The following is a 72,089-nucleotide window of genomic DNA, read 5'->3' as shown; positions in this document are numbered from 1 at the left end:
GCTGTCGGTGGAGTCTTGGGCTCTCCGGACGCTGCAGCGAGGACCACACAGAAGAATGGCTCCTCTCCACCGGCTGCCTGATGATTAAGCAAGACGTAGTGTATTTTTCCTACGGCTCCATAAAGACACAAGCTGGGAGAGCTGTAAAAAGGCGGTGCAGAAAGACAATCTGCTGGAAATAAATAAAGCGGAGTGGGGAAAAGAGGGGACAGGGGTGAACACTTTGCTTCTCACCGATAAGTTCTGAAAAGTGGCCAGAACGCCGTCTGCCTTTTACTTTGCCTGCTTATTTGTTCAAACGGTTAAAGCTTATTCGTGATGCGCTCATTGGTTAACTGGAATTAACCGTGATTCATGAAATTAACAGGATTAGTCAGTAACCCCATCAATCATGTGACACACAAGTTGATATTACATTCATAACGTATGAAAAGTGAGATAAGGAAGAAGTAAGAGATTAGGTTTAATTGGAGTTTCCTTTACATAATCCAGCGGTGATAAAGTGCTGTGAGATATAATGCGCCCCTATGAACCAGCACCTTCCAGTTCTTCTCTAGATTAATGGGCCGTGTTGGGAAAAGTGTGCAGTGAGGCGTGGAGCATAAATAAGGTCTTTAAGTAGCCTGCTATGGCGGCTGTGGGCTCAGCGGACTGCTCTGTCTACACAGGGACAAAGACTGGGCCGTGATTTACTGTCCATACATTACAGCTCAGCTCAGACAGATAAAAGGCTGACAGGAAGAATGCAGCCTGTGTGTGACTGTATGTGATCTTTCAAAGTTACATAAACCAAGGGCGTTCTCAATGGAAAAGTTTCACCTAGATGCCACTTGAACACTTAGAGAAGTTTTGATGCTTGGTTAGACAACGTTTTTTTGGTTTTCTGAAGCACACAAGTAGAAAATAGGTCATGTACCTTGTAAAGTGGTTGGTTTGTTTGTTGGATGATATAGATCGTCTGGGTCAGAATTTGGCCTTAGGTGTAGCTTGCCCTAATCCAATCTTAACCTTTATTTTTCCTTGCAATTTCAATGCAAGTGGATCCTATGCAACTTAAGCTAACTGCTTTACAGCTCTCCCCTATACAGCATGAGTTAACTGCCTTGCAACTTGACTCCATGCAACATAAGCCAACCACCTTATAACTAATACAACTTGAACAGATACCTTGATATTTCAAATTTTAGTTTTGTTCCGTTAACCTGAAAACAGGGTTCCCAGGGCCTTGAAAATGCTTAAGAGTTTGTGGATTTGAGAAAAACAAAACAAGGCCTTAACAGTTTTTGAAAATGAATGGATGGCCTTGAAAGTATTTTTTTAATTGAAATATAGCAGCCAAATTCATCAATATGCCGCAGCTCAGGACCAATCAACACTTCACATCCTGACGAAAACCCTGCGATAGAGATTTGTGTTGATACAGCAGCAGTTTTATAATTAATGAGTAAAAAAAATGAGGCCTCTATGTCTAATTTTGACCAATATGCATAAATATAAGCATAAACATGACAATTTTAAGCCCTTGAATTTCACCTGCCAAACCTTGAAAGTCATTGAAAAGTGTTTGAATTTGACATCCAAGTGACATGTGGGAACCCTGCAGAAATGTCTTGTTCACATTGCATTTCTAAACAAAACCAAGGGGTGAAAGAGCAACACCAGCTGCAAGCTACAGGTAGGTAGCAGTTACATGTTTGTCCTGGCAATGTTTGGTCTATACTGTATTTCCTTTCATCTCTAACCTTTTGTGCAGTTTGTCAGTAGGAGCCATGTTGGTCACTGGCACTGGCAGTAATGATCAGACAAATACAGAAACACACGCATGTTTCAGATTCCTCAGTGGATTCCTTGAGAAGCAGGAGGGCGAAAACAGAACAGTAGAGTTAATTTAGCATCAAGAGCAGGTCTCATCTTAAGTAACCCTGAAGCAGTGAGAGCAGATGTTCACAGGGACCTCAGCAGCTGGGCGCTGAATACTGCAGAGATGTTAAAGGGGAGGAGGTGGGGGGGGGTGACTACATTGAAAGATACCACACTGGACAGGAGTCAACACACTTGATCCGTGAATTTAAGGGGCTGAACACTGAATACCACCCACCAAATACCACACACAGCTGTGCAGCCGCAGCACAGCGTTAAGGCCGCAGCACCAACATGCCTCCACCACCAGAGTGATAACAGATGGCGATATGGGAGTCGTTCCGCAAAGTCCCGACGCTCCTAATCCAGAGGTGTTATGTGTTGGTGTTGAACTTGTATAACCCTTCACACTGCGCAGTTTGAAGCGGCGGAGGAGGAGAGGGGAGATGCTAAGTGGTCTAATCTCCCCTTTTGTGTGCCGTGTTTTGATGGAATCTCATCTGGCTGTTGGGTGCACAGCCCAGATACGAAGACCTCGCTGTGGTTTCTAAACATAGTCCTGCAGCCCGCCGTTCACAGGAAACACTATCAACACTGCAGGAGGCTGTGATGGCACCTTGTATGACTCCCAGTATAACAATAGATCCACATCATTTTAAGGGCGTGGCGATATAGCCGGTTGCACTCAGCGTCGAAATGCAGTGTCATGTAGAATATATTGTGTAGTTTTACTTTTTATACACAGGAATATGTTATAGGAATTACTTTAATGCTTCAACTTAGGTTGACTTTCGAGTGCAGTACTTTCCCCAACTTTTCCACAGAGTAATATTATATCAGGGTATTTCTACTTCTATGTAAGTAAAAGATCGGTGTACTTGTTTCACAAGTTCTTGGCAATAGAGACACTGCACTCCCACCCCGATGCATATTAGTTTATGGAAGAGCAATGTCAAAGAGTCAGTCATCTGCACCACAGAAGAAGAGATCTGGCAACTGAAGCAAGTCCTGATTTAGTAATCAACTGAAATAACAATCAAGTGCCAAATAGATCTGTGTGTTGATAGATCACTTTAGCGAGCGCCATGATAAATGAACGTGGTGATGAATGGTGTTAAACTTCACTGTGATCGGTCGCGGATCAGCTCTGCTGCTACGAATTACCTCACTTTTTCAAGGGACAAATATTATCTTTTCAAAGTGGAATGCTTACAGTGCATGAGCAGAGGAGACCCTCTCCAGCTAGTAGTATTTTCTTTCAAAAGCCTTTGTTAGCGGAGCAAGTTGAGTTGAATGCTGAATGATTTTATGTTGACAAAACGCAGTGCGGTAAAAGAGAAGTGTTTTTGTAGATGTGGGTGAAAGGAAAGACCATGTATGATTTGAAAGCCTATGTACAGTTTAAAGCATACAGTACATGGCACATGGTGAAGGCCTAGATAATTATTAAGGTAAAGATATTCAGCTGAATGAAACAGCCAAAGGGTGAAACCTTAAGGTTCATATTATTCATTCCTTCTCCCTCTGTTTTATATCTTTGTATCACAAAGTTATGAGGAATTATCTTTACCCTATAGCTAAATTATACTGTCACAACACACAAACATATATTCAAGAGTCTTTAGTCTGCGAACAATATCAAATATCTGGAAAGCTCTTTTAAATGAAAAAAAGGCCATAAAGCAGCTTCCTTGCTTCATATGTGGAAGAGATCAAAATAAGCTGTACAGTAATCCTTTTCAATAAACCAAAAAATAAATCCTTGAAAGTTAAGTGCATGAACATTGTAGTGATCTCTATTTGGAAAAGAAACTAAAGGAAAAAGACTGACAACATGTATCAGAACACAAATTAAAATTTGCCACAAAGCGTACATCAACAGTAAACATAAACTGAGTAACACAAAGGAAAATTATCATACTTAAAGCATGGCATGACACTAAAACATTAATGTTATTATTATTATTATTATTAGTAGTAGTAGTACTAGTAGTATGTATATCATTTTGAGGAGAGTACACACAATGAAAATGTCCTTTCTTTTTTACTATAATCATTGTGCATTCAAGCAATGCTTTCCATTTTCTATTCACTCCTCTGTATTTCGTCTTTCTACAATGTCACTTGTAAGCCCTTCGCTTCAACAGGGATTATAGTAAATAATGCACATTACATAGAACACTTCAGAGGATACGGATAGAATATGTCATTAAATTATCTTTTTATCCTATGCAGGAAAGTGAAGGATCTACAGCATACAGAAAGATACATTATAAAAATATACAAAGAGCCGGGACACAAAGAAGTGAAGCCTGTGTCATTTAGCGAGTCTCCAGTCTGTCCTGTCCTCTCTGAGTTAGCATCTGCATTTACATTTTATTATGTTATTATATTGAGCTGATGCTCTTATCCAGTGTGATTTACAATGAGACAGCGGGTCGAGGTTCACGGTCTTATTCAAGGATGCGACAGAAAGATACATGAGCAAGATACAAACCTGTCATCTTATGGTCAGTGGCCTATTACAACTGCTATGTAATAACTTCCCACTAACATAATAAACCTATAATGCAATACAAAATTTCAGTTAATTATGTAATAATCCTGTTAATGTAATAAGTTTATCTTTAATGTAATAAAAGTTACCTACTGTTTAATGTAGTAATTATTACATTATTGTGTTTCATTGCAATAACTAGAGGGTTGAAATTTTCAGATTTCAGAAATTATAACTAAACTGATCATTGAATAATGGTCAAAACATAAATTTGGTCATTAACTATGGTGCTCCATCTGAAAAAGCGATGGATATATATGGAAGAAGTCTTTGGTGATCATTGTAAATGGATTTCATAAAAAAAAAAAAAACGTCCACCATGTTGTTAATGTAATTACACCCAATAATGTAATAATTATTACAGTAACATTAACAGGAAAAGGTTAGTCCTTTAAAGGTAACTTTTATTATATAAGCGGGAAATGTATTATATTCACAGGATTATGACACTATTAACTGCAAACTGTTATTACCTTAATGGTTTATTACATTAAAGGGAAATTATTACAGTAACAATTGTAACATACAGCCGCTCTTATCAACTAGGCCACCCTGCTGCTCATCTGAGGACTTGTAATTCAGATAATACTAAATAGTCTTGTAAGCTGTAACAGAGGAGCATTTGCTGCCAGGGATTAATTTTAAGAAGACACAGTATGCTGCAGTGTATGTCTCTGTTAGGTTCAAAGCACATACAGTATATCTACAGATCCACAGGGAGTTTGTGCTTTAATCTTGCAGGCTTCTAACGTCCCCACAAGAGGGGGCCCAAGCACTCAGATTAGCTCCTGTTCTCACATGAAACATGTTTTGCTGCAATCTAAATGATAAAAACACTAAATGCACAATACTCTTTCTCTCAAAAATTATTTGTACTTTATTTAGTTTAATTTTAACTTGTGCAGAATGTGTCAGGAGTAACTGTTTTCTGTGCAGTGTTAAATAGGAAACTGCACAAGTACACATTGTTGGAGATTTACCTTAGGATAGTAACAGCATGTATGTTTTGTGTCCATGGGACTTCTTTTGTTTTCCACTCACATGAAGAATAAAACTGTAAAGAATCATTGATTATATTACCTTTGGTGGCAACATACTGTATTTTCAGGATCCATTTAATAGTTTACTTCACAAACCTCATTTGTTTTTTCTTTACATTTCACCTCAAAAATGTCATTTTAAAATTTTGTCCTGTGTCTTGTTCCAGTAAGTCATTTTCCAGTCAGTAGAGGGAGACAGCAGCTGCTACAGGGATTTATCCACTGCAGACATGAGACCAGTGATGGAAGATCATAATGAACACAAAAACTTCCAGGCTTTTCTGTCTTCCACAGAATCAATGTGCCTTTATGGGTGAGGAACTGAAAGTTAATGTCTTCTGTAAAGATTAGTCATTAATCAATAAAATACTACAAATACTAATAATCCTAATCCTCCTCCTCTTACTACAACTACTATTAGTACTACTGTACTACAACTACTATACTACAACTAATACTGCTGCTACTACCACCACCACCACCGCTACTACTACTAGTAATACTACCTCTACTAGCACCGTTACTGCTACTACTACTGTACTACTGCGACTACCATTACAACTACTACTATTACCTCTACCACTGTACTAGTACTACTACCACTACTACTATTACTAGCACTACAGCTACAACAACTACTACTGGTACTACTGCTACTACCACCACTACTACTACTATTTCTCCTACTATTTCTATACTACTGCTTGTACTACTTCTACTACTACTACTACTGCTACTACTCAGAGAGGAACTGTTTGGAAAACTCAAGCCTTTCAGCCATCAGAAGGTGCATTGAGTGGTCTGGCAAGTAATAGTTTGAAATATATGATTTGAATGTTAAAATATGCCTTTTCAGCTCTACAAAGTTTGAGAAAGTACAGACTGCAGTGGCTGTTGCAGACTGCAGGAAGATAGTTGCGAGACAGATAAAGGAAGAGGGAGTTTTTTGATGGCAGTAGGTTTGAATCAGACCCATCTGATCTTTGCAGCACATCATCTCCACTCTCCCCCTGTATTGCCTGTCACTCTCCACTGTACCTCTGTACTATCTAATCACGCAGACACGCCATGACAATAACCTAAGAAATTGCCAGGTTTTTGCTGTGAGTAAAACCTGGGCGTGATATCAAAGTGCACAGTACCACTTGCCTTGTACACAGAGACAGAAGTCCCTGTTTTGCATACAAATAGATCTGATCCAGACACGAGTGATCAGATAAAGGGAGTGATCTGCAGATTAAGACAAAGAGCTTAAGAACTAAACCCAAATGAGTCCATTTCAAAGCTTCCTCCTCACAGCAAGCCTCAGGCAAGGAGTTGCCTGGAGAGGAGAGAGACAGAGAGACAGAGAGGAGCTGCAGCACAAATTTAATAGATTACATTCACATACTTTAGAATCCAGTGTGAGACTTTTTTGGAAGAAAATCCATTATCTGTTTAAAAGTCAGAGCAATGTTCATGGTATTTAAAAGAAATGGAGATTATCGAATTTGTAAGCTATACTTCATTGCACATCTTCATCTTTACTCCCATATTTTCATTACATGTGATGATTGCCCGTACTAACAGTACATGACTTGTCCCAGTGAATGATTGTTGTGGTTCAAATGGCCCGAGTGTGAATCACCTCACTGTGTTACAGAGTGAAGAGATGTCAGACATGGAGAGGCAGGGTTTTATAAGATTAGACTAGAGTGTCTTTGATATTGAAATAGGGTCCTTTGGGAACCTTGAAACCCCTCTTAACTAGACGAAAATGACAGTAATAATATCTGACTGTTATTTTGAAATGGAAAACTGCTTTCAGCAGCTTTTGGACTGCAGAGAAGCCACTGTAACAGAAGCACACTGCTTCTCTGAGTGGTCATTGACCTGTAGCAGCGTTTATGTCCTTAGAAATGAAACACTGTGGTTACCCTAAAGGACTACCTGATACACCGGGACAACCTGAGCACAATTTTCATTCATTTCAAATGTTGAGGGCACCAGAATGTCTGACCTCAGTATGGGCTTGCCTGACAAAAAAGGCTTGTAACCTCTGGATAAAAGCATCATTTTAGACCATTTAATTATATAAATTATATAATCTGTGCTGCAAACAGTTCTGAAATTATGCTACAGATAATTTACAAGTACTGTCTGCTAGAAGCAGCTCAGATGGATGGGTTGGTTATGGTTATTGGATGCCAGTCTCACCAATAAGTTCAATATTTCTCATCTTTTCTACTTTGTCACAATAGCTTTACTATTACATTGCCCTGTGGTAGCTGCAGTGGCTTAACTCCAATAGAAAATGCATGGGACTTATCAGCACGTTCCTCAAGCTACAAGTACACTCTCTGTAAGATACACTCTCATGTATTAACACCGTTTCAGGATATGCATCAGGGCAACAAGCCATTCAGTTCTTTTTACCCGAGTGATAGTCTTTTCCAGAGCTTCTATTGTTGTGATATGCAGGAATCAGATAAGTGAAACTTATTTGCATCAACACATTTGATATTTTGATAGAAGACCATTTTTTTTCTTTGTCTTCCATCTCCAAGAGGATTACGTTTCAAGGAATTTTCATGAAACACCATTTAAGCGGTGCCGATAAGGCCTCCTTTGGACAGAGATAAGAGCCTATCCGCACACATTATTGATCTTCCCCTGACCTGTTTGTGGAAGAAAAGCTGGAAGGGGTAAAGCACTTGTCAAACAGAGGAGCTGCACCTTGGGGAAAAGAGGTGGAAAGAGAATTGAAGGGAAAAAAGGAAGAAGCGAGAATATATGAAAATGAAGAAGAGAGTGAGAGTGAAGACAGTGAGAGAGGGGGAAGGAGGGTTGAGTCACACAGAGTATTTGTGTCCTTTGTTCTCTGCAAAGCACTTTTTGATGAACCTCTATGTAAAAGCACAATGTTTAACGTGACTTTGAAATGGAGAAGCGGTTCAGCCTTAAGTGTGAGCAGATATTGCCTTTCTCTTTCATTCCTTCATTGTGATTACTACCCTTGAACAGGGAAGGAAGCCATGACTGAAACACTCTCTATCCCACTCTCTGATACACATGATGTACATCAGCCAGCAGCTCAGAATATTGCAAACAGAGGAAGACTTTTTATTTTGGCTACAGATTTTATTAGCTGCTCGAGAATGCTATTTTGAACAGTGAGAAAGTCGTGCCTACAAGAACAGCACAGAATAAGAACTGAGAAACTTGGCAGCATCCTGCAATCTGTTGTTGTTGTTGTTGCTAATGTGATTAACATATATTTCCAATGCATACAACAATTGCTCATAGTCGAATGGCCTAGAAGTTATAGAGACTGTCCCTTGAGTCCCACAAAAACCAGTGTGTGTCCTTGAGCAAGACACTGAATCCTGCTCTCATGCTATGTGCCTAAAAAATTTAAAAACACAAAAAAACGCTGGACAAGTGAAGCTAAATTGTCTCTGTCCCAGCCTCTCCCAAACATGCTCCAAGCTTGATGCACAAAACAATGAAATTGGCCCGTGGCAATCGCTAAAGCTGGAAAAAAGCATTGTCGTGTAGTGGCATGCCAACAGTGCACCCTTGCTGCGTGCTAGATGGCAGACGCACACTGGGGGCCGATGCACATGACCTTCTGCTATCAGAGCAGACACGCTCATTTATCACCGCAACCTTGAATCATTGTTTTACGCAGCTTGAGCCCTTATGCTTCTGCTCACGCAAAAAATAGAATAAGTGCATTTTTGTTTGAGGCAAGAGCAGAGTCAGGCAGCAGAACTGCGCCGACATTCGCTCTTTCTCACTGCTCTCCCTCAATTTACCACCTCTGTTACCGACCACATTAAAGTCCTCTCCGTACCCTGACCACAAAATATGCTTCGATTTTCTCTTCCTTCTTTTACAGGCCTTTCTTTATCTGGTTTCACCCTGGAACAAGAGACCAGCTGGCCCAGGGGGCCCTTTTTGCATTGTTTTGAGGAGATTGGATTATTTACGATGCAGGGCTACAGCTCATAAACCTGATGAGGATTCTTTGGCTGTGTGTTTATGTGTGTGTGTGTGTGTGTTTTTTTGTGTGTGTGCATGCACATATGTGTGTGGGTGTCTGTCCGTGTGTCCCAAACAAAAGAGTTGGAAGGGTCTCTAGAGGCACAAGCTGCCAGATCACCCACAGCTTTACAGATATTATGTTATACAGTAGCTGAGCAAAGAGGAACAAAAGAGAGCTGACGAGTGAAGGCAGGCTAATGATTTACTGTATGAAAGAGATGGGTAACAAGCCATTGTAGGTAGGCAGGTAAATACCTTCTGATATGGTTAAAAAGAAGGCTGGTTGGTAGATAAATGCATTTCTTAGTACGTAGGATAATGGAGGATTAGAGCAGCAGGGTGGCGTAGCGAACGGGGAAACCATCTTTCAACCTGCAAACCCGGGTTCAAGCCCCTGAGCAAGGCACTGAAGGGGGGTCTTCATGAGAAAGACTGGATGATGCAGGTTAAAATGGCAGTCAATAGTGAGATGGCTCTACAATCTATCACACCTTTGAATTTGTCTGTGTTTCTGTCAGCACCGTTTTAATGTACAGGCTTTGACAGGCAAAATGAACTAAAATTTAACAGCTCAGTGATTAATAGTGTACTCTTTGAATAAGTATTTCAGTGTCAGCCAAGTGGACGGAAAACTATTATGTTCCCTTACCCATTCTTTCTGAGAGACAGACAAACTGCCCACTCCAACCAATCACACCCACTTTCTATAAAATGCTCCAATTTGCGCACATGATTCACTCAACCCATCATCGTCGGAGAAATGCAGAAATGATATTCAAGGTTGCGCTGTGGCATGTAAAATGAAAAGGTTTATTGCTTGGTGGGACAGGCGAGGTAGCAACGGGGGCAGAGAGAGAGAGAGAGAGAGGGGTGATGGATAGTCCAACTTCCTACAGGAGAAAGGTTTGATTAATGGGCGTCCACTCGGCAAAACACACCAGCTGTGAGGGGAGATAAGTACCAATACAAAGAGCAAATTACTGTCTGTACTGTAATAATTAACCTCAGGGACCAACAGACACAGGAAGTACAGATTCCCTTCAAAACAGCCTCACTTCCTCCACCTCACACTAACTCCTTTCAACAAAAAAAAAAAGCAAAAAACAAAAAGGAAAAGTGTCTGTCTAGCGCTGAATCCCTGTTTTAGCTCCAGGATTTAAGGCTTTTTTATGGTTGGGTGAGCTGTTCCCAAAGATGTATGAGCAAATTACTGGCTGGAGTTATTTGAAAAGGGGGAGCCCATTGTGGAAATGACTGTCAACACACTGCTGCCAAGCTCATCCCCAGTGGAGAATGGGTATCCAAACAGTCTTCAGTGAGATATATGGACTGGAATAATTGCTTGTCTCACGGTAGGCAGGAAAGGATACAAATAAACCAACTTTGTAGGCTTTGGGCAAGCAGTTGTGATTGGCTAAAGGGCTTTTAAAACTTTAGATCCAGCTGGAGGAGCTCCAGAGTGTGCTGGGAGTGTAAAGGAAGGGCCAAACACGTTTGCTGTAAGATGTTGTTCTCCGTGGATGGGTTGGTGGGGTGAAGTTTTAACTAAAATAATTGAACGGCCTGTGGAAACTACAAGCGAGCGCTCTGATACTCGACTCGAGCGAAAAAGCGGAAAGTATTCCACCTGCCTGAACCACTCACCGTGAATGTACATAATTATTCTTCATGCCTCGAGTTCCCAGCGGTTTCAAACCCATGAGCCCCCCTGGGTCTGGCTACACTAAAGTTAGTCTTTGATAACGGCTAATGACTGTTGCAGTGAATTCTTCAACCATAATATTATTTGAACCTGAGCTGATTAGAAACATGTGCTCGAGTGTTTGAATGTCAGAACGATTTATGGGTCTCTCACTGATGACCTTTCTACTCCAGCGTATACACCCATGTCTTACATCACTCTGCCGGACGCCCCGCTGAGAGCTCGCCTTTATTTTCTACAACACACTCAAAAGCACAGCTCAATTACTTCCTGCACTTCTTGCTTGCTCAGTGGTTTCATGGTGTAGGTGTGCGTGTGTGTGCGTGTATGTGTGTGTGTAGACGCATTTATATATTATGTAACACACAAGGAAGTCAATTTTTGGTATGACAATTAGGGATAGACTGATTTATTGGTTTGCTGATAAATCGGGCTGATATTAAAAGTGGGCATTGGCCAATCAGTGTTGCCTACCGCCGATATGACGGGGGTGAAGATATGATTTTACTCATTCAGGAGTGGCAGTCTGTAAAACCCGCAATGAAACCTGACTCACCTGCCGCCCACCTAAAAGAGTTTCATTGGTACGGAGAGCTTCAATGGTGAGTTTTAGTGTCCCATGATGGTCTAAATGTTGTTTCAGAGACTTTTCCACCTTGTGAAGAATAAAAATTCTCGTGTAAACACCAAATCCATAATTACTTTGGAATTTTTTGGCCTGAAAATATCGGCTAGCAGCTTCAATCAAAAAATATTGGTATCGGCCTTCAAAAACCCTACTGTTAATATTATGAAGAATGTTAATAACAATAGCAACTATTCTTCATTATTATCTCCAAATATGGTGTTAGGCTACTTTATTTTTCAAACACTTTGAATTCCTTTCTTGAATACAATGTGGGCAAAGGGCATGGTGAATCATAGACGACACAAGGACATAATTGTTACAGCAATATATTTATCCTCTCAAAGGTCTTATTAGATTTCTTTAGTAAATTGCACAAATCCAATCATCTAAAATAAATCACAGGGAATTAATGTTTGCTGCCCGGGGTTGAAATACCATGCAAGCTGGATAATAAGAATGAAACGCTGCACTCTGTTCCATTAGATGCTGTCAAACGCGCTTTTTCTTTTTTTTTCAAACCATCTGTGCACATTTATATTTATATGGCAGCATGGTCGTGTGTTTTAATATAGACCTGACTTCTGTTCTGTCATTGTTTAGTCTTGTCAGTATCTGTATTAAAGATAGGTGAGTCAGTTTTTTTGGATAACCTAATAATAAAAATCAACCCCATTTACTGGAAGCAACAAAACAAACTCAAATATCAGACAAACTAGATACAGTGGAGAAGAATATAGCTATTTTAAAGTGTACTGTTGGACAAGAAACTAATGTAGTTGCTTTTTGCATTGGATTTGCCAATATGAACATTGCTTTGGCAATAAAACCCCAGTTACACTCACCAAATAGCTCCATATGGAAACAACATGGCTACAACTAAGGCATATTTCTGATATGAGATTGTTTGTGGCGTTCAGCAGAAAGGATGAATAATCATGATTGCGGTCTTTATATTCTGGGCTATCTGGCACTAACATACGCCAGCTGAACCACAGGGAGGCTCGGATGTAAAGCGGAGCTGTGTGCACATTGCGAGGCTGGAGGCTTGAAGTGGCGAAGACCTCTTGCACCCGCTCTTAAAGCCTGACCTTTATTGGAGCCCACCAACCGCTGCTTCCTGCACCCTGTTCTCTCTGCGTTTAGGAAGATAATCACATCACAAACACGTGTCCGGCACTCCACACGCAGATTCTGTTGAACCGCACCGGTGGCGAACATATGCGATGAATGATAGAGCTCATTTCCCTTTATTAGCCCACCAAGAGACTGGGAGGGCTTGAAGACTTCTGCAGACTTCTAGGAGTGTTTACTGTGGTTTCACTCACCTCTGATTGGGTGGGTGGGGGGGGAGTTGGGGTGGAGGGGGGAGGGGGGGGTGCTCTCCTCTTCATGCTGGCTCCCTTACAGTCCTCTCTTATTAATGACTGCCTCTAAACAGCTTCCTTAGCAGGAGGGGAATAGATTTCAGCAATGCCCCAGCAACTCTCAACAGTGTTCTGTCAGGAAAAAGACACAAGGCAAATGGAGATAGAGAAAGGCATTAAAAACTAAAAATAGTCCAGTGGCTTTCTCTCACAGTTAGGCACTTAAAATTGGGCTTTAGCCCGGCATGAACTGTGGATGACAATGTGGAAAACTTTGCTGCTAAGGTACCGAAGACAAATATATATAGAAAACCGCTGTAGATAAATGGGCCCTTTCTTTTTTAGCCACTTTTGATCACAGCAAAACGTTGAGCTGTAAGTTGATGAGAGAAGTTGTTTTGGAGGGGGCGGCAGAAGTCGGAGCTTATAACAGCGGAGTGGAGGCTAGGTGGAGAGATGTCCCTTTGTTTGTTTAAAGGGCAGCAGAATCGATGGCCCCGTTTTTTGAGGCATGGCTCTGACCTCTCACAGTGGCACCTGTATCAATCATGGGCCGGCTTCCTTCTCTGCCTCACTGCTCGTCACATTTGTCTCCTGCGGTCCGGACCGGGGATGGAGGCTGTCTATCTGCTCTCAAATGCCAGTCCACACTTCATGCCAGCTGTCAGCTAATAACAACTGATGAATAAACAATGTTAAAATGTGACGTGGACAATTCTTGAGGAGAAATCTATTGAGGGAAAAATAGATTTTCGGAAAAGAGACGTAACTGGGGTTTTGCTGTATGGCCAGTATGAGGGAGAATAAGAGAAGCCAAGTTTGGCATTGTTGAATAAATATGAAGTAATAATATTCTGATATTCGAGCAGCTCTCCCTGTCTATGTTCTCAAAATAAGATTTTAAGGATCTCAAAATTAGATTTATTCAGATCTACCTTGGTATTGTTTTTTTTGTTTTTTTTTATCTTGGGAAATGCCTGCTGAAAATTCATTGATTGTACTGAATGAAAATCCAATTTCCACAAGAACTGACTAGTTTTTATTGATCTGCTTCTCTTATTGAGGTGGGCACACCTGGACATTATCCAGTTGATGTGACTGTCTGAGACAGATCTTGATGTAAATGTTCCAGACCAGTGGGCGTTATCATATTCCATGGTATTAGAGATATATATATATATATTTCCTGACACATTGATTTAGCTCGTTCAAAATGTGCCTAAAAATCAATTGAAGTGACAGTATTTTTTAAGCAGATAATATTGTTTGTATATATTTAATGACAGCCACATCAAATGAAACAGCCCACAGAATATCAAAACAGATTTTCTTTTTTCTAAATGCTCATGTTGTTGAGCAGAATGGTGGAGTGCTTTGGATAAACAAGGAATGAAGATGCAATTTCACGCAAACTTACAACTAAATGAATACTTCAAAAAGTAAAGTTCTCCTTTGCAATTGTTCCTAAGTTTCTCTATCTTATTGTCAGACTACAGAAAATTGAAAGTCTATTGAATATGTATTACCATTTATCTAAAAGTATCCCTTTCATTGTCTCTTAGGAAAGCAAAGCCAGGCTAACAGAAATTGTCTGAGAGGCATTTTGATGGAACTGCATGCTTTCTCATTGCGGTAACAACTACCTCTCTGTTTTGATGGATTGGGCCATGGGTAATCTGTATGTATGACCAACGCTTATGAGGCCACATTGTAATCACCCAGCCATTTCTCAGCGATCCAGGACTCCTGTCTTGGGCTGAAAGAGAGGGATGATTCCCATTATGGAGTAATTAGTCTTGTTGTCACCGCCGGACCTTGACAGTGAATCCACTTGCCGAGGCTCTAAAGGGATTTGGGTGTTTGCTACTGTTGAATCATAATCAGTATCGCCTTTATTTGCCAAGGACAACACTTTTAAATTTAACTCGGTGCTGTTCATGCATAATTGCATAGACTTCATAGACGTGACCTATGACTAGCACTGTACCACAATTTTCTGCCAATTTTACTATTGCCTTTTCATTTTCTACCTTGCAGTACCTTTCACTTTCTTGACATTTTGCTATCAAATGGTAGGCCATAACAATACTGCAGCAGGGAAGTACTTGCCAATTACTGTAACATTAAACTTTTGGAGGAGTTCTAGCAACAGGCTGATAGCACAAGCGGCAAGCTAACAAGCTCTAACTAGTTTGTCTTGTCATTGTACTCTAACATCTGATTACGGGTGTATCTGTTTTCATATATTATTGGTAGCAACTTAATCTGCTCTCCTATATGGTCTATAAATAGTGATAGTTTCAATATGTTTGAATGTGTATGTGGTGTGACAGTCAGGGGCATAGCCATCATTTCACCAGTGATGGGGACAGAAATAGTTCAGGACTAAGACCATTTTTACCAGCTTTGCAGAATGATCCTGTCCCATTAGACTTTTAAATGTAAATCAACAGGAGTTAAATAATTCATGAGATACGCCTATAGGTCTATTCATCATAACATGTATACAAGCATAATTTCATGTTAGTGCGCACCCTTTGAGACGGAAAAGCTCATTCATTAATGTAGCATAATTGATTTTTGTGACAATCAGCTGTTTCATTTTTCATGTGTCCATGTTTTAACTTTTCACCTTCTCAATGAAGGCTTTGGAGTGCTGGATCGCTCCATATCCATGATACCTATGAGAGCCAGGGAGAGATAAAACTTTAAACAATATTTAAAGGCTGCTGTCATTTCTCTCATTATCTCCCATACTCCAAAAATCTTAATAAGCTGAATTTAGTCCTTAAAATCACATCTTCTCTTAAAACAAGTGGTAAAAGGGGTGTGCTAGAGTAGTGGTTGTCAACCTTTTTGGCTCGTGACTCCTTAAAACGAAGTGATGCCAACTCGTGACCCTCATCACAGGCTGCATGTGGTGTTGTTAGTGGTGAACAGTTCAGCCAAAGAATGATTTTACCTTTTCAGGTTGTTTCATTTGATTATTAATCCTATCAAGGCCTATCGAGGCTGGAAACAATTCAGTATTTCACAAGAAAAAAAACCCCAAATTTGGGAAAAATCTGAGAAAACAGATATGATAATAAATTTGTATAGTAGAAAGATGTTTTTTTTCTATCCCATAAATCATCTCACAACCCCCTGGGGGGTCCCGACCCCTAGGTTGAGAACCACTGTAGTGGCTCAGATTCAAATCGGCCTGGGACCTGATTCCCCTCTCTTTCTCACAATCTTTCCTGTGTCTCTCTACTGCGTCTGCAAATAAAGGCAAATGCCCCCCAAAAAACTCTCGGTGATAGTAGTAAGTGATTTCATATCTTTGTTTCTCTAGATGTATCATTTATGCAAAACTTTAACTTTTCTTGAAATTGGCAATATCTTATCATAACACAGATGAAAATAATGTTCCTTGATTAAATGAAAGTCGATTTTTGAACAAAGCTGAGTTGCATTGGAATCAAGTTTAATTATATTAACAATCATCCAATAGCTTAGATGTTTTTCCACTTGTTTTAAGATAAATTTTTTAGTTTTAATTCAAGTTGTTTTAATTCAAGTTGTTTTTTGCAGTGCAGCATCAGCAGTATGGTATGAAGTTGTGTAATACCAGAGACCAAGCCAATTACTTTTCCAATCCATACTGAAGACATACACTTGCCTCCAACTCTTGACTGTAAGTGGCTATAATTGCTACATTTAAGGTGTAGAGTTATATTAGAGATAATGCTTCTCCAAGGATGAAGCCGTTTCCCCACGGGGTCATCACAGAGTGGAGATAAGGGTTTTTGCACAAGAAATGCTTTACGGCTAATGTACTGTAGGTTCCAATTTCACCTCTGTAATTCTGGTATTGATTTCAACTTAATTATTCTCCTATGAGACAAAATCCATCTGGTGGTTAATGAGTGCGCTTCATGTGCAAATGGGATCGTTCTTACTCTGCGTTATCTGTGTGAGTGATGATGTCATCTAGAAACTGTAAATGTCAGTGTTTTATGTGCGTTTCTTGTTCACGCAGATGAGCCGTACCTGGCACCATGGGAAATCTCATCACAGCGAATTCACGAGACAGAGTGAGACGCCCTAACTGGATCTGAAATACACCTGAGAGGCTTCGGCCTGATACTGATACACGCCTGCCTGACAGTAATGATTTCTGCGTATTGGATGCAAGGTGAATGATAAAGAAATGAGCCTCGACATAATTATTCTGTCAGTGGTAAATGCGAAGTAAACAAATCCATATTTCAAAGGCTTTATTGTACACACTCAGCTTTTCTGCAATACTGTTTTTAGGGATGTTCCAAATAATCTGAGGCAAATGTGTGGCATGCAGCAGTAATTGTAACTGAATAGCACTACAGTATAAAAGCCACCTTTGAGCTGATGTATTGTATTTCAACATATCACTCATTCTCACTGCACTCCTTTCTGCTGAAGCGGCTCGTGTACGAGGCGCACGGCGGCCTCGAGGTGACAGAATGTGCTGAGTTACTTTTTCTGGCTTTCATTGTGTTTACTTGATCCACATCAGAATTCCAGTGGCGCTGAAAACTTCAACTTTCCCCTTTTTTTTTTGACAGATATTTTTGTATTTGTGTTGCGTGCCCGCTCCGACAGCGAGTCTCAAGCTCAGATTTATGACTCTCCTTATGTGCTTTAATGTCTCAGTCAGAGAAAATAATTTAGAGATAACACAACGATGAAGCCTGCTGGATGTCAAGAATCAATACCGTTTGTTAGAACACGTTGCAATCATTGTGTGAGGGTCATTGATTCCCAATAGGTGTATGACTCACTACAGTAGCATGTAGCCCTCTCTTCTCCCTCTAATCGCCTCTCTAAAAGCTACTCAATCAGCGGTGCCTTCTGTCTTTTTAAATTAGTTCGTTTGGAAGTGAATGTGAAATAAAAATTAGGAGCGGCACCCCGGGGCCCGTCCACATTAACACATCAACATGCCCATCAATAGTCCATTGGCAAACTGTAATGTCCTGGGAGCTCATTGACTTCACTGTGATGCAGCTGATGTAGACTGACAACGTCTTGATACATCAATAGTTTTTACCAGCTGTCAACTCCCATCAATGGGGTTTTGGAAAGGAGGAGACATACTGTATGGTAGTGAAAATATGCTGTGATAGCACCGGGTGTAACCCTCACAAAACTTCCCCTGAAAAAAAACAAAAAAAAGTACAGCCTTGTTTTTTTTTTTAGCTTGCTGACAATGCATTTTTGTGTTTATCCAATGGCTTTTGAAAGGGTTTCATCAGCCCAAGAGGTCAAAGAAGTTTCTGAGCCCATAGAGAAGCAGGTAATCCTTTCTTTGAAGTGAAAACAAACTTGGAGTTACATGGTTTTCACACAACACCGATATATTATATGCTTCATATGCATTTTGGCAATAAATGGACTATACTGTATATTATCAGTGCTTTTGCAGATTTAATAGATATTGCATGTAGTTAAGTGTGAAAAGGGCAGGATCTGGTGGTTTGTGTAATCGTGCGGCTTCTTCATCTGTACTATATATATGTGTATGAAATATGTATTGTACTCATGAACTGTTAAGCACAGTTAAATAACAGCAGCAGCAAGCAAGGCATTACCAAGTCTTTCTCTTTTCCTCTCAAACATTTCTGCAGTTTGATGCCCCTTCGTTTTCTTCTTTCGGTCTTTTGTTGAGCTATCTTTCTCTTGATCTCAGTGTTTTTGTGTGTTTGCCTAATGCTTACTTCAATTATTTGATGGCTCCTCTGTATTTTAATCTTTTATATATTAAAAGTCAATTTGCAGGGAGCATGAATGCATTAACACCCACAGCTTTAAAATGAAGAGCAGGGAGTACAAGCTGAACCCTTTCACAAAAACAACTAGGGTAAAGCGTAGATACAAAAAAACAGACTCTATTATATAAGATGTAGTTTTTTGTTTTTTTAAATTTAGAGCACCTTCAAAAGTACAGTACTATTTGGTGAGGAGAAAAGCAGTATTTTGATTAATACGTGAATGACATGATTGAATGACTTGGATGACACAAACTGGAAAATGAAATTCCCGTGAGAGAACATCTCTTCTTCATCTTCAGTCTTGTATCTGATCTTTGTTTTCCACAAGGTTTTAGAGGATATTTCCACAGCAGCAAGCTCAGTGACGCACCACAGTATTCATGCTGTTGCACCCCACCTAAAAAAATACAACAACATTACAAAAGCATCCTGGTTGAATGTGGAAAAAAACATGGAAAAATAAAATAATCATCCAACGTTATCTCCATTATCTGTAATAGCATTTTTTTTTTTTAAACACAGAAATGCTGCTTTATACAGTACTTATGACAACACAGGAACAGCCTGTTGGCTCTTAATTAATTACACAAAATTCACCTGATCAGAGGCATAGATATTTCATCTTTAATGAGAAAGAAGAAGAGTGGCGTGACACCATGATGGCAGGAGAAAGACAAAGAAGAAAATGGGCCTTATCACAGCATGGGGCACTGGGAAGTCTCTCAGGGTGTGTCAGTGGAAAAGAGATAGTTTTCATCCATACCCTTCAACTTGACCAGTGTTCTTGTGTGTGTGTGTGTGTGTGTGTGTGTGTGTGTGTGTGTGTGTGTGTGTGTATGTGTGTGTAGGTGTGCGTGTGCGCATGTGTCTCAGCACTTGTGCTTGGGGGGCATTTTGGGTTTATTCCAGTTTTGTTTCGGCACCAGGCTTTAACACAAAAACATTTATATTTAAAGACTTTATTATGGAGAAATCACTAATTATTAAAGTAATAATCTGTGACATTTTCTTATAAATAAATGTCCATTTTGCTACTCTCTGTTGCCAGATGATATAACATAATAATGATTCAACCTGTGTCCAGTTCATGAAAGCTTTTAGATTTTCTATCCTAAACACCCGGTGTCTAGTAGATCTTTCCTGGGAAAAAATCCTCTGCCGCACAGGAAGTGATGCATGTTACATTGTTTGGAATAAAAGAAGAAGAACTGGGTAGTTAGCAGCAATAGCCACCATGGCTGAACAGACAGATCTCTGGAAAGTGCAGTGCAGAAACACCACAGATGGAGACATAATATAAAAAACAAGGATTACCACTTAAACACTGGTTCTATTAATACTTTGTGGGTGGAAATCTGTGGGTGGAAATCTGGCTAATCAACATCAACACATATATACAAATAATGTCTAGGTCATGTCATAAAATAATAAATAATATGTATGATTTTATTGTATTTTGTTTATGTTTTCACTAGCAGTGAAGGCAATTTTCTTGCTGCAAGTTTGACCCTGATATTGACAAACAGACGAAAGATAGAAAGACCAACAGCAGCAGTATATACTGACTAAAAATAATATATTTTCATTTTTTGGGATATAATTGTCCTTATGACAGTTGTCACGTGTCTGTCATGCGTCCCATGTGCTGGACATTATCTGCACAAGTCACAATGATAATAATTAATCACATCAATTATTATTCATTAAATTGAATTCCCTTCATGTTAAAAGTTCTATAATTAAGATAATTTCATTTATCAGTTGTTCATCTTATAGTATAATTACACTCACGTTATTAGGAACACATTACTAATACTGGGTAGATATCAGCTTTCAGCTCAGTGTCAACCGGCTACCAAAGTGACATCCACCTCCAGGTTGGATGTGTTGCATTCTGAGATGCTTTTCTGCTCACCACAGTTGTAAAGAGGTTATCTGAGTTACTGTAGACTGTTCTGGCCATTCTCCTCTGACCTCTCTCATCAACAAGGCGTTTCCGTCCACAGAACCGCCGCTCACTGGATGTTTTTTGTTTTTCGCACCATTCTGTGTAAACTCTAGAGACTGTTGTGCGTGAAAATCCCAGGAGATCAGCAGTTTCAGAAATACTCAAACCAGCCCGTCTGGCACCAACAGCCACGCCACGGTCAAAGTCACTGAGATCCCATTTTTTCCCCATTCTGATGTTTGATGTGAACATTAACTGAAGCTGCTGACCTGTATCTGCATGATCTTATGCATTGCACTGCTGCCACATGACTCGCTGAATGGATAATTGCATGAGTAAACAGGTGTACAGGTGTTCCTAATAAAGTGCTCGGTGAGTGTATATTTCTATTTATATTATGTTTAATGAAATACTGTGTGACGCTGACATGAACAGACATGGCAACGATGTGAAAGAACAAGAGCGACTGTATTAATGAGGTGGAAACAAAACTGTGCTTCAACTTTACAGTAATTGCCAGTGTGACAGCTGATATGCGTCTGGCTTGTGTCCTGTGCAATTAGAGATAAGTGTGTAGCTCTCAGGCCATATTTATATGAAATTCCTCTCATATTTGAGGTTCCACAGTTTGTATGGATGGATTTTTTTAGCTCATCTCTTGATCGATACCTGGAAATTAGTTTCCTGGTATAGTCTGAAGACAAATTACCGGTGTGTCATGCATCACAAGTAATAGGAGAGGAAGAAATATGGCCATTAGATTCAAAAGCATTCAAACTGGATTTGTTTTTTTCTTAAGCATTTATTAAACAATCGGATAGCTGTCATGTTGCTTAGTAATTCCCCCAGCTTAGGTTTACAAAAATTGCCTTATCTATTGGTCCTGGGATAAGTCTGGACGGAGGACCTGGTTTTAGTTGGAGCTCGGTGATAAAAAGCCTGTCGCCTTGACAGATACCGGGCCGACTCTGGGGTTATATTGTATGTCATCTGACTGTAAATAACACCCTCTTCAAATGATTTGTCCTCATTTTCCTCTCTATACAATCCGGCTTCGGTCAAATGCAGTCCATTTACCTCCATCACAGACCGGGTGGCATCGCTCGTTTCAGTGACATCCGCGGGTGACTTTTGTCAAGGTGTCAATGATTAAATGGTTAAATGGCACCAAAGCCGAGATCACTGCGCGCTTTCACTGGGTTTTAGAGGGATGTGTGAGGTTATATTACCGTTGTCAAGGTCAGCGGTCTGAAAGGGCTACAAAGCGTATTTATGCACACTTCCATTTGGCCCCTTCCCATGGGATCTGTAAAAATAAAATTACCCATCACCATCTCAGATTGTAGCATTCATCAAAAAGCACTTGTGCAGGCATTTATTCAAGTATTTACTCTCAGATGCCATCTCCGAAAGGTCAAAGAGGGATATTTTTTGTCTCCACGGATGTTTAGGTTTCCCTTTGCCACTCGATGATGATGAGAGCACAAAACCTTCCTGCGGTAGAGGGCAAAGTGGAGTCCAATTTTTCTGCTAAAGCACTTGAATGGGCATTTTTCCCCCACTGTGCTGTGAGGTTGTGTTTGCCTCAGAGTTTAAGCTTATCATTCATGTAGAGCTGCTTCAGATGAAGGCAGAAATCTCACAGCAGCACAATGGCAACAAAACAAAATAGGAAGGTCACAAAAAGGCCTTTAATGTTAGATTCCTTTTGACAGTTTTGAAGCTATGAGACCCTCATGCTTATCACCAAATATTCTCAATTCAAAAACCCATATTTCTTTTTTATTTTTTTAAGTTCAGTGTCACTTTGGTTTCATGCAACAGGGCTGATATGACCATCGAGAATGGCATTCACTACAAGCAAAAACAAAACGATTTGCCACCTCAGTCATACCAGTTAGCATTTGACAGCTGATTTCTGTTCAGTCTGTCATTATGTCCTTCAGATGTTCTGGTTTCTGCGTGAACTGCTGTGTAATATAGGCAATGTAATGAATGGGTCAACACTTGTCTAATTTATGGAATGAATGAACATTGTATTTACTGTCTGTTTGTGCACTGCTGGGTCTTTCCCTGTCGAGGAGCAGTGGTGGAAAACACGACACGTTCAATATTAATAAACTTTGAATAAACAAGCGAACAGCGCTCTGCACTAGTAAGTATCAAAAGTAGAAATACTCATGGTCCCTTTCTGAATGTTATATTATTGATGCATTAACCTGTAAGTAAGTATTTTAATGTTGTAGGTCTAACTGCTCCATATACTGTTGGGGAGTTTAAACTCTAACAAAGCATCATATTTTATGAGCATATTGTATGTTTTAAACCCTTACTCTTACTTCTACAAAGTAACTAGTATCTACAGCTGCCAGATAAATGTAGTGGAGTAAAAAGTATGAAGTCTCACAAAATGGAAATACTCAAGTAAAGCACCAGTACCTCAGAATTGTACTTAAGTACAGTACTTGAGTAAATGTACTTAGTTACTTCCCACATCCGTCGAGGACAAATTCCTCTTGGAGCTAATAAAGGCCTGATTCTATTCTATTCGATTCTATATCCACAGAACCTGGTAACCAAGCCAGCACAGTGCGATCCAGCTCAATTAGGTTTTGCTCAGCAGTTTGATAATGGCCATCGTTTCCCGACTCTGTATCTTCCTGCTTGGACTCAAACCAGCCGCTCACTGAACACAAGCTGCAGCTGACAGGTGGCGGCAACATGCTGCGCTCTCCTGTCTTCTGCGCCCATATGGGAGCACAAGATCACATTTTATTCTTCCAACTCCGAGAAAAGAGACATTGTTTGAACTGGCCGGTTCGGACTCCCACTTCTCCCCCGTGCTTTCTATCTCTCACCATGGTGATAATGTAGTTAAATGTGGTTCCTGTGGTTCTATTCCTTGAATGAGTGGACCTTGCCATTTCATACTGGGAGACCGCAGACCTCCGCAAATCAATTTCCTTTTCCCCTGCACCCAACAGCTGTCATTCCACAGTAATGCAAAATCGACGAGAAAAAAATATGTTGGTGGTGGTGCAAGTTCCAAACAAACTTTCCAGATGAGCCCTGACGCGGCTTGAATCCGGCCTAGGATTTGTCGCATGTCATCCCCATCACTGTCTCCCAATCTTTGTTGTCTCTCTCTACTTTGAACTGTCTAATAAAGGCAGACATGCCCAAAAATAATCTCAAACAAACAGTCAATGATACAGAGGTTGCTATTTTAGTGCAGGAAAGTCATCAAAGCATTTGTTTTCCCAAAATACTAAAGGAGTTTAAAGAGCTAAAAGAGTTACGCTACGCATAACTGCCTCAGTTCCGAAGTGATTATTTTTTTTATTCAAACATCCTAAGGTAGCTATGAAAGGAATGCTAATTTTCAAAACCCTCGGGCTATTCATTTTCTAAGATTATGGTCCTCAGCTAGCTCTGAATGAGCTGCTCTCAGGGCTTTTTTCAAGCTTTTGATTTCCGTTGCCTGGAGTGCTCAACAAGGCCCTGCTGCACCAGGGCTATTATTTCCACCGCTGCTAAGACAGACCTGCAGAGTAACAATAAAACTAAAATTTCACATCACTGCCCTTTTTTCTCCTTTCCATCCCTCGCTCTCTCCAACTGTCACTCTTTCATTGTCTACTTCTTGTGCTACAATAAAAAACTGAGGCATTTAATTATCTGAAATTGAATGATCTGAGTATCTAAAGTGTGCTCTCTAATTGTACTGCTGATCATTTTTTTCTTTTGTAAATGTCATTTGCAAAAGATCCACATGCCATTTTCTGGTGGGTGTAAATGAAATTGCTTCATTTTTAGTTTAGCCATTTATCGTGCTATTGCTGCTATTGAATGTCTCCCTGAGGGCAGATTCATCCATTTTTGGGGTTGAATAGATGCATTGCCATTAAGCTGCTGCAGGTATCCATCTGCATGACACAAAAGTTCACCTTCATCACCCACAAAATGAGGCAAAAAGATGAGCTCACATTGTTTAGAGTGTCATTCATCCTTTGCCTGCTTTCTTAAAAGGTTAGACCCGAGAGATAAAATGAGAAGTGTGTACATTAGAGGAATAGCTCCATTAACATGAATGTGAGACTGTATTTGTCATTGTTTTCTTCAGGCTACACAATGTTTGGCATACTTTTTATGCTAATAGCTTTACCACGGACTTACTCCCTCTCCAAATCTTTGCATAATTAAGTATGCTGGGGCTGAAAAGTTTATACTGAGGCACCAGACATGCTAACGAAATTGGGAAAACAAATTAGTCCTTCTTTTGCAGCTGGGGACAAACTGTCCTTAATGCAAAGCCTATTAGTGTATGTGGAAGTAGTATACAGTAGTATCAGGAGGTTTCTCTCATGCTGGAGATAAGATATATGTACTTTATACTGTATATAGTGCATCCTTAAAGTCTGGTACCCAGGATTACTGGAACGTAGTTAAACATTTCAACAGTAATTGTGAAATGCTGCTGGATGGCTTACATGCTCACACATAGATATTACTTTAACTCAAGTTTTTTGAGAATCTTAAGGAGGAACTAGACAAAGGAAAAGACAAAGGTTCACGCTTCAGTCCTCCTGAACCACAGTTGGAAGCTGAATCTATGAGTTAGCCTGGGAAGAGTGGATTAGCTATAATAAGAGTGGTGGTTCTGCTCAAAATGAGTCCTAAACTGGAACCTTATTTTAAGTGCACCATCCACAGTGGGGTTACTTTGTTTACAAAGTAGTAACGGAGCATGCTGCACCGAAACTAAGAGGCTCCACAGAGTCGGCAGAATGCTGCTCCATATGAGCCTGAACTGGTCCATTTCCCTCATTGAAGATGGAGACCCAGTAAGAAACTTGTGTATGAATATTATCAGCACAACTGATTTAAAAAGTAAATTTCAAAAGTAAAGGTAACTACAGCCTCCTTCCCTCCTTCTATCTTCCCAAATATATTTTTGTTATAGTTTTGTATAAAATGGACAAGCATGAGTCTAGATTCTTAAACTACAGCTAAAACTAGCTTCAGTCTGCAATAAAAGCAAGAACAAAGGTATCATGGTAATTGTAATAGGATAAATACTATCAATAAGAGATATGCTGATCAATGGATATCTGAACTGACACATGTACAGTAGGACCTTTAATCACAAATGAAAAGTTGGCCCAAAACTTTTTAGGACTGTGAATAAATAAACACTCAATTCAGCCAAATGACTCGGGAGCATCTAAATAGATCGGGACCTCTGCTGTGAGTGGAATGGTGAATGAGTAGAACACACTGAATATCCGACGTAGATTAACAAATAGCTGTCGTCCGGTGTCAAAACCAGTCTGATGTGGTTCTATTATTGAATGCATAATACATGACCGACTGCACGACAGATTCAACTCTGGCATCAAGTATCTTGTTCAGAATCTTAAAAGGACTGCAGCGCAAACTCACCGATCGAAATGACTCACAATTCAAAGGATCTTTCCCCTTATTTAAGAAGGATGGAAATTATGGCTAGAGGGCTGTTTTCACTTCAGTGCTTCAGCGTTGTAATATACATGGAAGGATATCATACATTTTGTCACAGAATACTAAACAAAATCACTGTAAAGTAGAGCATGTCCTTTGTGAAAAGGCTTTATAAGAAAATCAGCCACGGCTATGAATGAAATGGATCGTATAAAGGCATGGAAAACATAGGTAGCATAATATGACATTCATAATGTCAAGAGGGACGTCTGTTTTACATGCGTAGTACCTCAGGAAATAAATTATTAGATACAGGTAATAAGACCAGACAAAATGCCAGTCAAATATAGTGCAAATGTCTATAGATTCCTTAATTCTGAAGACTGGTGTAGGGCAAATAGTGTTACAAAAGACAGCAGGATGGAGACTGTATGCAAAGCAGATTTTGTGCATGGAATGGAACACTTTGTAACCACTGCGTTCAATTGTCACAAGATACATTGGCAATCAAAGCCTAACAGTGGATACACGCCTGCAATATCAATCTTGATTTGCCCAAGATGTGTCCTCTACCTTCTAAATTGTACCCCAACTGGTCCTGTTTGATGGAGTGCATATTGTGTTAGCAGCAACTAGGCAGGTGGATTTGTTTCTCACCCGCTCCACTTAATGGCATGTGAAGTAAGCTGATTCAATTCCCAGTACCCACACCTAGCTGAGTACACCACAGAAGGACAGTGCTAAAAGATTTATTGGAGAAGAGGATGTATGTGAAAGTTTGCCTGCGGGATGATGTAAAACATTTAAGTCAAACCGGCAGCAAGCCTAGACGAGGTGAAAGAAGGAATGTTTTCCTTCTTTCAGTATTCTTGGTTTATACGAGAGTATCAAAATACTGACAAATACCAGACGTTCACACAAGGCAGATACCGAAAGTTGGGTATGACAAAGAAATATCCAATATGAAATTATGCCGTTTGTGACTAAAAATAGGTGAATACTGACACCTAACGTATTACATCTACTTATTTATTTTTTTTAAATGCTAATAAATCAACATATAACTTAACACTTTGACAGCTGGTGTGATGATTAAATATCCTTAAATCTGCTCTATTTGGTGTTTTCATGGCCAACAAATGGGTAAACCGTGAAATCAAACATGTCGTGTGTGTCTGCTATCTATTCAAACCAAACTAATATGATTTGCATAAGTGTTACAGAAGCTGCAGTTACCTCATCATCAATGTACATGTCATATACCAAGTTGTGTGTATATGAGGAAATGTGCCTTACTTCTTGTGTCAGTGTCTCAGTGACCTAGACCATCTCTGCAAATAAAGGCTTTTCATAACAATGTAAAATAAAATGCAAATAATGGTTTGGATCTGCCCTACAAAATCAACCTATGCCTCTGTTTGCTCCAGTTACAGGTAATGGGGTTTAAGAGGCATTTAAAAGCCGATCCCCCCCATACAAAATAGGCGAGTTAAAGGGTCAGGAAATGACAGCAGTGTCAGAGACGTACTTTGCAATGATTAACAGTTTTCCTGATTCAGGGCGATGTCTATGCCACCATGTTGAACTCTCAGTTGCCACGTCTCATTATCCCTGCCCCACTAATGGAAAGAGGAGACAAATAATTCATCTGCCCTGATGGTGACATGGAGCATAAAAGGTCTGCTCGGGGGAGAGCGAGCAGCATGTCAGTCAGGGGATGGAGCATTACAAAATAGTCTTGTTGGGGAAGTTACAGTGATGTATGTACAGTACAAACTGCTGTATATATTCATTTTCATTTGTTTTTTACCCTTTCTGGGTAGCAGGCTGCCTGTGAAAATTATTTTTTACAGTACAAACAGTTACTGTAGGTCTGTCTGTATAAACGTGCAAGGAGCAATGCATGAAATCACCATTTTCTTTTTGAAAAGCCTCTCGCTACTTTGAAGGTTGTCTCCAGGGTGAATTTGGCCTGTTAACATGAAAGTTAATTAACATGTTGTGTTTGGGTCTTGGACTTATTTGCATTCCGTAGGCCTATATCTGTATGTTGTAATTTTGTTAATGTTGTGTGGACCCCAGGAAGAATAGCTGCATGTTACCTGGGTAATAATGGGGATACAAATTAAATCATAAACAGGGTGGAAATGCAGAAGCTGTCAAATTGGCTGAGGTACAGATAGACACAGAGGAGAGGCTAAAACTAAACACTCATTGCTCATAGATTCCCATACAAACCATGTATTTTTAGATCATCAGTTAACCAAATGTAAACAATTGTTTTGTATATTTGTTTACCTTTTGCATGATGTTACCCACGCTGACTTCCATATACTCTGATGTCTCCGCTGTCACATTAATACAAATATTTCTGAGTGGCAAAGCTGTTCTGGAGACATAAATCATCTTGGTTGACTTAAACTTCAATAGATAAAAATGGCAATGACACTGCAAAAAGGCCATGGCTACAAAGTGCATAATATATTATACACATAAATTTGTAGGCGTGGCTCATATGAAAAGTCACATCACTCAGGCGGAGCCAAAGAAGCAGTTTTTCTGGCTAAGTAACATTACATTGAAGCCCAGAGAAAAAGTCAAGTGGTAAAAGAGCAGGAAAATAATATTATGAAGCCTATCACTCTTGCTACTAACTGAAAAAATGACTATCTAGGTAAGCTAGTTAACTATCTACAGACCTTCCAAGATCATGAATGCCATGGTCATGAATGAATGAAAAAAATAAGTCATTGCCATTCATATTTTTATTTAGATTTTAACCAGAGGTCCTTCATTGCCATTGAAGTTTGCAGTCTGAAAAGCAGTGGGTCTTTGGCTCTGCCCAATGAGGTTTAACTCAACCAATAAGGACAAGTCTGCCTCCGGGAAATGTTTGTATAACAAAAACTCCAGTCTGTTCACAGGTCGCCTCTACTTTTTCCACCTTCTGTTTATAGTGAGATGTCTTCCAGTGTTTCATATGTTTCTGTGTGAGTATTTGTGATATGAATGTATATGGGAGAGTTTCATTTGTGAGAATTTGTGAGAATTTGTGTGTGTGTGTGTGTGTGTGTGTGTTTGTTTGTGTGTGTGCGTGCGCATGCATGTATGTGAACAGAAAAGTTGGAATTAAGTCCTACACAGCGCCTCATACTTGAAAGCCACTGTATGTTGACAATGTTACCTTGATGCATAAAGGCCACAAAGACCCGCAGGTAATTAATTCTCTGCCCCTGTGTCATGAAATTGTTGACGCTTATGAAGCTTCTCTCACCTTCCAACCTTTTTGCCATACAAATACTGAGAGTGAGAGAGAGAGAGAGGGAGAGAGAGAGAGAGAGAGAGAGAGAGAGAGAGAGAGAGAGATCAGCACTCATAATCAGCACAGCATAATCCTTTCTCCTACTATTCCCGAAGGGAATCTGTCTATACATGTTCAGTCTTCATGCCATTAACATTCTTTCAATATTTTTTGCAGTATTAGTCATACGATGCACATTCTTTAGATGTTTTAATCTCCCCAGAAGTGGAAAGAGTAAAAGTAATAAGTAGCTCCTTTAAAATGAGTTATATATAGTAAGATCTTTCCAATGCGATGCAAAAAGGAGGAGAGAGCAGAGTTCAAATAGGTTATTTTAATTGAAATAAACTGCAAAATAAAGTGCATAAACAAAGTCAAGCATGATTCAACTCAGTGTAGTGATGTGTTAGACACGGTTATGTGCTGTGCTATGGAGCGCAGCCAGCTGAAGCAGGAATCTCTCCTCCCACAAATGCATTGTCAACTTTGATTATTGTTTACTTTCTATAAATGCACTGTTGATATCGCACATATTTTGTATAGATTGTGTTGAGCGTTCTAAAAATAATACGTTTAGGAAATTCATCCCATTATTCAATCTATAAAAAAAAAGAAACAAAAAACTGAAAATGCCCATCCCCATTATTCACAGATACTACACTGATGTTTCTTTTACAACCAGTAATTCACCTAGCTAGCGAGACAACAACCAGACAAATGAAAACCAATAAGCAGGATGGATGGCTTATTTTCTGTGAATGTTAACTAAGCCACAATCATGGAGAAATTTGAGCATTTAAAGTTACAGTAGGTTAATGTTATCTCTACTGGCCTGCACAGGTTTGATGCAATTCACAATTGGCCAGTTTCTAGTGCAATGATTATACAGTAGGCAGCCGACAGAAATTGCACTCAGTAATGGATGCAATCTAAAATGTGGCAAAGTACAATAAAAAGTACAACTAAACTTACTGACTTCAAACAAAATTCTAAAATGTAGGGATACGCAAAAAAAGCTGCTCACTTACAGTAATGAGAGTAAATGTAAATCATTACTTCCACCCTTGCATCTCTCATTGAAACAGTCAGCCGTGAAAAGCAGATTAGATGGTTAGATACAACTTGCAATCCCAATGATTTGTGACAGCTGGCCTTTCAGGAATGATGATTTGTTAATGCGATACTGCGCTTGCAAGTCAAAACCCCTTGCATAGGCGGTTAGTGAACAAGAGAATATTCCATTTTGTGCTTCTGAAGCAAACACTTGTGCAAATGGCATTGACTGATAGAAGAAGGATGCATGCGTTCTGTTACTGAAGTGCTTTTCCATTTAGACTGTGGAAGTTGAATGAGCTATTTTGTTTTTCTCAGGCTAAAAATACAATTGCTTCCTGAACCTGGTGTCTGCTGTGTAGTTTTGAGGTATGTGTGTGTGTGTGTGTGTGTGTGTGTAGGGGGGGAGGGCGTATTTACATTCAAGTTTGTACACTTGATTGCTTGTGCATGAAATTATTTGTGTATTTCTCTGAACGTGGTGGAGCCACAGGCATACAGGAACTGGTCATTGGAGATAAATATGCCAGTGGCTGTAAATTGCTTTGGTTGTCTCTGCAGACAATGGTGACTAGAAAGAGAAAATGCTCCCATCAAGTAATTCAGATTAATAGCTCCTGGAGTCACAGATACATGTGGGCCATCAAGGCTCTTGGTGGGTACAGCTAACTTGCTAAAAGTTTCTCTCGATGCCTACAACTTGCCTTTATTTTTTCTGTTTCTTCATGAGTATCTACAGTTCTCCTCCCTGTGTGAGTTGAATAACATGACTCTCATTTGCTTGTTTTCACATTCAGAGAACAAAGAAAGCTAAGCTGTACATTGTGGAGACTTATTTCCCTCATAATCTAGGTCAGGAGTAAAGAGCATATTCATGTGGGCAGGAAAGGTCAGTGGTGAGGAGGAAATATTCATGTAGCCTTTCGCAATGTATGACCCCCCCCCCCCCCACTCCGTAACTCTGACTTTTTGTAACTTGGTGGACCATGATTCTCCAGTTTAGCAATGTGTTGAATTTAAAACGCTCCCACAGCCTGCAATCTAAACAGAGGAGCTGTTGACTACCAGCTGGAAGTTTTCAGGTCTCAATTCACAGAGAGCCTTAACCCCTTTCAGACCTTGTTGTACCTTTTTAAGGAATTTAAGAGGTATCCTCTGTTTCTGCTTGAGTAGTATTCTAACTGGGGCACAGTATGAGGTCTTTTAAGTCTTACCTGACCTGGATTATCAAGGGAGCTTCACCACATATTGCTGAACAACATTAAAAAAAATGTTGGGGAAAAAAAACCCCCAACAAAAACAAAACCAACACAAAAAATGTAAAGCATGAACGCGGTTATTCCAATTTGAGAGCCGCATTATACTGGGGGATGTTTGGAGAAGGAGACGTGAGAGTTTAAAACCTGGAGGACAGAGGCATGAGGTTTGCCATGTCCTGCCTGTGGTGCTGCTATGTGCCGCACTAGCTACCTTGCTAATTAAACCCTGCATATGTAATTCTCATGATAATGATGGGTGAGAGGCATAAAAAGGAATAAAACTGTTTTATCTCTCCCTTGGGTCTAGAGAAGATCTTCAGGAAACATTAAGGATTGAGCCCCTCTGTCCCATAAATACACATCTGCTGCAGGAGATAAGAATAGATGTAAAGTATGGAAGAGGGCAGGAGGAAATCGAAATGAGAGCGAGGGAAAAAAAATGTCTGAGAAAAAGAATTACAGTGTTAATATTGTGGTTGAAGTTCAGTTTGGCATGTCTGAGGTAATTTTGCATCTCAGCTTTAAGAAGAATAGAAGAAGTCACTTTAAGAAGTGTCATTTAGAGTTATAGTCAGTTTACTTCTGTCTACGTCTAGTTTACATTTCCCCCAATAATTTTACAATGCACGGCAGATGTAATTCAATTTTTTTTTAACTTATTTACTTGCTTTTTGTTGTTTTTAAAATGAAAACTTTACACCGTCAAACCCAGCTTGAAATTAACTGCTGGCCTAAATCGAATAAATCAATGCTGAATCGATTGAAAGAATTAGAGTTAGCCAAAAGAATCGTTCCTCCCACCATTAACCAGAGGTGGGGACTAGAGTCACATGACTTGGACTCGAGTCGCAATTTTAATTGCTTGAGACTTGACTTGGCTTGGGTTCTGGTGACTTGGGACTTCACTCTGTCTTTGATGACTTTAAAAGTCTTAACAAAAGATCTTGTGTTTGTGTAAAGAAAACAAACTCATGATAAAAAGCATGTTTTTATCCTATTAAAACCATATTGTATTGAAAACTTGGACTGGACTTGGTAATCTACATTTAGACTTGGGACTTGACTTGAGACTTGAGCCTCAAGACTTGAGACTGACTTGGGACTCGAGCAAAGCTGACTTGGTCACATCTGCCACTAACTGACTGTGCAGACGGGTGTTATTTTTAGCTGGCTGCATGGGCTAATTAAGAAGAGTTAATGAATAATAAAGTGTGGCCCAAGCATAAAGTGTAAATGGTAAAGCAGTGGACAAATGAAGTGTGAGATGGAAAATGAATAGGATAATACATTAGTAAATGGAATATCAAAAAGTCAAATGTAAATGCCTTTTTAAAAATCATTTTACAAATCAATTTCTAAAGTAATTTATCGCTTAAAGACAGCATTATGAAACAGAATTATTAATTGACACATTTAATGAACACTTCATTAATTTTTATGAACAGTTGTATTAATTGTGTAATTAAATGTGAATTTAAATAATTTTACAAATTGCCTTTTTAATATATCTTTTAATCAATCAATAATAATCACTGAACTAGTCTATAATAATAAGGTTGGCGCACTCAAAGCTCTATAAATGAGAGGACATGAATGGGGCAATAGCCTACAGTTTGTTACATAGCCTATTTTTAGGTATATTTCCTTCCAGAGACTTTCTGTGGGTGTCAGGTGATTGACAGGAAGCAGAGTGCAACGTAATCAAGATGGATGTCAGCCATTGGTGAAAAGTTTTGTCTACAAACATGGCCGTCTGCAAGATTTTCTTTGGCCAACTTAAAATACTATTCCCTACGCACCAGCAAATATTGTGTCAATGATATTTAGCAACACCAGCTAGCTAGTTAGCATAGACCTTTAGCAACTGTAAGAGCAACTTCACATTTAAAATTAATGTTTTAACCATTTATCACACAGGAGTTTTGATAGATTGAAGGTCATGCAGTACTAAAAATCAAAATTCAGTGTATTTTGAGGATTATAAACATGCTAAAGGCATACAGAGCAGGATTTTCCCCCTTGAAATAGCATAAACTCATCCAAAAATGATCCTACTCAATCATTACTTATGGCTCACTGGTAGTGTGTGACAGTGTCTGTGTCTGCAGAGAGCCTGACTTCTGCCTGGATTTTCTCATTTCTTAATGTTCGGGATGTTTCTGGGCGTCAACCTCTTGGCAGCAGGTGTGTGCGGCTGCAACCAAAACCACTTCTAAATCATTTTATATCTAAAAGCTGCGGTAGCCGTCTCGAACTTTAAAAGAGAGGTTCTGGTCAGAGCTCGTGTGTGCTGGCAGCTAGCTACCATTAGCGTAGCTTCGTTGTAGTAGAAAAGCTGATAGCTAGGCTAGCTGGCACATACTTTTCCAACAGAAAACAGGCCAACTCTGCGTCGCTCTTCATCCCCATCCTCTCCTTCAATACTCTCCAACGGACCGTGAAAGCCAACAGATTCACTCTCGTTTTGGAACGAGCCTTGTCTGCTTGGCGTTTTGCCTCGCTGTACTTTTTTTTTACTGGATTTTACCGTTCTGGCAACCGCAGGGAGGAGGGGGTCAACTTTGAAAGTTGTGTTTACAAGCCACAAGCAGTAAAATTCCTACTCAGTATGCCTTTAAAAGTAATGCTGTGTAGTATTTACGCCTCCATGTTGACACGACATCAGATAACTGCATCTCTGAAAACTCAGGGTTGAGAAATCTTGCCTGAGTTTCCTACTTGGAGTCCATTGCATTCTTCCAAGTAGGAAATCAGGGTTTCTGACTTTCTGACATCTCTGGAACGCAGCATAAGGCCCAAGACACCTGTTCAAAATTCATTTTAGGATTTAAAAAATGTAGTTGTCATTTTGAAAATAAGGTTATTTTTCTTCATCCCTGAAAAGTGGACTTTCTGGAGATACAGATTTTCCACAGCACCTAATAGTTGCACCTAGCAGAGTACATAGTACAACTCTAGACAGTATAAATCTATTATGATCACTCTTCCCATGTAATCATCAAATCTGTTCCAATTAAGGTCTATTCATCATTGAGCATTATAGTGATGAATGTGGGTGTTATGACCTGGACAATAATCATGAGCCACATCTGTGCTGCGACTTCCAAAAGCCCATGTGGGAATGAGATTTGTTACACATGACCGAAACACTAGGTCTGGATCTAACAGAGAGTGTGTGTGTGTGTTAGCATTCAGGGTGTGTTTCACCGTCTGTGCGCCAGTTTAGGGAGGGGACACCCGTTGGCTGTGAGTGACCACATGGAAATAACGACCACAGCATTGTTTTTGATTTGCAATGGTTGCCACCCCTGCTTTAAACTCAGCCCAGGGGTTGACGCATTGCCTGTGGATATAATTTTATTAAAAATGATGACCTCATTCACTTATTTATAGTATCCCCATGATGTCACATGCTTTTCCTACCAATATGACGCTTTATACACAGCTCATTGGCTGTGGCTGTCATTTATTACAATCACCTGTTATTCTCCTACCAAGATGGACGTGTGGTGATGTAACAGAATACAATGAACAATCTTATTTTTTTGTTTTGTTATTTTGTAGTCCTGCAGTTTCATTACTTCAGCCATGTACTGTACATACTGTACTCCCACCGCTGGGCAGATTGCTTGAGATTAAAACTTTCTGTTGAAGAACTCTTCAAAATGCTGACTACTCTGGACTGCAATTAGACTGAAATTACTCATGGCTACTGAACCTTCACCGCAGATATTACAGCATTAATAACACAAGATGAAACTTAAATGACCTCCGTGGGAGACTTGGGCAATAATACCCGAGAGGTTCTTTGGTGTGATTATGGATATGACAGCAGTCCAGAAGGTATGAGGTAATGCATATGTGCTGACTCAAAGCAGTATACATATAAGAATAAAACAAGACAAAACAAGACCGCTCGCTCACTAATTGCTTAATTATTACAAGAGTTGACATGACAACCAATATAACCCATCTACCTGTGCATCATGGGAATTATCAGCACAGAACAGATCTTTGAACAATCAGATTTCTTTGTTGAACCTTCAAGCCATTCTGTTATGAGCATTAAAGATTTCACATACCATTTTACTGTACTGATGTCAACTTTTTTTAACTGTATTTTGTTTTTTTAAACATAATAAATATTTTTAAATATCTAACTTCAGCCGCATGTAAAGACCTCTTTGTAGAGCGACATGAATATTCTCCTGTAAAATGTCAGATAGAACATAACATTTCCCAGGTGTCGAGTGTTCAAAGCTGTTTTGGTGATAAATTGAATTTCCCTTTGTCGAAGGCTTAGAACAGATGCTAACTTTCCACAGAAGTGTGTTTTATGTTAATCTAAAATCCTCTTGTTGATAAACACTACATGACACACAGCAGACGTCACGTGGCTGCAGACTGAGTTGCTATTTGGGTTGCTATTTACTTTGCTGATCCGTCTTCAGTGCATCTGTGACTTTTCAAGTAAGCCAACTTCATATTTATTACCAGCAAAAAAAAAGAAGAAAGGAACAGCTCTGAAAAAGTGTCACAGGAAAATTAAAAGATAAAATGAAAACTGAATCTGCTTTATTCATATCTTACCAATATGCAGACTTCATTTAGAGACACACTTAATGTAAAATCCACCACAAATACATCTATAACTAAAACACAAATATCTCACGAAGCATATTTTAGCTTAATTTCCCATCTATATTTTAAATAAGGTGTCAGGATCTTCCTCTTCCCACGAGGATCTTTGGCATCTGAAGAGATTTGGTTTTCCTGACATGGATTTTGCCCCCATCTGATTGTAAAACCTGATTCAAACCTCCTCTACAACCTGCTGCAGTATTTAGTGTTAGAACTATAAAACTGCTGGGAGCCAGTGAAGTGTAGTTATTGATTGTTCGGGGACCACCACAGGCCTGAGGTGGGTAATTGCATGATGGGCTCCCATACTGTGCCTGCAGGGACAGACAGAGGCCAGGAGAGATGTGCTCACGTCGCCTCCTTAATGAACCATCAGGATGCCACAGAACTTTGAAGTAGTGTTAAACCTGCCTACTTCCATAAGGGATTTTAAAAAAAGAAGTTAGTTGTAAATGTTTATTATCGGGCCGAGGAAACTGAGACATGCAGGAGTATCTCTGAATACACTGTCGCACCTCAAACTTGGGCCGCTGCCTTCTGTGAGAGCAGTTGGGTTCAATTTGTGATCAGTTGAGGATTTTGTTGCCTTGGAGTTGCGGTCTTGCCAGTTTGAATGAAGGATATTATCCAACTGACAATCTGCCAGACACTCCAGCGCTTTTGAGCAGAACTGCTAAACGGGCAAACAGTTTAGTACCAGCGAATCAATGAAGCTTTGTTTCAGTCTTTTGACTATATTTGTTGAAGCCATCTAGAAAAAGGACAGGAAACTGTTTAAAGCCTTTTTCTGCAAGGCAAATATTTTCTGCACTGTTCACCGTTTTCCCCTACAACCTCCAGATGAGCTTTTCCACCGGGTGCTTTTTCTTTCATGTAATCTACTTTGAAGGGGAAACGGGGCCAGGGCAAACTGCCACCTCCGCACCGTCTCTGAAGATATGAGGGGTCTTGTGGCCTTTGTCTTGTGAAAATGCTGAGGTGAGTTAATGGGAAGTGTCTTCCCGGAGGCCGAAGGCAGCCTGTCTTGTCTCAAGGACTGGCTACCGTGAGAGCTTGTCATTTATCTAGACCTTGAATTAGGGTTTCACTTTGGCTGCGGCCTTCATCATTAAGTAAAGCCAAAAGTGACAGTTATGGAACGTAATAATACAGCATTTGGATCAATCATGGTTTCACGTCATTTTCAGGATGGCTGCCTGACTTTGTTTATAAGATTAATACCTCTAGTCCGCTTCTCCAACTAAAATGGCCATCCTGAATTCTTGTGTGTGCTCCAGAATATCAATTTAGCATAGACCCAAACACTGCACACGCTATGATGTCAGCGAGCGAAACAGATGGACTCAGCAAGTGGGGGTTGTTTGACTGAGGTAAACTAACCTGTGATTTGGGATTTGATGGTTGAAAGGATTGTTGGCTTGAATCAGCCAGGAGAGAAGTTAACAGAAGCATGCACTGCCGGAGTAATAGACTGGAAGAATGGGAACAGTTGAGCACCGAACCTCTGTGTCCAGCAGAAAACTCCTGTCCTAAACAAAATAATGTAGGAACAACGCTCAGTCAAACAGCTCAAACACACTCATGACAAGCTTTAAAAAAAAAAAAAAAAAAAAAAAAAGATGAAGAACATTTGCTCTTGAAATGCAGCTTCTAAACTCAATATTTTTACTATGTTTCCACAAAACTACACAAAACTAGCAAATGCAATTGTCTTCTTACTGTTCCATAAATCCAACTACAGTTTGTTACAGATTATTTTTCCCCGGCCTTAACCGGGATTTCAGGGACTAATCTGATTTAGAAGCATCTCTCCATAAATCCCATTTTTCGGCTATATTTCTGAGAGTAAGATCAAAGGTGATTCGACCTTTGCCCTCCAGGCCTCAAGGTTTTGGAGCATCATTAGGGTCATCTTTTAAATTCCTTTTACCTATCTTATTCCCATCGTATGTGCCTGAAACCCTGTTTTCAAGTCATTTGTTGCATTTTTATTGTTTTTCCCATTAGCTTTTATTTCTATTGTTTTATTAGCTGCATAAAGCTTTGCATTCTTGTTCTTATTGTCATTATTATTAGTAGTAAAAGTAGTAGTGGTATTAGTAGTAGTATTATATAAGCCAATATTTTCATGATATTGAGAGACATAAATGGTTGTGCAGAGTTGTTTGTCATACATGGATCCCATATTAGGATTTTCTCACAAATTTCTGTGAAATGAGGTGCGATGACACCTTCTGAGGCCAGAATGCTAATGATAGATCACTACGTTGTACATAAAAAGCATCAGGGAGGAGGAATAATTATATATGCTGATCGAGCTCACAGGGTTTATAGAACATACCCCTAATGTTCACCAATTCATCTGATATTAATGTATTTATAGAAAATCCCATACAAGTGAGTTTTAACCTTCAACACTTTGACATGGGGGTTAAGTTCAGATAAAGGACAGAAAAGCTGTACTATATATTTGACATTGTTTCTAGGCAGCGAGCTTCCATCCCTCGAAGAAGCTAATGACCCAGGGAAACAACCATGTTAGGAAGGTTTCAATGTGGGCTTTGTGAGATCCAGCTGTCATGAGAGACTATTATGTTCGGTTAAATGGCTTTGATAGATTTCCTCTCTCCCTCACTCCCCAACCTCACATTTTAGACATTTCAGCAGGTGCGCACGTGCTTGCACACATGCACGCTCACACAGATACACACCTGCGTGCACACACACACACACACACATACACACACACATGCACTCATACAGAAACCTGGCAGCCTCAGCTTTGTACAGAAAGGTACATCATGTTATTATTGCAAATACGACTCTAGTGAATCTAAACCACGTGATTACGTCAAATACAGAGCACGGGCAATTTAGACAGTATTCAAGCTAAAAACAGACACACTTCCCCAAAGTAACTCTGAAAGGACACACACAGTGAAGATAAAGTACTCTATGTGAAGAGCGTTTTCATATCTCATGTTTCCCTTTCCCTTTATGAAAACTTTATGAAAAGCACATTTTTACAGAAACAGAGCAAATGTGAAAGGCGACCCATGATGACATTGTTGATAATCTCGCGCTCTGAGGGTTGAAGGTCACAGGATGATCGGTTTATTGTGTGCAGACACCGATTCAACGCCCTCATGATGAAATATTGGATATAATGGACTCACTGACTATGTATCTGTTCTCATAATGTGCGATATCCTTGACACCTGATCTGTATTCTCTTACATGCCGCTGTTTTCAACGAACTCATATATCACATTTGACATTTCCCCAAAGACACAAAGTTGGAGTTAGTCCCCCTGGCCCATCCCACGATGCAAACATGTCCGCCCTTTATCAGGGTTTTGACTTCTGTTTTGAGCCCATTTTTGTATTGCAGCCATTATAAATGATGGTTACTATGATGATGTTACCTATGTTGATCTATGACGTGTTTGTTCCAAAGCGAGACGTCCCTATTTGTAAAAAGTAACTCTTTCTCTCTCAACTCTACACAATTATTGTTGACGTGAAATTAAAACTTATTCAAAACATTTCAGTTAACAGCTATTTAAGACTTTTGCCTCCAAAGCATTTTTGGGGGATAGAATTACCTATATCATGAATTTCAGCTAACATTTTTTTTCTTCTTCATGTTGTGTGGGGCTTTTCTGTTTCGGTATATTTATGTTTTCAGTTCCTTTGATTACACTTGTACTGCTTGCTCTTACCTTTGTTTTATTCCATTATCTATTATCTGTATTCTGTGTTTTACTGTTTTTATTTTATGTTTTTCTTCTCATTTTATTGTAAAGCACCTTGTAACCCTGTTAAGAAAGGTGCTATATAAATAAAGTTTATTATCATTATTATTATTGTTATAATCTGTTTTACAAGAACCAGACGTTTCTATGTCATACAATAAAATTCCTGTGGCCAAAGTTAATTATCGCCAGAAGGGTTGGCACATCTGAGCTCTGTGCACACCCAACATTTGTTCTGCCCCTTCCTCGCCTGTCGCCTTATCCCCCACTTGTGTAGTTTGGTTTGACCACTACACAGAAATTAGGTATTTTCTTTGGAAGAGGGGGTAATAATAATCTATATAATCTCTGTTTTTGTTGTAACTCCTCCAACATGGTGGCATATCGCTCATAACCATTTTTAACTACAATCCAAATATTCTCCATAAGGAATTTTGTAATAAAGGTTGCTGACATTTGGATCTTTTGTATTGTGAGACAGGAGATCAATCATTGACTTGATCATTAAAATCAGGATTATCTGTATGCATCTACACTACTTCAGCCATTCATTAGAGTTTTGATGAGTGTCTTATATTCTACAATTATATTCAACAGCAAATCAGAAAGGGACCATTACTGGTTTAATTTTTACAAACTGTATCTCCATTATGGTAAAAATTATGTTTAAATAGGAAGACAAATCAAGAGGCAAATATGTTCCTCTTTGGCACTGAAGTGTTTGACAGTGTTATCTATCTAGTGTCTGCTGCAGACTGAACACTTTCTGTACCCAACAGCTGTGAGAAACCCTGGAGGCAAAGCTCCATCATGACTGACTTGCAGCACCTGTTCTGTTTGAGATGGACATTATTTGTCTGGAGAAATGGTTTATGTTCTGCCAACAAGCCTTCTCTCCTCCCACTCATTCATGCCATCTTGCGCACCATGTTCAGCTCCCAAACTGACAAGCCTCTACAGTCACAATAATACTAGGGGGAAAGAACTTCATGGCAGAAGCTAGCCTTTGCATGGCTTCATTTAATTTCTCATTAATTCAAGCAGACGCTAAAGACAAGCTGCCATCTGGTAAATCATCATTTACTGCAGCCGATACTTGACCACTGTAAAGATCGCGACCTCTGTCCCAAATGATTTGCGCATGCACCTGTGATCCATATATATTCACCTGTTTTGTTCCCTTGCATTTGCGGCTTGTTTTTCCTGCTGTGCCTGGATGGCATGAGGAGAAGTGTGCTCTTCACCTCATTACATGATCTATTTAAAAACTTGAGAGCAGATGCACCATCAGGCTGATTAAACGATGGCTGATATCCGGAGCTACGTGTGTGCCTCTCCCATGAGAAGGCACCTGTGCCACTCAGTGTCGCAGCGTAGCAATGTTCATGTTCACTCCTGCCTGGTTCACTCTTCTCCGTGTCTAGGACTGTGTTAAGGGCCACACTCGGGACAGTGGATCAGGCTGTGTCCGTCCATCTGTCCATCAAGTGTGATGGATCAAACACCACCGGTCTGATTTTGACAAAACATGGAGGGATGATGCTTCTGCGCACTGTGTTCCTGTGTTAAAAAAACTACGCTGATTGGTCTAAAGGGGCCGCTATAAGTAAAGGTCAACATTTCTAACTCAGATGTTATATGTCAGACACCACTCGTCCGATTTTGGCACTGTGTTCTGGTGTTTAAAACTTATTGATGATTGGTCTGATGGATGCTATAATTAGAGGTTAAAATTTCAAACTTTGAAAGGCCGAAATTGCTATACCACTGGTCCGATTTTGATCGAACTTGGAGAGATGACGCATTTTGTCAGTGTTCTGGTGTTTTAAAATGTACACTGATTGGCCTGATGGGGGCGCTATAATTAAAGATGAATCCTTTAAACTGAAATGTGATATCTCAACAACAAACACTTCGACAAAACATGGAGGGATGACAGACCTTGGCACTGTGTTCTGGTGTTCAAAAAATGACACTTATTGACCTAATGGGGACGCTATAATTAGAGATTAAAATTTCTAACTTTGAAAAGCCATAACTGCCACACAACTAGTCCAATTTTGATGAAAGGGATGATGCATCTTGCTACTGATTGGCCAAAAGGCTGTCTACATCATTTGTTTTAAAGTGTCTTAGTAACAGTCTCCCAGTGGAATAAATGCAAATTGTGCACCCTTAAATGTTACATGAACACACACCTTCCTTCCCTCAGACACATACTGTATTCTGCTTCCTTAAAAACCCCCCCACTAATTTCACATTCAATCATCTTGACAAGTTGCAGAGTTACAGAGATCCACGGCAGTTTCTTTCACAAGTGCACTCACATTGCCTTCCATCCCCTTACACATAAACATCCCATGGTTTAGCATACATATGTAAATATGAAGAGCTTCGCTCCAGAGCAAGACATTAACAATGCGGTTACACATTGGCAGTGTAAGGCATTAAAAGCTTCTGACATGAAGTGCTGTCGGAGTCACATCACGGGCGTTAGCACTCGGCTCAAGTGATTAAAAAGCTGTTCTGTCTATGCATCTCCCCAGCAACAGAAGTTTCTCATGAAGGAGACTCTCATTATTGCTGCCATTAGGTGACACCAAGGCAGATGCTTCTTTGAGGAAATTATTGCCATTTAGAAAACTGGTTTTAATGGATAGACTGTCATCACTTCAGAGCTCCTCTTCAGAGAACAAGGGGTACAAGGCGGAGTGACAAACTCAATTAATCACACTCTGGCTTGTTCACCGCAGGCTCAAGATGGTGGCTTTGTACCTGGATGCTCATTACAGCTTGGTTCTTGATGTATGAAATAAAAATGGCACCCTAAATGTTTTGGCTTTTGTTTAAGGCTGATCTATGTTTAGCCATTCATCATGTTAATTGACTCTCCCCGGTTTGTTGTGCTGATTTGGTCGTTTTAAGATCCATTTTTCATTTCATACCTGAATAGCCGAGTCACTTTAATAGGATCCTGGCTTTGCCTTTAACACTTCTGAGGAACATTTTAAAGGCATAGCAGATTCAACAAATCACTGGAAAACAAAACAATTATTACAAGTGTGTTGGCAGGTGATGAAAACGCCACTTTATGGATGATTGGTGCAAAAATGTATGTTTACTTCATGAAGCAGCCTTTATGATACTAAAAGACTTTCCTTAATGTCCGCCTTTGTGTCTATTAATAATGAAATAGTCTAGAAGTTCACGAAGAAACCTTGTTCTCCAGGTGACATACTGTAACTCAATAGCAGTCGTTGCTACTATTTTACCAATTCTCGTCATTATTGTCAAATTAAGGACATTTCATAAATTAATGTGAGAATTCTACATTACCACTTCTACATAAATGTGTAATGTGGAGTGAAAATGACATGATGTGTAAGATTGCATATGGAAATATAATAAAATAAATACAAAACTGTCCAACATGATATCTCAGGTGACCTGTCACCATTGGTCTGATTTTGACGAAATTTTGACTCTGTGTGGTGTTCTAACATTACAGTAATTGGCCTGATGGGGGCGCTATAATTAAAGGCCAAAACTCCTAGCTTTGAAAGTCCCTAACGGCGACGCTGTAAATGCGATTGACACAAAACTTGCCACACACATCCAGGTGTCCTTAAAAATTAGACTACTAAGCCTAATGAGGGCGCTATAATTGAAGGTCAGTATTGTGATGTCTTTTTCCTTGGATTTTCTGTTTATGCAGTTTGAGTTTCTGAAGGTAGCGCTCTTTTCTTTGTCTGTTCAGCCGTGGTGGCTATCGCTGCTCACGCTAACTACCCAGCTCTTCTTCTATTTATTCCAAACAAACTGCTGTTGTTGTTGCTTTTGCTGTCGCTGGAAACATTAACGACCTACCTCACACTGGGTGTTTAGAACAGTGAATGTGACAGATGTGAACAGTTTCTTGAAGTGGGTATGGGTTGAATCACCATTCAGTTGGCGATAGAGAGTACCAAAACAGACACTTATTTATGAGAATACCGCCGATTGTTACTTTAAATTAGCATGGTTATCTTCTCTCTGTCTACTCTGCATATGCCCAATGAAGAAATCTTTTTTCAACTTGTCCCGTGGTTCTGCACTGCTGAGGCGATGTCAGATGCAGTCTGTTTTGCTCTCCCATTTCCTCCTGATGCAGACAGAGAGTTGTGCCGTGGCTATGAAACCCAGGTGTGACAGTCACACAGCTGTGTGTCTGTCTCAGCTGCTGCTGTACAGTCACAATGATCCAACACTGTGGGGGTTAGAGGCTGTGCTCCACAATAGACACCAACAACATGCTGAATTAGTCTGGCACCGAAGATTAAATGTCTTACAGTATCTCATGTTCATGTGCTGCATTTTTTTTTTCATTTTCAACCATTCCAGTCATTCCTCAGGTATTAAACTCAACCTGCTTTCTATTTGCTACTGCAACATATTATTATTGCCAGTGGCAAGATCTGAAACTATGCTTTAGGAAATCATGAGGAACTCTGCTTAGTTTCACAAATTCTTGCACATCCTTCAATACAGCTTGCGTAATGTCCATATGCAGAATTTGGCATTGGGGAGTAGTGGATTCAAATGGGATTAAAATCACAAAAAATATAGTTGTGACCGACTCCAGTATAGGCCAAGTGGAAGAAAAAACAAAACAAAAAAAAAGATTACATATAGTTGGAAAAAAGTGATTACCTGTTGGATTTCTTAGGAAGATGTCTGAAGGGCAAACAGCTTTTTATCCTCATGTTATAGACAAATGGCTTGAAATAATGGTTAACCTCGGTGTCAGTGATAATAATGCTATTTAAAACTGGAATAAATTGTCTGCTGAACTTCATGGCCTATTTTATGGATTTTTGGAGCACAGAAATTCAAAAGTACCTGAAGGTCAAACAGAGTAATCTGATGGATGCTTGATTACAATTTTCATGCAGGTAAACAATGAACTGTAATGCCATTTTGTAAGAAGTCTTCCCTGCCTCAACAGCGTATTTGAACACTATCTAGACATTACGACAGATTTTGACACTACTAAAAGCATTCGTTTTTTTAAAGTTGGGACTCTGGATAGTGCATAATGGCTCACCCACTCATATGGAGTGCACCTTGATGTGGAGATGATCTGGCCTTGGTAAACCTGAGGCAATAAACCACAGCTACTCCTCCATGCAAAGCCCTAGAGATCCCTGTCAGATTGGATTTGTGTAAAACTGTCAGGCTGTAACATGAGAGGAGCATCTTTTATGTGCATCATGTTCACAATAGGACTCTGATCTACCTTGTTAAAGCTATGGCACTGGCCCATATCTCCTGCTCCAGTCCTAAATAATTAAAAGCACTTAATGTGTCAGTGGTCATCAGGGACTCGGTCCACACATTTGACCTACGTCTGACACACAAACTGGGTCAGAAAAAGACATTGCAAGACCTTCCAGGAATTATTGAGAAATCTCTGAGATGTGTCTCAGGGCTGTGAGGGAAAAAATTAGATTTTTTTGAACCTTTACTTTGCCAGGAGGGACTTGCTGAGCACGTATGCCTTTGTGTCTTTTCAGAAACACCCCGCTCCACACTCATTCAGCTTCGGAAATTTATACAAGACAGCTGCCCAGTGCAACCACAAGTCTTTCACATATTTTGTTGTGTGATATTCTATTAATCCCCAAAGGAGAAATTGATTTCAACCAACAACCCATCCATCTAACCTTTGGGTCCAAGGTAGACTCTTAAACTAAAAAAAGAGCAGAGATGTTATAGGACGGAAAGTTGTGCAATGCTGGGTAAACTAATATCTGAAAAAGTCTGCAAATATTAGCATTCCATTAATGTAATAATATTTGTAAGTATTTGTATTTCGTATTTCGTTACTCTGCAAACTCAGACACCACAATAAAGGTAACTTATAAGGTAACATTCCCTTCCTTTTTTCTTTTTTTTTTTACCAAATTTAAGAATAAAAAGAGCGTCTTGATTGACGTATAATAATGATGATAGAAGCTTTCGATTGTCCCATCATAACAGTTATTTAACTGCGATGCTGAATCAGCAGATTGCGGCACTATAGAGTGTGGTTATGCAGGGAGCAATCTGACCCACTCCACCTGGCCTAATGCTGCTGCCATATCGATCCGCCAAGCTGTTTGCGGACAGATACTGTGCAATTGGCGCTTCAAACCAGGCACTGCTGTTAATTTTAAAAACCCACCCACCGCTGTTGGTGATAAGAAGAGGTTTCTCTGTGTTGCTGATTGGTTGATTGGGCTGCAGATTACCTTTTTTCCTCAGGCTGCTGTCCAGAATTTGAGTGCTGGCGGTTGATTTTGAGATGAACGCAACTGACATGGACTTTGACTTTCCCCCGAAGCCGAGGCGGATGAGGGAATCCATTGTTACCTGACGTGCTTTTTCTCCGAGAAGCGGTTTGATCTCAGCATGACCTTCGTTCTTGTAACTGTGAAGTAACTGTGGAGTTTTTGAAAGAGGAGGAAGTCTCAGAGCATGAGTAGTGGAAGTCTAATTCAAAATGAAATCCTCACTGTCTGCAGCTATACTCAACATGACCCCATGTCTGTTCCATGCAGGCTAATTTCCATGATGTCTGGCGGAGAAGTCGGAGCTGTTAATATGTTGTGGCAAATGACAGACAGCAACTATGAGAGAAATTGGCGCCTCAGAATTAGTGACATGATTTAGGAGCAAGGCATAACAAATTTATTGTACGAACATCGGAGCTGCAGTTGTTTTATCGTTTGGACCAACGTGTCCTGTATGAGTCCTTAGGCTTATTCAACTGTTGACTTGAATGAAGATAAAATGTAGATCTGCATGTCAACAACAGCATGTATTCATGAATACTGTACCATGCTCCATAAATAATTTGAAACTTCTTTCACTTTTTGCCATTGCTGAATCCTTATTTGACATTGAACACGCCAGTAATTCTCTTCCCTGCCTACCAGAGTTAAAAGCAAGGTAACATGCTTGTAATAATCCCCCTACAGAATATTCATACTGCATTTAAAATAATCCCAGGATTCAATATAAAAAAATATCCATTGTGTGGCCTTTTCATGTTCTGGAGAAGCTCTGAGGTAAACACAAGCCACAACAAAGTAGTTTTCTGTCATCAAACACACATCAGCCTGTCTTGTTCAGGTCAAGCAGGAGTAAACATCCATAGAAAGGTCAATTAACCTTGATCTTACCTTAATGTGATGGAGCATTGCTCATCACAGTCACTGGGAATTCACCAGGTGCTTGAAATCAGCCTTTGATCTCTGTGTACTTCAGGTGGATTAGCATTGCTTTGTGTTTTTCTCTCCCTTTTTTTATTATTATTATTAAATCCTTTATAACTTTGTATTTTGAGGTAAACAGCCACAACTGAGGGATTTTCTATCTGGGTTTCGTTTTGTTCTGATTTTGCCTGAGGTCAAGCGGAGTAAATACGGCTCTAAACAGACAAGCCCAACTGTTCTCTAGCTGTGACTTGCCAGGGACTGAGTGAAAATAGCACGCGCCACTCAGGTCCAGAGTCCCAGCATCCCACATGTACATCTGTGTCAGTCCAGCTGGGTCCATAAATTCATTCAGGGACAAAAGTAACTTTGTAATCATCAACAAAATGCCCTTTTACACTGTTATGTGTCCCAAAAGTGTGCTTTACATGGATTCTGTATAACTCACCTGAACTGTGTTTGCGCCATGAATTGTTAGAAATGAATTAGTTGTATATGGGAGATTATTGTCCACATTCCTGATGAGGCGTTCTCTATCGTATCGAGATTATCTCTCCACCCAGTTACATATTCCATATGTAGGGGGGCCGACCCACGGGGTTAGGTGACGTGGATAATTTCTTTAAGACAAACCACCTGTGAGGTGGCTGATCACAGTATAAGAGCACCTGTGCGCCACACTATCACTGATCATTTTGATTCCACGAGAGCAGGTTGGCATGTGATACCACGAGAGAAAAGATAGAGTGAGAAGACAGTGTTTGCCACTTACCGTGTGTAAGAGAGAGTTGTAGAAAAGTGCCTCTCTGGGTGGCTGTTTTTTCCATAGATTGGGCTGTGTTTGGGGCTTCTGTGGAAACCGGAGCTGTGGAAGCAGATTCCCGCTGTCGGCAGTCAGTTTTTTTGCCAGCCACTTCCTATACAACGTTCCTGGCATATTACTCTGACGAGGGGTTAAAGCGCCATAGGTATGGAGACTATAGCCAAACCCGGAGCGGGGGAGGCGGTGGTATGCCGTGTTGTGGGGAAAGAAATAAATAAACACAAAACACACAGTAATCGGGAGTGCTTGCGAGGTAGCAGGTAACTGTGCCGCTTTGCCGGCAGGTACTTCTGCGTTCGCGCAGGTACTGACACCTCCCGCGAGATTTGGCAAGATGGCAAGCCTAGGGGGCCATAACTGTGTGGGTTGTGGTGTACAGATGCCTATAGAGGATGGGCATGATAGATGTGTGCTGTGTCTTGGAGAGAACCACACCTCTTTAGCTAGGGAGAAACCTTCCTCCTGTATGAATTGCTTTATTTTGCCAGCACGGTCTTTGGAGGCCCGTTACTGTGTATTTGGGGGAAAGCGTAAACAGGTTGCTCCACCCACTGGGCCTCGGCAAGGGAAAGAGGCGGCCCAAGCTCCCGCCTCTTGGGGCAGATGCCATGGCCCATCCATGGCCACGCGATCTGCTCTATGCTTTTCCCCCCTTCATCCTTCTTCCATCCCTCCTGCAGAGAGTGTGAATGGAGGAGGTGAGACTTGTCCTGGTGGCCCCGTATTGGCCTCACATGACCTGGTTCTCAGACATCCCGCCGCTGTTGGACGGGACTTGCTGTCACAGACGCAGGGAACTCTGGTCCATCCCTTTCCCCAGGGACTCAGGCTCTGGGCCTGGCCCCTGAGAGGACCGAGCTGTTAGCTATGGGACTGTCACAGTCAGTGGTCCAAACACTGCAGGGAGCTTGCGCACCAGCTCCATCTGTCTGCCCTCCGCAGACAGATGGAGAGCCTCTCAGGCAGACCCTCTCACATGCTCAGCCCCTGAGATTCTGCAGTTCTTGCAAGAGCTCTTAGATTCAGGGAAGTCACCCTCCACCCTCAGAGGAATGGTGGCTGCGGTCAAGGCAGCTCGAGTAGGGAGATGCCAGTTGTCTGAGGAGGTGTGTAACCTTGTGTCCCAATTCCTCAAGGGTGCTAGGAGACGCATCGGCCGTCGTTGCAGGCCATCTCTCCCACCCAGGTATTTGGAGCTAGTCCTACGAGCCCTGGAAAGGACCCCGTTTGAGCCCCTGGAGTCAGTAGACCTGAAGTGGCTGTCCTTCAAGACCGCCCTTCTGCTGGCGCTGGCTTCTGCTAAGAGGGTGGGGGAGCTTCAGGCTCTCTCAGTACATGAGGACCTGTGCAGGTTCCTGCCAGAGGGGGCAGGGGTGGTCCTGCGGCCAAATCCTGCATTCCTCCCTAAGGTCCTTTCTGACTTGCAGTTGAGTCAGGTGGTTGAACTTCAGTCTCTCTACTCCACACAGACGGAGGATGGGGAGCGCAGGCACTCATTGGTATGCCCGGTTAAGGCATTCAAAATGTATGTGCACCGGACACAGGCCCATAGGAGAACAGACCAGTTATTTGTTTTAAGCCGGAGCTCCTGGGTCAACCACCGTCAAAAGCCCGTCTTTCCCACTGGATTGTGGATACTATCCAGCAGGTGTATGTGGGCACAGGGGCACCATTCCCTTCGGCCGTGAGGGCGCACTCTACCTGGGGCATGGTGGCGTCCTGGGCGTGGTGGCATGGCGCGTCTCTGAGTGAGATCTGTGCAGCTGCCACTTTGTCCCTTCCACGTTTGCCCGGTTCTACCAAATTAATGTGGCTACAAGCACATTCTTCAGTGAGTGGGTGTTTGGCGTAGCCCAGTGGTAGCAGTGTCTTATTTTTACCATGTCAGTCAGCCTGGCATGGGCTCGTCTGAGTGGCCTCTCCACCCCTCTAGTTGAGCCTTAGGGTCTCGCGAGGTTGGCAAGCCCTTGGCAAGCCCTTGGGCTTGAGGCAGCATTATTCTGCGTCTGGCGGTACTTGTTAGCCTAGGGGTGTGTATAGTGTACATTTGTAAATAGTTCATTTGGCATCCATGTTGGTGATTCTTTTGAATGCACACCCGTATGGGTATTTTAAGTTAGTTTAGAGCACTCCTGGTGGTGGCGACGTCTCATTCGTATCACACATATATGTAACCATGGTTCTCTGAGTGAAGAGACTATCTCTCCAGCTCGAGGCCACTCGGGGATCTGTTCCATCAAAATTATAACCAGTGATAGTGTGGCGCACAGGTGCTCTTATACTGTGATCAGCCACCTCACAGGTGGTTTGTCTTAAAGAAATTATCCACGTCACCTGACCCTGTGGGTCAGTCCCCATACATATGGAATATGTAACTGGGTGGAGAGATAGTCTCTTCACTCAGAGAACCATGGTTACATATATGTAACCTTCCATTACATCTTGTGGTACAGGATCAAGTGAGGGTCAAAATGAAAGAAAGCCTCAGAACATTCTCAAAAATGTTTGTGCAATGAGCATGAACTCTTATGTTCCTCCACCACGAAAAGATTATGTGACAACAGCACGACATGGACATGCTGTTTTCAAATGTTTTTCATGTGAAAAGGTTAGCTAATGGCTAAATTTAGCCAAGCAAAACAGCTTCGGTGAAGGTTAGGTTAAGGTTTTGATCATGGTTAAATAAGAAAAACATTCATTGTGTTATTTCAATGTCAAACTACTGCCTGTTTCTAGTCGTGCCTCATGTAATACTTTCATGATGGGGAAACATATTTCTCTCCCTTTTTGTAGATGGAACATGTTATTTGCATTTAAACACATCATGCTCATTTCACAGAATTATATGACCCAGGGCAGGAAAGCCTATATTTTATCTTAAATTGATGAACTTAGAAATATAAGGAAGATTTCATTTTAAAAATATAAGCTCCACTTTTTGTGCCTCTCAGTCCTGATGTACTGTAGGTACAGAAGGTATTGTTGAATATTTCTCTGAATGCTAAAACAATATTGTTAGATGATTTTGACAATTGATATTTACAGTTCAGCAATAGAGATTTTATGGAAAAATCAAACATAACCAACTGAGTTTTAAGTCTGCAGCAACATAGAGTGAAAAGTTTTTGAAGCTGTCAGAAATTGTAGGCTCGCCAAAATTGGTAGTAATCATGCATCGTGGATGTAATACATTATTGATCTTGCGCCTAAAGCCTAATCATTTCTGCTTCGCCCAAAGCAATTTTTGTAGGTTTTGTAGGGTGGAATGCAGAATGGTATTGATAAGTCATTATAATGTATCAATTTAGAATGATACACTATATTATCTATATGTTTTGTAAATTAATAATAATTTGTAGAAAAGGCTTTTGTCAATGGTTTTTCAATTACAGGTCTAAATTGTCCCAGGTAAGTCAATAATATAAATTTGCTGTACTGGCATGACATATTGATAGTGTCATTTCAACTGAACTAGAAAGGATTGATGAACTTGATGAACCCAAGTAACTTCTGTCAGTGAGAGAATGCAGGCTTGACTGAGCAGCGGGCTTAACGGAGGATTCATACAAGTTCTCACTGCACAAGTAAGTAATTTGTGTCCTGCCTCTGGAGTCGAGCCATCAGTTTTAATTTAACAGGTCCCGTGAGCTTCTTTCCTTCCCTCTCAAACAATCACCTTGAGGCAGTTGCGCTCATTCAACAAGTTCATTCTTTTTTTTACAGTTTTATCATTTAGATGTTAATTACTGCGATCGTGTTGTAATGATTTTCGAGGAGTTTGCAATCCAGCTGACTGTGGGAATTATTTTATGATGACATATAGCGGCATTATGAGTCCTGATGAAAAGGGAGAGGAGGCTCAAAATTTCACATTATGGTAGTGAAATTATGAATGTCTCACATGTATTGTGGATTAGGGTTAGGGTTAGTGGACATGCTTGGATGGGCATGTTGATGTACGGCGATATATTTGTACTTCTCAAAAACCTCTGTGGAGTACCAGAGGGGCTAATGGAAGATAATAACCGTCCAGAGACTACCTAAGAAAACCCTTGTGATAAAAAATGTAATTTCATCACTTAATCAAAACCAGGAGTAACGGAGTCATGGGGCTGCTAAGAGTAGTACCACTTTGGCTCCATCATGCAAAACAAAATGTACTGCACCAGTCATCCTATTTAGCTTGAATGGTACATGCATTATTGGGGTGAAACCGCTGTGCAGCTGTAAATGGAGAGTTATGGAATGTTTTGATTTACCCACAAAATTTTAGACTCCTTGGATCTGAAATGTATCTGAAATGTGTGGATGAATCTTAAGGCATTTTCTCTTGTTCTACATAGAACCATAGGCTTTCATCAAGAACCTTGAAAACGTGTTCTTCATTATAGGATAAGATTTATCTATCTAAAGGGTTTCTATTAAATACACAAGCCAAAGATCCCTTAAAAGTGCAAAGTAGAATTTTTTTTTTTTGTTATCATTTAGTGTATCTCAGGAGCATGCTCCACTTAAAGTTCATCTAAATGAAAATTTTAAAAACTATCCTCTTGAGCAAGACTTAAAGTTGACAAGCAAATGATATTGCTTGACATGAGCGGATTACACGATCCCAGGATGCTCGGATCAAAGGACAGGCAGATAGAGATCAAGTGAAAAGCAGTCCGAGGCTTGGATCAGACTACAGTACATGCTGAGCGTTCAGCTTCCCTATAGCTAATCGGTAGAGCAAGTATGTTTAGGAGAGCTGAAGAAAGGGACTGGAACAGACAAGATTACAGTCTGGGGGGGTTTCAGACTGAAATACGAACCTTATCAGCGATCTGTCATTTCCACAAATGTATCTTCTGCGTACCCCCAACCGGGCTGATGATGGAGTGATTTTGTCAAGATGATTGTGATGCCAGCCGTCCTCATGCACCTACCCTAACAGGATTTGGAGGCTTTTGCAGGAAGATTTGCAGGATTACATTCTTAATGTTTAATGTACATCTCTCTCCAGCAAGGTTACCTCTTTCACTCCCTACCTTGCTCAGTGGAATTCTGCAATAAATCATTGTGACTGCTTTCAGAAATATCAGCTAGTTGCATGCTGTACAAGTATTTATCTGCCTTTATTTTCATCCAGGGAATGTGTCATCTTGTGTGAGTGTATGCATGCATGCGAACATAAAGAGAGGCAAAAGGCTGTTACATTTTTAATTGGGCGCAGCTGTGCATTAACCATTTAATGCTTTGCAGACACCTACGCTACCTATAATAAACACTTCTTTATGCTTCTTCTTATTCACAGTATAACAGTTCTCTTCTTCTAGAGTATAACAGTTCTCTTCTTCTAGAGTATAACAGTTCTCTTCTTCTAGAGTATAACAGTTCTATTCTTCTTATTTACACTAAGTAAATGTGTTCTTCCTCACATGATAAAAATGTTTAAATAAGTTTATCACATGCAAATAGCTCATTCACATTAGAAGCCCTCTGCAAGAAAGTGCTGCACGAATCACTGTTGAGTCAACTCTAAAGTGGTTGATTCGAGACAAACTCGCTTGCCAATCTTTTAAATCTGATCTTCTGGGGTAGTTTGTGATACAACAAACTTTATTGTTGCATGAATAGCTGTGACGCTGCATGAGAAACAGAATGTGACAAGAGCAGAGGAGGGTAATCAGAAAACCTGCAGCGTTCGTAGCCTCATTGGACCTGTTGTACGTGTGTGTGTCTCTGATAAGGGGCATGTTCAAAGGTCCCCGCCGTTCGCTCCCACCAGCCCGCAAAGCACTTTTCACACACACACACACACACACACACACACACACACACACACACACACACACACACACACACACACACGCCTACATTTATGTTACATACACACACATACACACCACAGCTGCTCCAACTGATATTCCCAGTCCGTATCAAACATAATTTTTATATGAAATGAAAGAGCAGGTGAGAGCAAATTCGAAAAGCTTTACATTAAGGTGGTAATTCACAGTCTATCTGCACTTTTCCTATGATAAAATAATGGACATGAAGCACATCATCAGCCAGCAGGCTTCAGTATTTGGTGGAAATAACAAATGAGATGTCAAATCTAACTGGCAGGCATCTAAAAAAGATCACACACTGCAAAGGATTTGCCTTTTTTCCCAAACAACTGTGGGTCTAACTGGGATCACACACTTTTGTGTTACTTTTCAACAAAATATTTCTTAATAACAACACATATTGACATAGCATGTAGTTATTAAAATGCATGTAACAAATAAAAATATGTATTGTCCCAAACTTGACCCACATGTGCACATCCTTGAGAGAAAAAGAGTGTATTTTTTCCTACAGTACATTTAATAAAGTGTATCAAAAAGGGAAACACCAAGAGATTGAATCCTTGAAAAAGTCCTTGAACATGTTTAAATTTTGTGCTTTCAATAATTTTGTGTAAGTGTAGGTGCCCCCTTTGTCAAATGGTGGTCACCTAATCTTGGAACAAAGAGTGCTAATGTTTGTTTTTTAACATTGATATTGTTTTGAAACATTTAATAAAAAACTCAAAACACACCTAAACTCAATCCAAGGCCAAGGGAAGAGTAGAGATATATTTCCTTAGTTGATCTGGTTGAGTTCTGGCATAGACGCCTCAATTCCCTCTTTTGCCCACGGGGTAAGATTAGCACATAACAGGATTTTGGTTCTCAAAGCCTCCGTGCATCTTTAGAGACAAGTTAAAACATCGTCATTTACGGGAGTGATTTCCGAAAAGCATCGTTGTTAATGTTGCACCTACAAGGCCGTAGATAATGGGATAACGGGTCGAGCTCACGCATAATACAGCAACAATCATTAAGTAGATTTTCTCCCTATCGCATCCGTTATTAGCCGCAGGTCAAATCCAGAGACTCAAATTCAGAGTAATCTCTGTCTGATTAGGCAACCGATCAGCTCTGACATGGATTGGCAGTTTGAAATATGAGGCAACAGCTGCACATCACTTCACAATAAAAGCTCCTTGAAGGTCCACTGGGTGTGGATAACAACCTTATTCTGTGACATGGCAGATCAGATGGCTAGTAAAACTCTACTAGGTACAGCGGTGTTAAGACTTTAATCAGGATTCATGGTGTTCATTATTGTATAGCATAGCTAAACAGATTATTCCTCAGGTAAAAAAAAATATTTTCACATGTAGTATCCCTTGAAATGATTATTATTTTCTTTGAATATGCTATTATCAATGAAAACACACACATTTTCAAATCACAAACACAGACAAGAGAAGCCAAATATTGTATTGCTGTTGAAAAAGAACAGCCACTCTTGGAGGCACAATTAAAAAATAGTCAATTTATTTTGGTGCAGTTTCTTTCCTCCACACTGTGTCAACAACAGGCCATGGTAAAACAGCATTGCAAATCATTTTTCATCATTTTTAACCTAGGTGGCGCACCAGATGGGTGGGGTTTACATGAGGGCAATTTAGATAGTGTCCAATAATTTGTCAACCAGAGAAAGGTGTACTAAATTCTCTCTATTCTAAACCTTCTGGCATTGTATTGTCCTATTTGGCAAACCTTACCTGTCTGGTATCCCGAGCAAGCCAGAGCAAACAGTAAGAATTATTTGCAAATACTATTTGACCTCAGCCTGGTCAATAGCTGTGAAGAACCTTAGTGAAGTAGATAAGGTGAGACAGGGACTGCTGATCCGGCACTATGGAAACCCGTTAGACTGAAGGGAAAAGTATTGACACTCCACCGCCACAAATCGAAGGCTTGGTCTTTATGTGTCTTTCTGTGGAAGGAATTACTTCCCTTTTCTGTCCCCCATGCAATGCTGTATTACCTGTGATGGATAAGTAGCTATGACAAAAGTGCATGAAAATCTCAAATGAAAACATAGATCTGTGGCCAAAGGCAATATTGTTCTTCTTTTCTGGTCCACTTAAACTATTGTGTCCTGCCTCTCCAAAGGAAATGTTTTGAGCGACCTTTGACCCGGCCTCATCAAAGGGAGTCTATCCAGATATTGGATTTTGAAGTGAAGAGAGACATATCTCTTTTTTTCATGTCCATCACTCTTTTTCCCTTTTCCCCCCACAGCACTTTAACGGTATTTCAATTGACTTGTTTGTTAGCTGTAGGTGTGAGCAGACTAATTCAATTGGCCCCAAACCTTACCTTGACAAGCTTTAAAGTTATTGTAGAGTGAACACAAGTTGAAGCCATTAAGGACACCTTGAAAATCCACTCACCCACCCCTGCATTCCACATCTCCTCTCTGCCTTGCTCTTAGCGCTCAGAGTATAAATAACACTGCGACTGTGTTATTTAATGGTGTACAGTCTGCCACCATGGTGATATGAGATACAATAATGTGCCAGAGGTCTCTCCATTAGTCAAAGATGCATCAGTGGTGAAAAGCTAGATACAATGTGCCCACTTTACTCAGAAAGGCAAGATGGACTCGTCTGTACCTTGACTCGGCATGAAAGGACACTGTGTGAGATATAATGTAATCATCCAGATAGATCTGAAACAAAAGAAAAAGCCATCACTCTCACAGTCTGTGGTTTTACTAAAGCTCAGTTTGAGGGCAATAACTCACCTTTTCTTTTCATTTACAGAGGCTCAGTGGATGAACAGTTTTACTGACTATAAACACAACGGCAAAAAAAAAAAGGGCTTTCAAAGTAACTTCTCAAAGTCACACCAGTAATGACAGGTTGAAATGTGGTGTGGCAGAACAAACAGTTTGTCCTAATTGTATCCCCCAAGAGGTTTGAGGTTGACTTGAACTTGACTTGTCTAAGGAGGTGCTAAAATGAGTATTTCAGCAGTCTTGTAAATGAGAGGAAGCTAAGCTATGCACAGGATAGGTGTTCACTTTTATAACATCCTCTTGTGGCTTCCATCCAACAGGAAAAATAACAACACTATCGAGGAACAATTAGAGAACTTTTGCCAACTGGTACTGATGTATAGTTGCCAAGGAAAGTATAATGTTGTTTAGTGTAGTCTTAAAATGCAAATACATGCTCCATGCACAAAAAGTGTGAGAAGTGTGAGAGACTAGAAACAGGCTGTAATTTGAAATTGCAGCAGTGCGGTGGAAAGACTCTGACAACCTGAGTTCAATTCCAAAGTTTTCTACTGTGAGTGAAGTTTTAATTCTTAGCATAAGTTTTTCACATTTAAACGTCACCAAAACCTTAAACCAACTTTAACTAAGTTGTTTTATTTGCCTAAACTTAACCATAACCTTTTCACGTGATGAACAGCTGAAAATGGCCTTTCCAGTTTGTGCTATTGTCACATAATCCAATTCATAGTGGAGGAACGCATTGTAATGTTCATCTAATTTGTGTCACCACTCGTAATCTGCTTTTCAGAATTCGTGCTTATTTCACAAAATGTTATGATACTGATACTTAGCTGTTCTGCCCAAAAAGCCAATCATAAGCAGAGTATCCTATGGTATATATACAGCAGTATAAGTGAAGTTGAAGTAAATAAAAGGCCCATAAATTTGTATGCGTTGTATTTGTATTTGGTCTACTCTCCAAATGTTTATCTGATGTACCTGGAAATATTTATGTATTTGCTGTATTTTCCCTGAAACTTGAATCTCAGTACTCACCTCTAAACTGCTGATCCATTTCCATAATCTCTCATGCGTGTTGAGCTACTACAGAAAAAAATCGCTCAACTTCTGTTATTTTACAAGTTGATTGAACTGTAAAGTGCAATTTAAGCTGCACTACAAGATTTTTATGAAAAATACACCAGTATTATTAGCCAAAATCACATACTGGGGCTGCAATAGAGAATCAGCATCCCATTCCACCTAATTATATGTTCTGTGGGTAATGAAGTTCGACAAACTTTCAAAAAATTCAAACAGTTATCTCTCGCTGCCTCTTGGGCTGCCTGATCTCCTGAAATTTCATGAAATAAGCAAAAAGTCTTAAAATGCAAATGATCTATACACAAAAAAGTGAGACAATTATGTGTTCCCAGCAGGAAAGGGTTAATGGGCAGGAGGCAGAATTATAAACAGGAACTAGTCTGACATAGCGGTGGAAATGCCTTCAATGCCAGGGTTCAATACCCAGCTTGTACAAAGAAGATTTCTACCGTGAGTCAAGTATTAATTTTAAGTGAAAGTTTTTCTTATTTATCCATGACCAAAGCCTATCCCTAACCTTAACTAAAGTGTTAACTCATCTCTAACTTAACTCTTAGCCAACATTTAGGTGAAAAAGTCTGATTCGTCGTATTCACAGAATCCAGTTTGTGGTGGAGTAACGTGATCTTCACATAATTCATGTCCACAGCATGTAATCTGCTTTCAGACTTTGTGCTCATTTCACTTCATTTTGTGAGATCATGTTGCTCTTGAGGCCACCAAAGGGTAAAGTTGTCTTGTGCTGCTTTAATGGTCTGTGTTTTTTGTTCCTACTGAAAGCTAGCTAATGGCATATTGATTTGAAAATGAGGATGCCTTTTAAAAAGAAAGTGTTGCATTCTGGCATTTTCCTAAAGATCAAATAAAAAGAGCCTACGAATATGATAAATTATCACTGCTTCAACCAAATGGAAGGAGGAGTCTTTTAGGAATCTTTGAAAAATTTTATAATAAGGGCCTTTCCCAGTTTGTGTCATCTTTCTCAGAATCATTAATGGCTATAGAGATATGATGAGAGATGTTTCCTTTTCAAACATTTTTCATTTATGTCCACTTTCACCCACCCAGCAGCTTTTAATTAACGACTAGAGGCGGTCACATATCATGCTTCGCTGTTTGCTAGTCTGAATAATTGGGTGTTACCAGCTTGACCCATTTTAACATAAAGAGATCAGAGAGGGGGGAGAAAGATGAGATAAAGGGTAGTGAGATCTTTTTAAAAAATCGGAAAATGTGCCAGTATTATCAGATGGATCTTTGTCGTCTGCCCTGACAATGCTCCTCTGCAGAGAATGACCAAGTCATTTTGAACTGATGCTGTCTCGTCTGCCACTGCTTCGTCTCTTGTATAAAACATGCATCTCTCTGTGCTTATTTTGCATATTTCAATATCAATTTGTAGGCTTATCTGTTGTGTTTACTGTGCAATATGTCTGGCTGAAAAAAGTTTTTAGTGATGAAACAGTTTGATGAATTGCTTGAATGAACCTAAAACCACATTTTCCTGGATGAGGTTTACAGTGAAAGTTCAACATCCGTGTGATGTCATGTGAGAGTGTCGTGATTTAATTATGTATTTCATTGAATGTAATGGAGACAAATAAGTTAATGGTCAAATTTCTCAGGCCTTAAGTAATTCTAGAAACAATAAACAAAGTCTAGCCTAAGATGGAATTTAGATAGAAAAAGTCTAAATCAATCATGGATGGAGGAGCATTTTCCTCCCTCACTCCAAAACAGCAGATGGAAAGAGTATAGCTGGCTTTTTATAGAATTGACATCTTGAATAAGAACCGGTGGAGTGTGGGTAATTATTGGAATTGGATTTCCTATTTGCAGTATTTTATGATTGATGTATAATCTCCTGGTATTAGATTTACAGATAGTGCAGTGCACTGATTGTACCTGGAGCAGAGATTTGATGGATAATAGGTGGAGGTGAGGGAAGAATAGACTCAGCCAATGATCTGGGGTTTTGGTAGACTAGCGGTTAGAGAGGCAGACTTGTGACTCAATCGAATCCCTGAGCCAGATGGAGAAAGTTTGCCAACAGTAGATTTGTAGTTGGGCAGCTCCCAGGTGAGAATCTGTGTAACTGCATGAACAACACAGTCTCATAAAATTATGTGAAATGAGCGTAAACTCTGAAACACAGATTACATGATGCGGACGCAAATTATGTGAACATCATGTTCCTCCAACACAAATTGGATTATGTAATTATAGCACGAATGGGACGCCATTTTCTTCTGTTCATCACATGAGAAGGTTAGCTAACAGTCAAGTAAACAACTTTGGTTACGGTTAGGGAAAGACTTTGGTGATGGTTAAACAAGAAAAACTTAAGATAAAACTTCACTCACAGTAGAAATCTTCTTGGTATGAGTTGGAAATCAAACACAGGTCATTGGAGTTGATGGCAAATGTTTAGCCTTACTTTCCTCTGCACTATTTCTATGTGAGACTACCTGTTTCTAGTCGTGCCTCCTTCACATAATCCTTTCATGGTGGGAAAACATATTTCTGTCATTTTTCATGCACGGAGCACATATTTGCATTTTACATTGTGCTTGTGTCACAGAATGTCAGGAGACCAGGCACGTATGAATGTGAAGCAGTAAAAACATTCCTTGGAGATAAAGGTTAAAAACTGTACACCTACAGGGATTAAGATCATGTGTTTGATCTTACAGGAGGGAAACAGCAAGGTGACATTAAGGGTGTTCATGACAGTCATGAGCAGAATACTCTGCCTGCTTTGGTTGCATGACATTTGTTGATGAGTCCTTTAATTAGAGGCTTATACACTGGTGATTGCTTGGTCATGGACACTGAGCAGAAATGACAAGAGGCTTAAAGGGACTGGACCCACAAACTGGCCATTTTATCCTCTTTCTCTTCCAAGTGCAAGCAAGATGTCACACAAGTTTTGCTGCAAAGCAATTTGATTAAAAGGCAAGCAGAACATTGTACCTTAATCATGGGACTGAACACAATTTGTTCATACTTTGGTTGCTGGTTTGAGTTCTGCTTTGGCATTTCTTTAGCACTCAGCAGTGTTGAGCACAACCTTAAACCTGGAAACTCATATGGAGACAACGCTCATTACTGCAAAAATATAATGCTGATTTATATTGCTACCTGTCAGTGAAAGCACAGACAGAAGACAGGTTAAATGAGACTTGGTGTCCCTGGTGCCGACCTTTTCTTTAGCTTGAAGTATATGAGGTCAGCTGAGTACAACATCAAAGCATATTAAATCCATATTTTTTATGCACTGAAGCACTGTTGGGGTTGAGAAATTGAATCTTTAGGAAATAGAACTATAGCACTGGTGAGCCATATGTCTGTGGGGGTGATAAATACTGATGAAGCCTACAAACTGCTGAATTATATACTCATTCAATAAAATGGGATGTTTCTGGGTAAGGAGCCACTTTTAGCAGTTATTTACAAATAGAGAAACTGATTACAATATAAAGTAGCTCTAGCAGTAGTTAATGTCTTTCAACAAAGAGATACAAGCCTGCATGCACAAACAGATGGCAGCACCCCAGGTGATACTCTGCAGAAGAAGTACTGCAGCTTGTCTGAAGCCTATTTAGCTATGTTTCTGTAGGGAGACAAATGTGCATGTGTCATATTGTGTAATATTCTTCAAGTGGAGATTTGACACGTTTGTTGTATTTAGTCTGCGGTAACACAACTGTCTAACGTATTAAAGCTTTTATACATTACATTGCGCCAGTGGAATTCAAATGGATTCATTATTGCAGCTATATTCGTCAGCCTTGAATTTATACTTGTGTTTATGTTTAGTCTGCTGTCATGAACAAGAAAGAATGCACTTTTGCTCACCTGTAGAATAAATAGACAGCAGGTGCGTAGGAGGAAAAACATGCCAAACAATATAGAAAAGATGCCTGATGAAGGTCTGAAACGTTGCATATAAAGTTTTAATGCAAGTCTGAAGCAGTGTTCGGGAGTCTTTTCTATAATTACTGTAATTAGTCTACTGCCATGCAATAGGTCCTGCACTTGCCCCATGTTCACACTGTGAGTTAATTGGTTAATGGGTCGGCTTTCATAACATTACAGTTTTGATAGCTAACGAAGAGCTAATTAGGTAGCATTGATGGAAAATAAACAGAAAAATCCTCCAGAAAATTACTTCAGAGCTTACCTTCAACCCCAACAATGCATGCAACCGTTCTCTGTTCTTTCAGATAAAAGTTGTAGAGAACTGGGAAGCTTTGAATAGCTGTAATCACTTTCTTGTCGATTTTGCACTTGTCAGGCAGAACAATTGGTTATGAAACGCAATCACATCAGTAGGGAAGCAAGGAAGCGTAAACATCTGATGAAAAAAGAAATCTGTTGACCACAAACTTTTCTCGGCTGACGAGCTTGTTGAGCGTCCACACATTGGCCGAGTTCCCCTGGTCGCTCAGCTCTCTAGTGATTTCCATTGATTTGTAAAACATGTTGCTCGCATGCAGGGTTAGCATGTCAATCCTGTGTTGTGTAACTGTCTTGTAATGTGTCTGCACCAATTCACCGGGTCAAATTCCTCAGGCTTCCGTCTGATATTCAGTCATTAAGCATGTACACTCCTGCCTTTTGTAACTATGTAAGACACCAGTGGCTGTTTGGCTGGTTTGTAAATTCCATTTTTCCTATCATTGCTACCTGACTCCATTAATTTCCAACAATCTTACTCTAGTAGAGACTTGATTTTGCACTGAATACAAAACTATATGTTAACATCAAGGACCATTTCGGATCATCCAAGGTTCCTGCTCTTGCTGAGTTTCGTAGGCGGCTGTGGAGGTGTTTTCATCACATTGGTGCAATCTCAGCATCTGAAGGCACTCAGCAGCTTGAATTCATGTTTGGGGCATTGTTTGCATGCAGTAATTTAAAAGTCCATTCATGAAATTGTTGTTTTTTTATTGCACTGAAGCAGAGTAATCATTCGGGGATGATTACAATTTGAAATTTTGAAAAAGTGTTTTGCTTTTTCCGTTGTAATAATCTTATTCAGAGTTGAGAGGAAGTTCACGATAAAAGAACGACACTCACATTCAGGGATTTGGTTTTGGATTTGATCATTGTTCCTGTGGTCTATTGTTTTGGCTACTGAAAAAAAGCCCTTTTATTGTACAAGTACACAAACACATGCAGCGCACACACAGAGCAAACAGAGGACCGTTTTTACACAGTTTGAATCTGAATAGTGAGCATGATTGGTGCCAAATGACATGAGAGCTGGGACTTTTAAAGATTAAATATAATTTGTGAATACTATTTTCTTTTTTTACTATCACCTTCATTACGGTGATCAGAAGGCTGCGGGTCTTAAAAGATTTAACATAATTTAAGAGGAACATTTTCCTCTATTACAGTAAAACTGTACCACCATATACATTGGCATTTTATTGCCAAGACGAGATAGATTGCAGTGTCTTGGTGATATATGTCTCCTGGATATTATAGAGAAGAATTCTTCCAGATACTATATGCTTCTACACTGTACTTGTTTTCATGCAGAGGGATAATAAGCATAACAATTTGACACTGTCTTTTCCTGCCTATTTGGATGACAGCGATTTGTCAATTATTCTTAACGTTGATTGTGCAAATGATATTATTAATGGGTGGTCTTTAATATTCCATGAAACAAACAGCACATCATAAATACTTTACAGTACACATTAAACCAGCTTTCGCGTATGATTTATGTCTGTATTTTGTTGGAAAACATCACAAAGCACTGAACCATAACATTCCTCATCTAGCGGGTAAATTCTCCGAGCCAGTTTCCTCTTTACCTCACTTTGAAAATATGTCATATTCCAAGAAACAGCCGGCAATTATTCCTATGCTGTAAAACTTTATAGCCTAAGAGATCCTTAATCACAGAGACAAGCGGTGGAGCTTGTAAACACACCATGCACTCCTGTGCATAAAAAGAGCTGCTTTAAATCAACACCCACAATAAATAGCCACATATCCTCACACCTCCAACATATTTATAAACAGCCTGATTTAAAGCCTTCCCCAGTCATCCGTGACATGCCTTCGGTAAATGAAAATGATCGGCCAACATGGACAGAAAAGCTAATGAAGACACACCAGTGTATTATTCACATGGTAACTGCTGGTCTCTCTGCAGCTAAAGATCCCTGCTGTGGAGAAAATGACTCCCCTCTGTTTGTGTAGCCACATAACCACATCTACCCAAAACACTGCCATATCAAATGATCTATCATCCCTTTATCTTCCAAGTGAGGAAATGGCTACCTCTGCAGAGAACAGAGAATTGCTCTACAGTTACCTGGCTGTCTTCGGCTATTCCCCAAGCTTTTTGTGATTTTTTTTTTTTTTAGATGCGTTTGAACAACAGATGATACAGTATGTTATGCACACAGCCACCTTAACTTCTGCATCTCATCTTGTTTATTCCCATATACAATGATCATTTTCAGTAAGCAAGAAGTTATAGGTTCTTACAATAAAAACACTGTGACAAAAATCCCTCTAACTTAGATCAGAGTTATTGTTGTGTATGCACAATGCGTCCAATTTTTCTTGCTCCTTTTCCCCTCACACCACTCCTATTATGTTTTGTCTCATAAAGCTGTGGAGGTCTGTGCTTGTCTCTATTGTTCTGCATATGTTGTGCTCAAGCAATTTAGGCATATCTATAAGCCATGTTTGTTGCTGCTCGTTTCAAACAATCAACGTTATCGGCATATGAAACAAACTGCATAACACCTCTCTGAGTTATGTCTCAGTCGGTAATGAACAGTATAGTGTATGTGTTTCTCTGCTGGGCAGCTCTGATAGAGGAACCTATTGGAGCAGGCCTCTGCCCCTCTCCCTGGCATCTAAAACTCCCCACTGTGCAATTATGCACCATTTCAGCTTTGGAAGAAGCTCTGTCTTAAATTGGTAACTAGTGTACTGCAGTTTCCTTCTCAAGCCTAGGCCTCTAATGGCACACTGCGGATAGAGTATTGTTGTAAATGAGCAGGAAAACACCCAAGAAAACAAGAGATGGCTGATTTGTTATTTCATGCTTACTGCCTGAATGCAGCACTAAGTAAAGCATGTATCATTTCACCCTCAATGGCGGGTGATTTCACACTCTTGCAAACATGTTGTTATGGCCAATGGTCAAATGTTGTAAACTGGATTCCACAGGTGCAGCACATGAAAGTGTAGTAGCAGTGTAGAAGTTAGTCTTAAAATGTTTGTCTAGACATGCTAAAACCACAAATTGCACAGAACCCACTATTTTGTTGATGTTTTGCTCAGGAGATGTGGTTACACGTCTGGAAATGCATTTCAAAGTCCTATTTTTCCCTGTGCAGTTGGACAAAATCCGCCAGTCGTATTGTGGAAATTATTGTGTTATGATTTGCCAAGCATTTTGGAAAAAGACAGATTGAATGGTCAAAATAGGGGATGATGATTGAAGATGATGGTGATAGGAGTGATGATGATAATAATAGTGTGGGTGATGATGAGAGTAATTACTGACTGTGGTGGTGGATGAGAGGAAAGGCAACTGTTGACAGTTCAGAGTGAGCCGTCAGTAAGATTGAGTAAAGCTGATTTGATGCCCGTGGACAAGCCCCCAGCAGGAGGATCCGAGCTCAAAGCCCCACACCAACCGCCTCTCACAGAAAATGGGAGCGAGAATAAAGGAAGAATAACCCAGATGAAAAAAAGAGCGGATTGAGGAAAAGATCACAAAGACAAAGAGTTTGAAGAAAGATAAAAAAAAATGATGACAGAGAGACAGACTCAGAAGACCAAATGAGAAAACTGTGAGCCACTCAGCCACACACACACACACATACACACACACCACTGACAGACAAAAAAAAGCCACCGCTCGGCCAAAATCCTCTCTTTTGATCGTATTCCACATATATCATCTGGCTATGAAACGATAGTTGCCAGGCGTCCGCCCCCCACCCTCCCTCGGGACAACTTTTTCCAAATCCCTGGATGCTGGGGTGAAGGCTTGCACACACACACATACACACACACACACCCACTGTCTGAGCTGTGATTATTTGGTTGGGGCTCTGCCATATCAAACCCTGGCCAGTTAAAGATCCCCCAGAGGAGAACAGGGGAGAGAAAGGGAGATCTGCACCGCCACCCACCTGTGCGGTGCAGAGATAGGAACAAACCAATGGCACCCCACTGGATACAGCGATCTGCTAGTGGACTCCCTTTAAAGACACAATCAAAGGTCATTTAATTTTTTTTCGTACTCCCTGCCTCAACCCAGACGGAGAGAAGCAGAGTTTGCCAGACCAATACCGCTTCAGCAAACCGCTCTAATCTTCCAGACAGGGTGACTGACCTCACCTTATAGGGGACATATGGGCCGTTGGAAGAGCAGTCGTTCTGCTCTGTGTGTGTGTTTGGGCTGATGAGGTTTGACCAAGGTCCCGAGCACTGCAAGATCAGGAGTTTTCAGCTTTGAATCAGCTTAGAAATGTAGAATTGCTCTCAAGTTTACTTGCTATCTGCCGTGTCTATAGAGCCTAACACACATTCCCCAGAACTCATAAAGACCGGATTCTGACTAAAACCAAATAATGTGTTTGAAATAACCTTGACCCTTAACACGAGTTATTTTAGTGTTTAGGTTTTTATTCCCTTGCTGCTGTGTGACCATGGTTGATACATTTTATGAGCTATCACTGCGTTCACACTGCAAGCCTTAGTGCTCAATCCAGTTTATTGTTTTCTCTGTTCCAGTGAAGAACTATAGACTGTAAAAACAGATGGATGTGGTGAGTGTGACGTCACCTATTGGCATCTGAAGGGCCGTTTTGAAGCCTAGAGATTGTGTTTACGGTTGCTGCTATGTTGATAACATTTTTTGGACCGCCTGGTATTACAAAAAATACCCATATGGACACACATGAGAAGAAGTGAAATTAGCTGAGCCCATAACCTCTTATGGAAACAAATTCCTCATTTTATATTTTTAGCGAGAAGTTGGGTTGTGGCCAGTGGTGGCCAGTAATCGGCTGACTGAGTGGGGCGGGACTATGTGGCTGTCATTGATTGACAAAACATAAACGATAATACAAACTACTTCTACATATTAGTCTAAATTAAAAGTATAAATTCACTCTTAGTTTAATATAGCGAAATTAAGTCATATTTCCTAATTGGCGATTTAATTATTATAGGAAAACTCTTAACATATATTTTAAATAAATGATGGAGGCAATAAAATCAATGGAAGCACATATCCACAGGTGCGAGTGGGCTGCCACCAAACCAACTAGCAATCTAACCAAGGGCTGGGCAGACAGTGTAGGCTACTTTTTTACAAAATTTAAAAAAGACAGTCCACAACCTGTCACCTTGGCCATCAGTAGAGGAACGGAAACAAAATCCTGCATTGCACCGTGGAAAATCTGAACCAACCAATTAGAGAGCAGCCTCAGGTCACCTGCTTGCCAAAAGTTGAAGGACTTACATACACACTCATTTGGCCGGCGACCTTCACCCAGGATGTATATGTATTCACACAGATACAATTTGGAACCAATTTCTAATGAATGCGGACAGGCGCTGACAGACTACCAGGCGCATTGTACAAGTAAACAATTTTTATTTTATAATTATTTTGCATTATCTAATTAATTTATGTTTAACATGTTTAAGTAGACTTTCTTCTCTAGTTGGAGGGGGGCGGTGCCCAAGCACCCCACATTAATGAATTAATGAGTCGGCCTCTAGCAGACATTAGAGGAACTGTGGTTTGTGGTTTTGGCCGCTTGGGCAGAACCCATTTTTGAGCTCAGATACTGTGGGAGACTGTGGGAGTCTCTGCGCTGTTTACGGCCAGAGGTAAAGGTCAATCGTGATTTAAGTGTTTTACATATCAATGAAACAAGCACATAACTGTTACTGCCACTGGTCTGTATGGGTGTCAGACTAGTGCAGATTTTTTTAATTTAGTGGCTGTAGACAAGGAGAGGTTGAGGGCATGTCAGTGCATTCCACTGTAGTGTAGTCATCACAAACATTGAATTTCTAGGGGGAATAGTGTGACATAATCCAACTTAAAGTTACACCACATCCTTGTTGGTCACTGATGAGACGTCATCAGTGACATCAATAACACACTACACACGCATTATAGTGATTTGCTGGCATGCATGTGCCTTTTCCACATACATGCACACTCAGTCACACGCAGAGGGACGCAGGATCATGCTGTTTCAACAGTGAGCCATGAAAGAGGCCGAAATCCACGGTGGAACGGCTGGTGATTACTGGCACAGCCGAGGTGTCTGGAAGCCTAGAGATTGTGTTTACGGTTGGTGCTATGTTGACATTTTTTGGAGCCACAGCACCGCCTGCTATTGGCCCATAATCGACGACCTGTCGATCACTGGACAGGCAACCTGTCGATCACTAGGAAAACAACACAGTTTTATATCCCTTACATCCTGTTAATGACACAATTATTTGGAAAATCGCCATATGGACACACATTATCAGAGGTGAAATTAACTGAGACCATAACCTCTTATGGAAAAAAATTCAACATTAGAGGAACTGCCGCCACTTCCGTATCGACTAAATTCAGCTGTGGTTTTGGCTGCTTGGGCAGAACCCATTTATGAGCTCAGATAGTGCCAAAAAACAGTTGGGGTTGTTTTATTATCAAGCAACCAATCACTATCGTCGTGGGCGGAGCTTAGCCCACGGCGCGGTGACGACACCCTTCCAAACTAGTGTCGCGGGAAATATTGGAACTAGCATGACATTAGCATTAGCTTTCCATCATAAACTTGTTAGCGTCATTGTTGTTGTTGTGTGTTGTAGGGGGATTTTGAAACACAGCGCAGAGAAGAAGGGGAAGGAGAAAATTGTCGGATCCAAGCGGCCAATATCTGCTAAGACAGAATACTGTATGAATGTGATCCAAATCATAAATTAAATTAAATTCCATGTGTTTTTGCTGTTCACACTGCACTAAAAATATTAGATCTGTAGAAGGAAAAAAAATCAGAATAGGGACGCTTTCAGCTGCAGCATATTCACTAAACATCAGATCGCCACATTCACCATCACCATCAGCATAAAATTGCACTTGCTCTGGTTTAGTGTTGGTGTAATGTTGTAGGGCAACTTTCTTATTGAGTAACAATGAGGATGTGATATTATATCACAAAATATTTATCTTAACAAGTCTTTAAATCTTTTATTCAGCGTGGGATTCACTGTCATTCTTCTTCCCAAAGAAGTTCCACCTCTTTAAAACAAGTGACAATATTTTGAAACAAAACAGATCACTGCTCTTTTTTGCATCATGTCACTTGGTGTTCACCCCACTGACGTTTTATGGCTCAAAATAAGTGACTTGTTTATATGGCAATTTTGAGAGAGTGAAGAAACGTGCTTGTGAATATGGGAGCTTGCTGGTGTGATCTTCTTGTGAGAAACTGTTACCCCTAAGCTGTCATGTTGAACTCAGCTGTGTTCTTTCTTTTCACACTCTCCAGTATGACAGTAACTTAACAGAACATACAAAGACTGAGTTGAAATAAAGTATTGCTCATTTATGCTTCTATCTAAGAGCGTCTCTTTTTTTATTTATTCTTGGCCAGGCTTCGTTCTGAAGAACATACAGTGTCCTGTCAAATCAAAGCTGTACTGACAGTTTTTACGTCAAAGAAATGTCTGCAAGCTACTTGAACAGAAATAATTGACTTTGACATGGAAAATGTCTTCCTTGTGTGGAAAAATAAAGATGTGCAAGCGCTTCAGACAGATATATCAGCGATGCGTTGGCAGAAGTGGGTAAAAGTTGATTCTGCCAAGGATCACACAGTTATCTCATTCCTGCCTGTCATTCTTATTGCCCAAGGCAATTCCCTCTGTGGTAACAGTCTGTGTTTAACCTCTCCGGGTGATCGAATACTTCGCATTCAGAGTACTTGATGCAACCTCCTGCTGCAGAGGCGATCAATATAGGGAGCATTACATCTAATCAAATAGTGATTACTTTCTCAACGTTGATTGCAACTGGCTACCATGTCAGTTAGTTTTACAAGCCGTGTTTGGTTTCTATAGATTTGAATGATCACCAAAGAGAAATTGACCTTTATTTGGAAAGCTAAATCAGTTTTACTGAGACGAATCAAAAGCATGACACATGAAATGCCACGGCCCACAGCTACACGTTTCTTTTATTTAAATTAACAAGATTACCACAGGGTTTTGTCCAATCGCTCGCTCAGATATTTGAAAATCTTCAATCTTGTTACACCCCAACAATCAAGTTTAGGCTATGCCAAACCAAGTGATCTTAATTTGTTATGTTGCATTGTTGCAATTCCAACAGGAATACATTACGTGTTTGTTACTGTGGGAGATTTAGCTATGGGAGTCTCTGCGCTGTTTACGGCCAGACGTAAAGGTCAACCGTGATTTAAGTGTTTTATATATCAATGAAACAAGCACGTAGCTGTTACTGCCACTGGTCTGTATGGGTGTCAGACTAGTGCAGATTTTTTTAATTTAGTGGCTGTAGACAAGGAGAGGTTGAGGGCATGTCAGTGCATTCCACTGTAGTGTAGTAATCACAAACATTGACTTTCTAGGGAAAAGAGCGTGACATAATCCAACTTAAAGTTACACCACATCCTTGTTTGTCACTGATGAGACGTCATCAGTGACATCAATAACACACTACACGCGCATTATAGTGATTTACCGCCGTGCATGTGCCTTTTCCACATACATGCACACTCAGTCACACGTGGACGGACGCTGCATCATGCTGTTTCAACAGTGAGCCATGAAAGAGGCCGACATCCACGATGGAACGGCTGGTGATTACTGGCACAGCCGAGGTGTCTGGTTTGGCAGATACACGAATAAGTAATCATTAATTCCTGACGACGGCCGGGGTGTCGCAACTTTTATCTTCCTCAGAGGATTCAACAGCTTTTAGTTAGGTTGGATTAGATCCCGCTTGCTCCGCTCATTACCCCGCCTCGCCATGTTCTTAGATCATCCTAATCTGCTTGGACACTCAGCATTATAAATCGTTTTCCCCGTGCATAACAGCTTGCACGTCTCCCTCAATGAATTCAGAGATAGCAGAAGTCAGCTGTGACTAGAGGTGATGATACCCTGAGCTGGTGTTGCACTGCGCGCGTTCACACTTTGTATTTCTGACCCGGCTGTTTGATCTGACATGTTTGCCCGGAGCTATCGCATCTTGGCAGTGGTAGCATTTTCTGCAAATGATATAATTTAAACCTGTCAGCTCGGAGCAACACTTTCAGCTGAAACTTGCCGTACTGTACTGTGTGTGTTTTCTTTTGCCCTGCACTTTGCTGATTGAATTGTGGTGTGTGTTTCAAGATCGCATAATGAATCAATCTTTTCATCTTTTTCATGATATTTTCAAGTGTTTGCAGAAATAAAGTGAATATGTGAGGTATTTCTGCCAATTCATCACATGCTCTTCAATGCAAGGTGACAATTAAACTCAGTCAGGTATTTGAAAAATATAGCCTGTAGAGGTAAACAAGCTTTTTGAATTAACCTTGAGAAAATTCAATAAAGTAAATATTGCTGCAATACCCTGTGAACACAGAAAAAAACTTTGTTGTGAGCTTTCAATTTTATTGCCATTTTTTGCGTGTCAAGGCAGTAACCTTCCCATTGCTGTTCTGCAAATATTTTCTTTGCGACTAAACTTTTGCGATAAACTCCTGATGGTATGTTATGAAGTGTAGCTGTTGGCAGTGGTTGAGAGTTTGTCCTCCCTGCATTAGACTGGGGAGAATTTGAGGAAACAACTGTTTCCTGGCATGTTCAGACTCCAACAGCGTGGAAGAATCCAGTGATTTATTGCCAGTGCCCTGTTCAGGCTAGGAACATGGGCTGCCTGG

The sequence above is a fragment of the Centroberyx affinis genome, unplaced genomic scaffold (genome assembly GCF_046629955.1).
Source record: "Centroberyx affinis isolate AG114_WGS23_722 - 3 ecotype Tasmania unplaced genomic scaffold, CSIRO-AGI_Caff_v1 ptg000904l_1, whole genome shotgun sequence".
Taxonomy (NCBI): Eukaryota; Metazoa; Chordata; class Actinopteri; order Beryciformes; family Berycidae; genus Centroberyx; species Centroberyx affinis.
Note: the sequence above shows the minus strand (reverse complement) of the source record.